At 41.0% G+C, this 72,089-nt stretch overlaps 3 protein-coding genes and 1 pseudogene across 3 annotated transcripts; 3 read left to right on the forward strand and 1 right to left on the reverse strand.

Annotated features, from left to right (window-relative positions):
• Window positions 1-18,909: 18,909 nt before the first annotated feature.
• LOC148094430 (endogenous retrovirus group K member 25 Env polyprotein-like) lies at window positions 18,910-26,192 on the forward strand. The gene is made up of 2 exons (XM_087824656.1): window positions 18,910-19,309; window positions 24,627-26,192. The coding sequence occupies exon 2, from the start codon at window positions 24,669-24,671 to the stop codon at window positions 26,190-26,192; it is 1,524 nt and encodes a 507-aa protein (XP_087680782.1). The 5' UTR covers window positions 18,910-19,309; window positions 24,627-24,668.
• LOC148094431 (endogenous retrovirus group K member 10 Gag polyprotein-like) lies at window positions 19,357-21,456 on the forward strand. Its single transcript, XM_087824541.1, has one exon. The coding sequence runs from the start codon at window positions 19,357-19,359 to the stop codon at window positions 21,454-21,456; it is 2,100 nt and encodes a 699-aa protein (XP_087680667.1).
• A 9,496-nt stretch (window positions 26,193-35,688) lies between the features above and the next one.
• On the forward strand, window positions 35,689-46,758 carry LOC107535687 (alcohol dehydrogenase 1-like). The gene is given in 10 exon segments (XM_087824723.1): window positions 35,689-35,727; window positions 36,740-36,841; window positions 39,330-39,396; window positions 39,399-39,471; window positions 40,595-40,678; window positions 40,780-40,999; window positions 41,170-41,437; window positions 41,898-42,011; window positions 45,026-45,164; window positions 46,590-46,758. Coding segments are annotated over 10 exon segments (1,275 nt in total).
• A 12,974-nt stretch (window positions 46,759-59,732) lies between these two features.
• On the reverse strand, window positions 59,733-60,242 carry LOC107535685 (transcription factor BTF3 pseudogene; annotated as a pseudogene).
• Between the last annotated feature and the right edge of the window lie 11,847 nt (window positions 60,243-72,089).

Raw genomic sequence — 72,089 nt, forward strand, 5'->3', positions numbered from 1 at the left:
CAGAAAGTGGTAATATAATTGAACTCGGAATTAACCCTTTGTTGCTTTACAAATCACACAAGCTGCTCTAAGATTAGAAAGTCATTGTGACAGAATCATTAGAAAATTAATTAGAAGTTAAAGTAGAGTGAGAGTAACCCTGTATTTAATAATTACATTCTTAGATACCTGACTACTTAATTCTGTTAGCAAATGAATATTGCACAAATAACCTCAATACATATTCTATGAAAATTCTAAAGTAAGAATTTTACTGAAGTACATTAAATTCTATTTGTCTGTCAAATACCTAGCAATTTTCATGAAATGGGCCATTGCATAAAAAGAGAAATTAATATTAGTGGGGCAAGAATAAACATAGAATGGGGGCACTATAGTGTAGGCCAAACACTATTCATGAGATTAGTGGTCAGATGTGTGGACTTGGTTAGCTCCTTTCATTCATGACCCAGGGTCTGGAATCCCATCTACACAGCCCTGTCACAATCATCAAGAGAACCCAGAAGTTGCTTAAGTATACACAAGTAAAGCTAACTCGGGAGAAAAGATAACTAGAGAGATAAAACGTCTGGTTTCTTTGTCCAGGCTTGCTCTTTAAAGTATCTGGTGTGTCAACAAAGAAGTCAGTAGATTTATTTTGAGAGAAAACAAGCTCAGAGAGATTGCTCAGAAGTTGCTTAAGTATACACAAGTAAAGCTAACTCTGGAGAAAAGATAACTAGAGAGATAAAACATCTGGTTTCTTTGTCCAGGCTTGCTCTTTAAAGTATCTGGTGTGTCAACAAAGAAGTCAGTAGATTTATTTTGAGAGAAAACAAGCTCAGAGAGGTTATCTAAATATGCTGTTTATACACTACCACTTACCCAGAAGCCAATCATTTACAGTGTTTCTGGAGATATCTAGTTGCTTTAAGGATGAGTCATTATATAGTTTTGAGACAGAGAATTTTAGTTCATTCTAAATTTAAATAATAAATATTCCCCAGCTAATTTCATATTTCAGAGTATAACAGTGAGGAATTGTAACCCACCCCACCATTCTTTTGACATTGTTTCTGTAAATACTGACTCTGACTAATATGTAACTTGTAGATAAACAGCCTGTTTGTATAAGAATCCTAGGAACTAAAGATGCAGACTCCAACCTTCAGTCATTTCAGTCATCCCAGTTCTGGGAGATTTGCTGACCTTCAACCATAAAACTAGGATGACAAAGATCAGGATGACATACACCAGACCATCACTTGACCAGTTTTGAGATTCTTATTGGGATGGACTGTGCTGGCCTGCACATAGAGAACTTTTCAGCTCCCTCCCCTTGATCTCTTTGTTCTACTTTCCCTCTCCCTCCTTATAAAAACTTCTGCCTGCACTGAGATGTAGAGATGGGCTTTGCAACAAAAGTCACCCATCTTCTCAGGTGTCTGGCACTTGAATAAACCACTTTCCTTTTTCACCAGTATCTGTCTTATGAGTTTGGCTTTCAGAACTGCAAGCAGTCAAATCTTAGTTCTGGTTACAAGAGCAGATAGGAGAAAGAAATTGGGAAATAACTAGGCAATTGAGTACTTCTTTTGAACTTCAATTCAAATTCAGTAAATTAGAAGTGAAAGAAAGCTGGAGTAAAGTAAATTCCTTCATTAATGGAAGGAAATACTATGGCATTTGTTTTATCTTTTCAAAATCTTCAAACTATAATGAATAGCAGAAATTATTTACAGCTGTTAGTAACCCTTTATTTTTCATTTGCTTCCTTCCCCTCCTTCAGGGACATTCAAAAACAGGATACTGAAAAATATGCTGGTTGACTTTTCAGTGTGAGCAAGATTTGAGGCTCTCTGATCTCTTTTCTTCCATCTCTACAATAGTTCTGAAGAAAAAGAAATGAGTGAAGAAAGAAGGGGATAGAATAACAATTATATCCAAAACTAATACCTAAGGGGAAAATTGTCAATGTTTAACTTGAATTTTGCATTCTGTGATTACACTGATTGTTACTTAGGAGCAAATATTTACACCTAAATTTAAAGCATGAAGAAGAGTTTGGAAGAAGGAGAATTAGGGGGTAGCTTTACAGACAGAGGGTTCAGCATGAAAGAACAGAATGTGTTTAAGAAATTATAAGCATTTAGTATTACTGACCTGAAAAATTCACAATGGGAAATGTTTGGATCAGGTAACTGTGAATCTTGAATTCCTCAAAAGAGCTTTAGATTTTATTGTCTGGGCAAGGGGAGCTCTATTAAAATTTTCTGAGCAGATTGGTAAAATGATCAGATTAATATAGTGGAAGCTCATTTTTGCAGCCCTGGGAGGGGCATTAGAGGTGAGAGGAATAAAGTGAGAAGGGTTTAGCTATGTACAGTCAAGAGAAAATTGAGTTTGTCTTAGACTAGTGTCCAAGGGAAAAGAGTTCATCAGAATGAGATATTCTTAGGAAGTGCAGGTGACTTGGCATCAGGACTGAGGGAATGTGGGCCACAAGATAGAGGGAGATGGAATTGGGGCTGATTCCAGTGTTTGTCCCGACAACTGAGTATGGACAGTAGGCCCCTTCACCAACTTGGGAGCTAAGAACAGCATCAGATATTTGTGGTGAAGATAGTTAAACCAGGCATTGGATTTGATAAGTTTGAAGCACTTCTAAGATTTTCAACTAGAGTTGTCTATACACAGTCTTCAGCTAAGAATTAATTTCTGAGCTAAATGTATAGCTTGGGGGTCGATTCCCATTTTGATAATTCCCTGCAGTACAAGTCCTCCTTTCCTAGCACTGAATTCTCCCAAGCACATTACAAGATACAGAAATGTGATTTAAGTTCTACTAATCAAATACACTCATGAGAGGCCACATTGAATAACTGCATTTTGTCAAAAGAGGCAGGATATGAAAGATCCATTCTGCTGGTGTGGATCACGGTCAGGGCAGACAGGTTCTGGAGAGTTAAAAGCTGTTCTGGCAGCTCAGAGATCAATATAAAGGCCCAGTTACCCTGGCAAGGCAGGTCCTGACATTATTTTTGGAACCTTAGCCAAAAGTCTGCTTGCTCATCCATCTCAGTGATTCTACTTGGCCAAAATATATAAATATATAAGCTTTTGAGATGATAATGAGGAATATAGCTTATATGGGATTAATCTGCTTGGCTACAGGGTGTTAGCTAAATCCCTGGGCATAGATAATATTGCCCAGGCAGAGAGTATAGGACATTAGGAGAATAAATAGAAAGGAAAAATTGAAGGAGCATTTCAGTCAGGGTGAAAGTATCAGCTCAAGGCCACAAGCAGAGGTGTTTGCACTCTTCTGTGGCACCAGGAGTGAGTCAGTTGATTGAGAATTGGGAGACATGATTGAAGAGGCAGAGAGATGACAGACTGGAGAAATCCTTAGTAATAAGGTTTGGCTCCTTTCCTAAAGAAAAGAGTCATTGAAGGTATAGCAAATGTGCCAACCTGAAAAATTATTATAACAGTAGTAGGTAAGATGGATTGAGGCTGGACAAGGAGACCAACTAGAAGAGAATTTCAGTGGGACATGAGTGAGACAGATGAGAAAGGGATCATAAAAGATGGATATGAGAAACATCATAAAGGAAGGCTCATAGAGATCGACGTCTGTTGTGAGAGAAAAACCAAAGTTGACCATAAGTCTGAAGATCAGGGGAGAGGTGAAAAAGAATAACCTAATTAACATATAATAAGCATTAAAAAGAAAGGTTTTTAAAAAGAAATGAAATGGTCATGTCTTAAAAACATGGATTTTTGATGTGACAGGAGGCATTCAAAAAATGTCCAGTAAGTAGACATGAGACTTGAGGTCTGGATTAGCACAGGAGATGAAATGATCATTTCAGGCAGAGATCAAGTAAAAAATATGAAAATAAAAGTTATTTCTGAGAACAGAAGACTGGTGTGAAAATACATTTTCATCTTTGGAGTGAAAGAAAGAAGTTATATGAAAAGGAGAGAGAAGGAGCTGCCAGAGGTGATAGGAAGACAGTGAGGAGACACTGAGTCAAGAAGTCCAGGGGGGTGGGAGTAGGGTAGAGGGGGTCAATGGGGGAAAAGAGGGACATCTGTAATACTTTCAATAATAAAGATAATTTTTTTAAAAAACTTAATCTCATCTTACTTGCATATATATTAAAAAGAAATTTTAAAAATAGAGGGAAGATCTTTAGGGGGTATTTGTTTTTAAAATAAAATATTCACTCAAACAAACAAAAAAGAAGTCCAGAGAATTGAGGAAAGAGTCCCCTTTACCTCTGGAAGTGACCGTTCTATTAAAAGAGAAAGAGAATGGAAGAAGCAAATGACATAAAGAAGCTCAAGAGTTGAGTTGTAAGGAAGAAGAGGCGAGTGTGGGAAGCTTTTTTAAGAATTGGACAAATAGAGTAAATTAGCAATACCAATGGGGCTGAGAGGAAATAAACATGCCAATGGACAGTACAGAAGAAACTATTGAAAATTATTAAAAAGAAGAATAACAGATTGAAGTGCCACAGCAGATGGATATAGCACAAAAGAGTGGGAGAAGCCAAAATGCATGAACATAGAGGTTTTTGAGATAATGAGGAGGGATAAAGAGGAAAATAGCTTACACAGGATTAATCTTCCCCATAATTGATGCATAAGGGGAAATGCTTTTCAAATTCCATATACAATCTAGAAGGGAACTTACAAAATATGATGTGTGGGCTGGACATTTCTTGGAACAGCCATTTTAGTAAATTCACCCTGCACCCTCATGGGCTCACTGAGTGTTAATAACTGTAAGTTGAAATTTTGGACCATAAGTATTAACACATTTTAATTAAAAATTAATAACTAAGATGATTATCATATTCATAATCCACCTATTCTTCCTCTGGGTGTTTAACAGTGTGTGTTGCAGTTTATACATACGGAAAATAATACATCCTAGCATAAAAGCAAGAGATTTGGATTCTTTTGGTGTCAATGGGGAAATGCTTTCTGCTGCCCTGGCACAGGACCCGCATTGTAAGCCTTGCTAAGGGTAGTACGCATTTCAAACATGAGTCCTGGATGGTAAATGAATAGACAACCAGGTGGGCCGGGGGGATGTCGAGGGTCTGGATGCAGATTTTAGAAGTAGGGAAAATGGCTTACCTGTCCACTAGGGCAACCCAGTTATACCACTGCAATGTAACCCACTGACCACCTGCACCCCTGGAAGACTTGTGAAGACCCTAAGAGAAGCCTTGCAATTTTCATTTGTCAACTAGCATCTATCCTCCTGAGTTGCTGAATATTACACATTTGTACAAAGGGAGTGAGGTGTTTCACATAGAACAGACCAACTCCCAAGGAAGGACTCTTCTTTACTCTGATTGGGATACACATGACAACAGTGAGAGCTGGGGTTTAAAGGCACACGCTGTAAACACTGTACCAACACTGTCCCTGTCATCTCAGTGATGCTGTTTCTATGAGGTCCCTCAGGAAATATGTAAATTCCAGAACCATATATAGCCTTCTTTCTCCACACCGTAAGCACTTAAATTAAACTCATCAGGAAATGATCATGATTCAAAGACTAACATTTAACAAATACTGAAAACAATAACAATTCAAACCACTGGAATACAGTGGAGCCAGATCATGTATGTTTACCTCACTCTAAAAATCTAAAAATCTAAAATCTCACTTGTTTTCACCTCGTAGATGACTCACCTTTACTCTTTGTTATCCAACTCACATTACAAGTCTTTCAGGACTATCGGCAGCGGGTGCCATCTACCCAATTTCCACATAGAAAGACTCATGCAGTGTATTTTGCCAGGATTGTGGGTCCCAGGGTCCAGAGGTCAGTTCTCACTCTCATGCCAGATCTTCCTTAAGGCTGCTGCCCTGAGTGTGCTACAGGTCTGCATTGATTTTCTCTAAATATAAAAGTGACTATGTGAAAAAATAAGGTGAAGTTTTAAAAAAGAAACTAAAAAATAAAATAAAATATGCAGGTTCAATGGACTACTATCACCTTCATTTTATCTTGAAAAGGTGATATATTTATTCCAGTCATGTTACCATTGCTCAAAGTATATTAGGAATTCTTTTTAAGCATTGCAATAACAGCCTGTGCCATCTGATTTTTAGACTTCAGTAATAGTGTAAATGAATAAGGGCATTCACTATATAATAGTAAAAAAAAAAGTTTGAATTTCAACAAGTAGTTTGGATCCTAGTAACCATCTAGTTTGAATCCTAGCAACTAGTACAAACTGACTTACCTCAGTTTTCTCATCTGTATAAAGGGATAATAATCTACAGCATTGTTGTTCACATAAAACATATATTCCCACTTCTGGCAGTTCTTTGTCCCATGACAAATCATATCCATGGCCTAAACCCATACCTATTCTCAAATCATTTCTACCTTGCTGTCTTTTACCATAGGGCTTAGGAAAGCTACATATATTTTTTCCCAGGAGTGGCATATGACATGCTTCTTGCCAACAGAGATAAAACAAAATTCTTATGGAGCTTTCTGGGATCAAGCTGCCCATTATTTGATAAAGAAAACAAGTGTGATTAGCACTATATGTTTAGCACTATTCCTTTTTTTTCCTTTCCCTGTTTTCCTTCCTTTCCCCACCCCCGCCTTTTTGCCTGCCTTAAACATCCATTATAAACCCTGGAGCAGGGGCAGCCATCCTGGAACCAATGATAACAATATGGGAAAGGCGTCTGTAATTTCAGGAACAGTGGCCTTACGTTCATCATGCTGCTGAACACATGCAGGGAAATGCCTACCTCCGAATTCTAATCTCCTAGGTGTTCAGTCCACTCTTAGTCAGGTTTTCAGTTATTTGCTCTTAAATTCATACCTAATTGATGTACTTCTTAGAATTGCTTTAGACTTCCTAATCCCCACACCAAAATTTGAGCTTGAGCTCCACTGCCTAACTACCCTCCTCCTCCCTCAGGTAAGCCTGCCAAACGCAGTGCCATCTAATACCCTCTGTTGTGGCACACTGCCTGCCCATAGTAAGCTACCGATAAATAATCGCTGCTATTCTCATTGTCAATTACCTTTGACTAGAAAAACAAGAGGGGGGAAAACAAAATGAGCTACTAAGACATTTCTGTAACAGGCACTAAAGCTCCTTTATTGTGACAACAGCTGCCCCACAATAACAACATAGGCATCACAAGACATGGCAGTGAGAGATTTCTCCTCTGACTCCTAAACAGACAGTTCTACAGCTTCTATGTCAAAATGTGTTGCCTTACATAAAACCTTTAATAGTATGTTATCTTAAAGACTATGTTAACCTTTAATATCATATTTATTATGTTAATATTATATAGAATTATGTTTAACTTTTATTTGAATCTCTTACTACTAGATAATTTTCAAGGCCTATGCCTTATGGTGCTACGACTTGTTTTGTGCATATCTCATTCCCCCAGCGCCTAACACCCTGCAATACACGGAGTAGGGGACCAGTAAATGTTGATTTGCAATTTAGTCTTTTGCCAATTTAGAGAGTTATAATCAGTGATAAATCACATCAGTGTGGAGTAATCCAATTTCATCACATCCAGTAAAAATGACTTTAAGCCCATTAATAAGTCTTGCTGCCTGCCTGGGGTCTACATTACCATTTAATTCTGTGATTCTCCACATATCATTAAAGATGCAATGATTCTTGTGAAATAATCAAAAATTGTTGTTTTCTCCAAAACAGCTGTCATGACATAGAAAGTGATTTCATTTTTTGTTATGAGCTAGTGTACTATCTGGGCAATTGGGAAATTGGTAGCTAAGAAAATAATGACTCAGGAAAGCGAGTGTTCTGGCCAGTGCCAAAATTAAACATTAAATGAGAAGTAAATCATTAAGAGCTTGAAAGATATCACTTAATATATTCAGCAATTGGGAAGGGGGGAGATTTATATAATAGAGGATTTATAATACCTTGGAACCTAGCTATCATGAATATATAATGTGAATTACTTACAAAAGTAGAAATCTCTGTAATCTCTGGGGGAGCAAATGTCTTGCAGCTTCTCCCACAGGCTGGGAAGACTACAATGCTCCCCACTGGGACAAAAACTTGTGACTGACATTTTCTCCTTTCCCTGCCCAATCTTCTAGACACACCAGGGAATGAGAGGAACAGTTGTGGGGCCAACCATTAGGAAACTTCTTGGGAAGGGATCTTTGATCCAGGCAATCATGGTTCTATTCCTGGTCAGGTCACATGCCCAGTGGGGGGTGTACAGGTGGCAGCCGATCAATGACTCTCTCATCATTGATGTTTCTGTCTCTCTCTCTCCCTCTCCCTTCCTCTCTATGAAATCAATAAAAACATATAAAAAAAAAAGTTTAGTCTAAATGTGTGAAAATGTACTTGAAAAAATGAACACAGTTGTAGGTGCCTAATAATTACAGGAAACATTTCTTCACAGGTGTATTTTCTATTGCCCAGTAACAAGTTACCACAAAATTATTGGCTTGAAAGAACACCCATTAGTTATCTAACAGTTTCTGTAAGCCAAAAGTCTGGGCAGGGATAAACTAGTTTCTCTGCTCGGGGTCTCTCCAGGTTGCAATCAAGGTGTCAGCTCATCTTCCTTTCTGGAGCTTGGGCTTCTCTTCTAAGTTCATATTGTTGCTGGCTAAGTTCAGTTCCCTGTGGTTGGAGGACTAGCTTCTGTTCTCTTGCTGGCTGTAGGCCAGGAACAGTCTCAGCGTGGTTCACTCCATAGTTTCTCGCACTTTCGATCTCCTCTCTTCCAATCCCCCTCCAGTCTTATATAACGTAACATAGTCATGGAATTGACTAACCCATCACCATTTGCCATATGACATAACCTAACATTAATCTAATCAAGGACATGGCTAGCCCATCCTATTCAAAGGCTCCATCTCCACGTAAGTGTAGGAGATCATACTAGTCACTTACCCCAGGGGATGGGAATCTTAGAAGTCATCTGAGAACTCTACCACAACATGCCAATAGACTACATAACTGAAAGCCCTCAGGTTCAAGTACTTACAAATTATTAAAGAATGTGATTGACTACAATTGTATTACCATGTCTCTCTTCAAGATTTTCAAGAATATTGAATATAGAAATATTTTTTATGAGGCAAGTTGATTAAATAGGCCAAGTGATTATATTTATGTAGAAACATGTATTTGAGTACAGACCTTATGGGCTAGGTCTGTAATCAAGTATTTCCACAGAACAAAAGCTGACTTAGGCAGATGTGATGGATGTTGAAAACAGGACTCTACAGGAGAAACAGAGGAATGGGGCAAAGACGATAGACAACAAAATGTACATGGTATGTGAGGATAGATTGCTTGGTTTTTTTTTACTTCCCATGAGAGATATAAATTCAAATAAAGTGGGATGTTCACTCTAATAAGTTTATGAAAGGATTTAAAATTAAATTCTTAGCATGCATAAAAATTTAAATTTTTGTGTTAAGAAATAAAGTAAAAAAAAAAAATAATATACAAGGAAAAATACTTTAACATGTGACTGACAAAAATAGTAATATCTCTAATATTCAAGTTTTTTTTAATTAAAAAAGACCAACAGCTCAACAGGAAAATGGGCAATAATGAAAATTCATAACAGAGCACATAAAAATGGCCAGCGAGCGTATGAAATAGCACCGAATCTTGGTACTGGTCAGCAAACTACAAAATTTTTTAAATGAGATTTCACTACTAACATACTAGCTTATATTGCTGGTAAAATGTGAATTGTTGTAGGTTTTTGAAAAGGAATTGGCAATATTTATTAAAATTTAAAAGCATATGTGTCCTTTTCACCAACAATACCACCCTTGGGAATCAGCTCCATAAAAATGCAAGTATCTGTATGTAACGATATAAAGATGCAGCTATTTGCTACAGCCTTGTTTGTAGAAAAAAAGATCTTTAAACAGTCTGAGAGAATAAAATATTACTAACCCTTATTTTGAATGTTAAATTGGTATTTAAAAGAACAAATTATATCACTTACAAGGATGGATATGTTGCATCATTACATGTAAAAAATAAATTACAGAATAGTGTGTATTTATGATCCAATATTTGTAAAAAACAAAACAAAGCAAAAAGTATTCCCACTTATTACTATATAAGTTTAAATGAGCTTAGAGAAAGGTGTGGAAATGTACAAACACAGGCTGTTTACTTCAGAAACTTGGCACTGAGGGAAGTTGAAGAGCTGAAGTTGACTTTTTAAGTACCACTGCTTGGTTGTACTTGTTACGATGAGATTTATAACTTTATTACCTACAAAGAAACTGTAAAGAAATGAAATAAAGATTTCAAATGCCTGGCCCTGGCCAGTTTGGCTCATTGGTGTCAGCCTGCAGACCAAAGGGTCTCCCAGTCAAGGGCACATACCTCAGTTCGATCCCTGGCGCCCTTCAGGGAGCTTCTGGAGGCAACCAGTTGATGTGTCTCTCACCTTGATATCTCTCTCTCCTCACCTGCACCCTCCATTCCATTCTCTCTCTAAAAATCAATGGAAAAGAGATCCTCAAGTGAGGATTTAAAAAAAGAAGAAGAAAAGACTTTAACTGCCAGCATTCATACGTAATTGTGAAATAACTTGAAGTTTCTGTGACTTTTTTTTTTTTATTTAAGAAAAAAACCCTCTGAAAAAATAATTGTGAAAATGATATAAACTATTCTAAAATGTTTCTAAAACCTTCAGAAGATTTTAAAACTCCTGGTCCATTTTGCACATTACTTGTAGAGTGATAGAGGTATTTTTCTTACTGGCTCATTTAGGAACCTGAGATTATCAAAGACAAATATATAAGGCTAGATATAAGAAAATTTTCACAGGCGTTAAAAGGATGCTGCCTTTTTCTCTCAAGGGGCATATGTTTGGATTTTCAATGGCCCTCGTGGATTCTAGAATAGTGGCACCTGGGCATGTACCTGCCACACCGAGAACTGGAAAACCCTTCTCAGAAAAATCTGACCAGACCAAAGAGAAAAGTCCTAAATACTGACATTGCAGATTCACTGACAATAACACCCACCAAGTAATTCTATAGCAAATCCCACAGTCAACAAGTGCCATCCGCGTGTTCACAGTTTTCCAACAGAAGCACACAACCAAGAACCACCAGACATCTGAGATGATTTGAACTTTCTAATATGAGAAAGAACAAAGCAAAGGAAAAAAGTGGGAAGAAATAACCCATGAAAAGAAAAAATTTTTAGATCTCCAACAGAGCTGTTATTAACATCCTGAATGAGACAAGACATCACATGCATGAAATAAGTTGCAATTTAAAAAGAGCTCTTGAAAATGAAAAATTATCATAGCAGGGCCCTGACTGGGCTGGCTTGGTTGGTTAGACAGCCAAGGTTAGACTCCAAGGTTGCAGGTTCCATCTCCAGTCAGGGCACATACAAGAAACAACCAATGAATGCATAAGTGAGTGGAGTAACAAAGTGGCAGTTCTGTCTCTCCCTTCCTCTCTCTCTCAAAAAAAATAAAATAAATAAAATAAAAAAATATATTTTAAAAGAATAGACTGTCCTATTGGCTTCCTTTAAAAAAATAAAAATAAAAGGAACAAAAAACTAAAATTTTGGTTTGGAAAAAAAGATCATAAATAAAGCAAAAGATATATTAAAAAATAGGAAGAAATATTTGTGACATATGTAAAAGTTTTATCTCAACCTACATAAACTAAGTGACTGATACAGCTGCTCTAAATGTCAATCACTCAGACATACTGTGAATGCTAGAATGGGAAAGTAGTGAGGAGAAATGGCAGTTATTAATATACTCCCAGGCATGTTGCTAAGCTGTTGTGGCAGACAGAATTCTAAAATGTATCCCACACTTTACCGCTACATTTTACCACTCTAATTTTTGGGACTATGAATGAAATGGATGTTATTTCCATGATTATGTTACATGGCAAAAGGAGATTATCTAAATTGGCCTAATTTAATTATCAGAGGCCTTCAAAGCATAGGGGGAAATCAGAGAGATTTGAAACACAAATGTATTTTACATTTATCAAATGTATTTAAATGTATCATTGATAGCTTAAAGACGGAGGGGCCATGTGAAAGGACTGAAGAGTGGCTTCTAAGAGCTGAGAGTAACCCATGGGTGACAGCCATCAAGAAAACAGAGTCCTCAGAGAATTAATTCTGCCAATAGCTTGAATGAGCTTGGAAGAAGATTCTTCCTCAGAGCCTCCAGATATGACCATATCCCAGCCAACTCTTTGATGCTGGCCTATGGAAAATTCAGTTGAGTCTGACTAGACTTCTGATCTACAGAGCTGTGAGCTAATAAATGGATGTTGTTTTAAGACACTAAGCTTATGAGGTTTTCTTTTTGTTTTGTTCATGGTGCACCCGCTGAGGATGAGGCTTCTGTGGCAATATTACAGTCAAGCGTCCAATTGTGCAAGGGCCTCCATCACTATTCATAGGGACATAAGAATATGCTATTAAACCACAGAGCAGGAACCAACCCGGGGGAAGGTGAACATGCCCGTTTCCATAAGATATAGAGGAATTTTCTTTTGAACAGTTCAATTGCTCCTGATTTTTCAAAAACAGTTTCCTGGACATCCTGTAAAGTATACACACTCTCCTATGGAACCCCTGCTCCTTTAATAGAAAACATAGTACGATCCCCTTTCAACAACAGGGCAATTGATAGCAGCTGGCATCAATGAATGCAGGTGAGTCTCCTGCCACAGTTTTGGCTCTCAGTCTTTCCTGAGGCCTAGATGTTTCCTCTAGGGAGGAAAGGTCTGGGGTCCAAACAACACGACCAGTGATATGCTAAGACAGGCCCTCCTTGGGGGAAGGTTCCACCCTACCCTACACTTGTTCCTGGCTGGCACCTGGCGCTTTCCACCCTGATGACCTTCTGTACCTGGCCCCTTGTCCTTGCTCTGCTCGTGTCTGCCTGACTGCCTACTACATCCCCCTCAAGGATCTTGGCTCTGAATTATTTCAAAGAAAAGGGGCACAGAGTCTCTTCTTACAGCTACTTCCTGCTGAAAGGGGGTGACATTTTCCTTCAGAGCCAAGAGACCCTTGCTCTCTGTCAGAGGGACAGTGAGGCCTGGGCACAAAAGGAGGTGGCGGTGGTACCTAGAGGTGGTTTTCCCTAAGTACGAGTAGGGCTTGTAACCTGATGGAGACAAACCGTGTTATAAATTTTAGTATTATTGGGGCAAAGCCAGAACAACAAGAATTATGACAAATTGTCTGGTGGAAGGAAAAACAACACAAAACAAAAAAGCATTTCAGTTCTAATATTTCCCTATCGGAACAATTCTTCCCCCTAAAAATCACCCTCATTTCATTAAAAAGCCAAATTAAGACCAATCTCTTTACTGTATTATTCAGTTTCAATTTGGCCTGATTGTTTGTAGGAACCCAATAAAAATAGCACTTGACCATATAGGCTTTTTAAAATGTGCTTTGCTGGAATCTCATGATTGAGCTTTAATTAGCCCCTCAGGATAAAGAAGCTGAGCTACCTAGTTGCCATCAGATTTTGCCTGCAGTACCTATAAGTTTGGGTGAATTCCTCAAGTTCTTGAGGTTCCCAAAATGTCTTGAGGTTCTTTCCTTGCCATCTCCTAGGAAAACAACCTTTGTCCCTTACCTGGAAAGACTGCCATGAACCATATGACTAAGCGAAGTACCAGGCTTTCTAGAAGGTGCTCTTATTGGCTTCAGAGTCAGCCTTCATTTTCTTGAGGCTTTCTGGTGACATCCAGAGTCCAGGCATGTCTCTCTCAGACATGGCATTCCAGTCCATGTCTTGGTTAATAAAACCACAATCGAAAACTGGTCTTATTGAATTCATGCAAAGAAACATGTTGCCACAATTCACTCACTAAGAATTGCCAAATTCTGGAGGGAGCAGGTAGGGAGAAAAATGTAATTTACCTAATTGCTTTAAGAAAAGAAACAAGTTTCCTTATGTCTGAAAAACAGAAAGATTAGAAATCAGATGCACTTTTAACAAAGTTACAAAAACTATAATTATTTTCAGTTCATTCAGTCCTATAATCAATTTTTGTTTCTCCTGATTTTTCTTGCCAGTACTTCTATAAATCCAGATACTCTATAGAGTTCTAATAATTCTCATCCAGTTCGAAGGGGATGATCTGAAAATTTATTCTCAGAGATATGTAATTTAAAATAAGTCAAGGTCCTTTCCATGGATCCCTCAGAAGATGTGACATTTCTGCAAATGCATTACAACAAAACAGTGACTGTCTCTACATAACAAGAAGAAATTTTAAATGACACAATTATGGATTTAATTATAATGCAATTAACATGGAATCCTGTCCTTTCTGCAAAAACAGTATTCCAGAATAACAATTAGAGTTATAAATGAGAGTATGTTAGAATTTATAGACTCCTGGAGATTTTACATCTATTTTAATGACATGTATATATAAATAGAATATAGTTATTATTTCTTTACTTGACAAATCTTCCTATGTACCTTAAGTATAAGCTTTTCTTTCATAAGAAGAGAAAACAAAGTCCTTGAGGCATTCCAGGGCCTATTGGGATGACCTAAAGCCAATTCTGGGTCAAGGAAAAGTTTCTTAAAATTCAAACCTTTGGAAGGTTGTCAAACTTATTTGACCAAAAGATCATACATCATTATTACAAAACAATATTAAAATATTTATTTATTCAAAGTGACAAGAGATATTAAATACAAACATAGGCTAGTAAAACTTCAGTTCCCATGATTAAGAAGATGACCTTTTTTTAAGTAATCAAGTACCTGATTAATATAATATAATATATAAACATTTAAATAATTTATGAAACTTTTGCATCTTAGGCAAATACAGGAAAGACTTTTTCCCTTTTAACAGGATGGAAAGGACTAAAAAATTCTGTATTAGATTCATTTATCTAATTTATTATTCAGGTTACCTATAATTTCCTTTTAAGATTTCTCTTTACAACCTTTCTACAACTTTTACAAAACTTCTTACCTATTCAGAAATAACCAGTTTTAGAACAACTTACTTTCTTTTTCCCTTCAAAATGCATCTCCATGCCTCATGCCTTCTTTTACCAAAACCATATAGTTTCTTTTGAATTAGTTAGAATTCTTAACTCTTAGAAACCTTAATTTTTAGGTGACATGTAATTAATTAACATTCCTCAGGTTAACAACACATTCACATTTTCTTTTTAAGATATATTTCAAATAAAATGCAAGACATTTATTAACAGATTCAAATCCATCCTCTAGATTCTCTGTAATAAGAAGCCAAGAGTAGGCAACTCAGATTAACATTTCAATATCCTGTTATTTCAAAATACCTAGGTATTTAATAATTTTTATTATTTAACCCAACACAACTCCAATCTTAAGTTGTGGAAAACTGTTTAGCTATATATATAAAATTATTACTGAAAAGACTTATAAATACCCTTCATTTCGGTTATATCTAATTTATTATGTCTCAACAACCTTGAGATTTTTAAAGCCAATTATTATTTCCCAAGGCATTTTCTTGGCAAATTTTGTAACTCCCAGTCCTCAGGTGGCCTTACAGTAAAAATATCTTTTTTTTTCTTTACAGAGTGGGTGTGGCCCCTCCCTCTGCCTGAAGACATTTCGAAGACAGCTCTGGCCCTTCTGCGAGAAAACTCAGGGGGTTTAAAAAGATTTATTTCCCGTATTTTCCTTTCTGAGTAGAATATAATACTATGAAATCTTGTACATAAGAGGAGACCTTTTATCCTATTTTAAAACAGAAACAAAACAACTCCTAAAGTAAATGAATGAGTGCTCTCTAAAGGAGGGACTGGAACAGTAGCCTTAGCATCTTTATCTCGCACTAACCCCAGCACAGCAAAAGGCCTTCAGCCTAAGCAGCCCAAAGCCCAAACAGCAGACAGGATTCCCAATGTTCACAAACGGCGAAGAACAGACCAAGTCTCCAAAAAGACAAAAGCAAGCAAAGAACATCTACAACTAAAGTCACATGGCAGACAGACAGACAAAACTCTCACTAGTGAAGCATTTCAGGCCACCGATGCCTTGAGAGGAGAGCAGAGCGGCAAGTCCCTGCAATCCCCAACTCCTCCCCGGGTTCAGCCCACCACAAGCAGCAAAGTGGGATATGCTCCCATCTTTAAACAAATTTTAAGCAAGATTACAGGCAAGGTTACACAAGGCAAAACTACCCTAATATACAATATTTACAGATGCTCGCAACAGACAACAGACAGACAACCACTTGCAGCTTATTGTGCACAGCCAGAGAGAACACAAGACGGAATGCCCTGCACTACATATGGGTAAGTGTTGACCCTAAGCTGATCGGGCTTGGGTGGAGAGGCCAGGCAAGGACCGTGAGAGGCCACTCGCAACCAGGAGCTGGCCAAGCTCACCCCATATAGGGGACAACAGCCAACAGACTACAGACAACAGATGCCCCTCCTTACAGGGTTACAGAAGCATAGGTCGAACTGAACGCGGCCCAGTGGGCTGCCAGATGGGGTTGCCAGTGCATTTCCCATGCTTTTATGAGTTATACAACACCCACAAACAATGGAAACAGTAACAGGAGGTACAGTGGTACCTCGATTTTCTAATGTAATCCATTTCAGAAGGCCATTCGAGTTCTGAAACACCGAGGTACCACTGTACCTTAAATATGCCACTCCTGGCTTACAATGCCTGAGACTTACAGATCAGATTAGAACAGGCACGAAACCAGAACGCCAATTCAACCAACAGCGAAAGCGACTGGGAAAGTTCATAAGCACTTAAGGAGAGTCCCCCAGTTTAATAACTCGGCAGCTGCTAGGGAGTTTCCACAGGTGCTTGCACAAAGTCTCCCAAGACCAGGAAACCACCCAGAGTCCTTTGGCACTCCCTGAAGGGGCTTACCTTAGGGCTCAGAAGAGGATCCCGGCAGAGTTGCCAAAATATGTTACCGGGAAACCCCTGTGGGGCTCAGGGCTGCCTGTTGCTGTATCCAATTCAACAGAGGCAGAGTTTATTCAGAAGGCTGCCAACCAAGACGACAGGGAGCATACAAGCATCCAAAACCTTTCTTAAGGAGTGGCCTGAGGGATCGGGTTATATGGGGCAAACTGAGGCTACTGCTGTCCTGGAAGTCATTCTTAGGATCTTGATTGCCTGAGGATGTCTCAATAAGGTGATATCTTAACCCATTGTTCACAGCCGCTGTGCCACCTCCTTAATTGCTTCAGTCTAGGATCAAGGGGAGTGTAGGGTGCAAAGGCCTAGGAGAAAGAAGCCTAAGGAAAAAAAAACTTAAATTCCTGCTTACATAAGTGTGTGTTCTACAATTTTATAATATAATTATATTTCTGTTATAGAAATAGATTTGTGTGTGTATTAGAGTCAGGAAGATAAGTTTGATGTGTGTATTAGACTTGACATAAGTAACTCCATTTTGTGTGACTGAGTGTAACTGTGAGGCCTGCGTGCCACGATATGATGAACACTTTGTAGCCCCGGCTTCCAACCAGGCCCCCGCGCTCTGTAGGACCCCGATAAGACACACTGAAGACGTCATTATGCACCACACCCTTCAACTGAACTGTTAAAAGCAGGGGCTTTTCGGCCACATCTTTGGATGCTTGTCTGCCCTCCACAGACTTCGTCCCCAGCTCCGGGAAAGCTGCCCCTGCCTTGCTCTGCCCTGCACCTCTCTGCGCGAGCTTCCAGAGGGCTGCAGTGACCTACGCTGTCGCGGCCGCATCCCCGAGCCTCGTGTGTGTCTTTTGGCGGATCCTCCGGGTGGCCCTGCTGGTGCTGAGAACCATCGGGAACTGGTAAATAAACCCTGTGTGATTTGCTTTATGTTCATCTCTGTCTCCCTTCTTGAAACTTGAGTTACTGGCTTGGTCTCATTGAACCAAAGTGTCTCTTGACCCTCGCGGTGGTATATCCACGTATTGGGAGTTAGACCACCTGCGTATACGTCTCCAGAGAAACTAGGACAATTTCAGGTTAATTCAGGTGCTCAATCTTTGGAAATTATAAGTGCCCCTATCACTTATGTAATCACAAAAGTTCAAGAGATAACTAAGAACTAGGGCTAGGTTGAAAGATAAGGTTCAACACCGATGTGACACCACTCCTTAAGGACTAGGAGAGGCAGCTGTTTTGCAAATGCATAGAAACAAACACAATGAATCAAACAAAATAAGGAAACAAAAGAATATATTTCAAATGAAAAAACAAAATAAAAACTCAGAAAAAGAACCTAATGAAAGAAATATCATAGATTAAGACCATAAACATAGATTACTTACTCTCTGATGAAAGAGTTCAAAGTAATGATCATAAACATGCTCACCAAATGAGAGAAAAATGGATGAAGACAGTGAGAACTTCAACAAAGAGATAGAAAATATAAGAAAATATCAAACAGAAATCACAGAGCTGAAGAATACAATAACTGAACTGAAAAATACACAAGACGAATTCTACAGCATATGATGAAACAGATCAGCAACCTGACAGACCAGGAAGTGGAACTCACTGAAACAGAGGGGGGGGGGGGGGGGAAGAAAATAATCGTTTTTAAGTGATTATAGCTTAAGGGTCCTGTAGGACAACAACAAGTGGAATACCATTTGCATTCTAAGGGTCCCAGAAAGTAGTGAAGACAATGGATGGGATGAAAATACAGTACAGAGTATCAAAGACAAAATCAAGCAGGCAAAAGAATCTGAACTTGAGAGAGACAAGCTGGTGGCGTAGGGAACAGCTGCACCCGCGTGTGGGGTCCTGGGCCCCGGGGCAGCGGACCGCGGCGCACCGGTGTTCCTGAAAGAGCTCAGCCAGGCGCGTCAGTGCCGAGGCCCCCTGTAAATCAGGGAGCGCCTCCATGTCTGCTGCCCCGTGTGCTCAGCCCCGCATGGTTCCCAGATCCAACTAGACCAGATACTCCCCTACCTTATCTGGGAAACAGTCCTCTGAGACGCCAGTGTGGCTGCAGCCTCCTCTAAAGTGTTGTATCTAGGAATGTCGTAGAAGGTCAGAAGGTTGGCCGGATGCCCTGAAACGCTGTATAAAATGCTGTGGCTCTGAATAAAGCTTGCTTGACTCTCACTCAGCATCCCTGAGCGAGAGAGCCCTCCCAGCCCCATTGTCTCGTCTCTTTCTTTTCTTCTTCACCTCCGGAGCACGGTCCTGCTCGCCGCGGCTGGTTCGCGGCAAGTGGCGCCCGAACAGGGACCTGAAGGCTTCTGGGGGCAAGACTGTCGGTGGCGCGCGCAGTGACATTTGGGTAAGTGGCAGTCTTGGATGAGGTTTTGTCACTGGGAGTAAGAAATTATGGGGCAGGCTTCTAGCGCTGATCTATTTGTTCAGGTTTTACAAACAATGCTGCAGCTGCGAGGGGTACGTGTGGAGGCTTCGCAGCTGGCTAAATTTCTTGCTTTCGTTAGGACTGTTTGTCCCTGGTTCCCCTCTGATGGCACTATTAATATTGAAACTTGGAAAAAGGTTGGCGATCGCATCCAGGGCCACTTTCAAGCTCACGGGCCCGACCAAACCCCGGTGGATGCCTTCGCTTTGTGGTCTCTCATAAGGGATTGCCTGGTTAATGATAGTGAGGCAGAAAAATGGCGGCGGCTTCGGGGAAGCCCGCGGCGCTCTCAGTCTATTCCCACCTTGGCGCCGCCTGCCGACCCTCCCCCACCTGTGCCTTCCCTCGCTCCTTCTTCAGCTCCAGGACCAGCGACGCATGAGTGCGTTGAGCCCGGCCTTGAGTCTGCTCCCCTAGTTTCGGGAGACAAACCCGCCGCCTCCCAGTCTTGTCAGACATTTTTGCAGGAGTTGCAACAGGTACCCAAAGTGTATCCCGAGGTCCAACGAGGCCCAAACCCAAGGGACTGGGATGATTTAGAGGAACAGGCGGCACGTTATCATGAAGATGACGATCCCTTTGCCGGGGTCGTCACGCAAGGTCCGGGTGGGCTCGTCTCAACCCTCCAGGAAGTCCACAAGGAGCTACGAGCCATGGCCGACGCAATAAAGCATCTTCCCCTTTCAAGTGCCCGGGCTGGCTCGTTGGAAGGCTTACACAAGGACCCCCCCCCTGGAGCTTTAACTCCGACTGCTTCGGCACCCCCCAGTTACTCGCCTCCTGCAGTACAGCTGCCTACCAGCCCGACGGTGGTTGCTCCTGCCTTAAGTGAACACGCTCCTAAAATGCTACGTGTGGGTCCTCCGAAGGCTACTATCGATGATCTTATCTCCCCTTTGCAGTTAGCTCTAAGAACGGCCGCCGGAGAAGGTGAGGGCATAGAGGGATCCACGCTGCAGGCTTATCCGGTGGTGGAGGTCGCGGGGCCTAAGGGTCCCCAGCGGCAGCATGAGCCCCTGCCGTATAAGCAGCTAAAGGAGCTCAAGACTGCCTGTGCTCGGTATGGGGCAACGGCTCCCTTTACTGAAGCAGTGTTGACTACTCTTGCATCTTTTGCTTTACCACCTGGGGATTGGAAGAGCATTGGAAAGGCGTGTTTGTCAGGAGAAGACTTCCTGCTATGGAAATCCGAGTTCTCGGAGATTTGCTCTCAGCAAGCCTTGAATAATAGGGCTCATAACATCCCTATCACTTATGACATGCTTGTGGGTTCTGGCCAGTATGCGGAGTTGGATTCCCAGTTACAGTTCCACCCCGTGGCTTACGAGCAGGTTAAACAGGCCGCCCTTCAGGCGTGGCGCAAGCTGCCTAAAACCGGCGTCCGGAGGGAGGAGCTCTCCAAGATACGACAGGGACCCGATGAGTCATTTCAAGATTTTGTCGCCCGCCTTTTACAGGCTGCGGCGCGGCTAGTAGAGGACCCTGAGGCAGGAACTATTCTTGTGAAACAGCTTGCTTTTGAGAATGCCAATACTGCGTGTCAGGCCGCGATTCGCCCCTGGAAAGGGAAGGCCACAATTAATGATATGATCAGGCTCTGTGCTGATATTGGCAGTGGCTATGTACAGGGACTCAGTACGGCTGCGGCTATGAAAGGTGTGCCTCTGGCAACTATAGTCCAACAGCAGTTTGGTCGTGGTCGCGATCGCGGGGGTGGGGGCTCCGATGGACGACGAGTCCCAGGGCCCCCTGGGAGCTGTTTTGGCTGTGGTCAGACGGGGCATTTAGTGCGCAATTGCCCTCGGGGAGCAGATCCTCCAGGTGTTCTCGATCGGAAGCCTAGGCCCGGGCCGACAGAAGTTTGCCCTCGTTGTCGACGCGGAAAACACTGGGCGAGTGAATGTCGGTCGCAAACTGACGTTCAAGGCAATATCCTGACGGGAAACTTGTCGGGGGGCCGACCCCGGGCCCAGAAAACAATAGGGGTAGCCGCCTCGCCGTCCAATCCCTTTACCGAGCCACTCCAGGGAGTGCCGGATTGGACCTCGCCGTCAGTGACCATGTAGTGCTGTCCCCTGAAATGGGCCGCCAGTTGTTGCCGACTGGCATCAATGGCCCTCTACCCCCTGGCACCTGGGGACTTTTGTTGGGAAGAAGCAGCACCACTTTGAAGGGCTTAACAGTTTTCCCGGGGGTGATTGACCAGGATTACACAGGAGAAATTAAAGTAATGGCTACCACCATGGAGCGGATTATTGATCTCCCTAGGGGTACTCGTGTCGCTCAACTTATCTTATTGCCCCTTATCGCTGAGGGCCGAGTAAAGGAGACCAAAAGGGGAACAGGAGGCTTCGGTTCCTCTGATGCTTATTGGGTGACTGCTATTAAGAATAATCGCCCCACTATGAATATATGGATTGAGGAAAAACTTTTTTCAGGAATTTTGGACACTGGGGCAGATGTCTCAGTAATATCCTCCCGGCATTGGCCGCGTGCCTGGCCGTCTCAGGAGGCCTACACTGCCTTGCAGGGCATTGGTCAATCTACTGCACCCAGACAGAGCAGTGCCCTGCTGCGCTGGAGGACTGATGCTAGGGCAGAGGGAACCATTCAACCTTATATAGTTGACAACCTGCCAGTTAACCTTTGGGGACGAGATTTAATGCAACAGATGAGACTGTATTTAGGTGGTCCCGACCTTGATTCTCCTCCTCGACTTTCTGCCTCTGCATATTTTCCTCCGGGCCACTGACTTGTCCTGCCCTATGCGCTGATCCTATCTTATGGAAGAATAACTCCCCCGTATGGGTAGATCAGTGGCCCTTGAACTCTGAGAAACTTGCTGCTGCACGTGAGTTGGTGCAGGAACAACTCACTGCTGGCCATATAGAGCCTTCTAACTCTCCTTGGAATTCACCGATTTTTGTAATAAGAAAAAGGTCTGGGAAGTGGCGATTGTTGCAGGACCTCCGCAAGGTAAATGACACTATGTGCTCAATGGGGGCCTTGCAGCCAGGGCTCCCGAATCCTGCAGCCATACCCCGGGACACCTATAAAATTGTAATAGATTTAAAGGATTGTTTTTATACCATTCCCCTCCATCCGAGGGACAGGGAACGGTTTGCATTCAGTGTCCCAGCTATCAATTTGCAGAGACCCATGCAACGGTATCAGTGGAAAGTGCTTCCCCAGGGGATGGCTAATAGTCCTACACTTTGTCAGAAGTTCGTTGACCGGGCTATTTCCCCAATTCGGGAGGGATATCCAGATGTATATATCACTCATTACATGGATGACATCTTGTTGGCGCATGCTGACTTCCCCACCCTGCTGCAAGCCTATGGACAGCTACGGCAGTCCCTGCAGTTGCACGGCCTTCAGATTGCCTCTGAAAAGGTACAGTCTCATGCCCCTTACAGTTATCTTGGCTATACTCTCCATCCCGCCCATTTTCACCCACAAAAATTGGTTATTCGTACTGAACATCTTAAAACACTTAATGATTTTCAAAAACTGCTTGGAGATATTAATTGGATCCGACCCTCCCTTTGTTTATCCACAGCCCAGTTGCTTCCTTTATTTAACACCCTTAAAGGGGACGCTGATCCGACCTCCCCCCGTGAGCTTACCACGGAGGCTCGTCAAAGCCTCCAGATAGTAGAGCGAGCCCTTGCTGCGGCTCGACTTACTTATTGTGATTATCGACTCCCTTGGGACTTAATAATCTTACCATCTCGTCATGCCCCCATGGGAGTCCTTTATCAGGGTGGAGTTCTGACATGGATTCATGGTAAGGCTAGTCCCTCGAAGAACTTAATGCCTTACTATGAGTTAGTGGCCCACTGCATTCGGACGGGTCGGAAGCTGAGCACTCTATACCTTGGTCAAGATCCTGCCACTATTATTCTCCCTTATACCGCTGCGGAAGTGGACTGGCTTTTGAACATGTGCGATTCCTTCTCCTTGGCACTAGCGTCCTTTACTGGCAACATACAGCACCATTTGCCCAAGGACAAAATATTACATTTTCTAGCTACCACCCCTCATACTATTATGCGATTGACCTCGCATCGCCCTATCGCACAGGCCACTACGGCTTTTACTGACGATTCCTCTACTGGCATCGCCGTACTTGTCCTCCCTAACGAGGTCAAAACTTGGGCCACTCCCTACTCCTCCGCACAACCCACTGAGCTTTTTGCCGTTTTGCAGGCATTTCTTGCTGTCCCTGGACCTTTGAATATCTACTCTGACAGTCATTATGTTGTTACCTCTCTACAACATCTGGAAGTCACGCCTCTTTTGCGGGGACACAATTCTACTGTTCTAACACTTTTCACTCAACTTCAACAGGCTATCCACGACAGACAATCGCCGTTTTTCATTGCTCATATCAGCAGTCATTCTCAACTCCCTGGCCCACTGCACACTGCCAACGCTCTCGCGGACAGCCATACCCGTTTGATGGCACTAGTAGCCCAAACCCCTCTTCAAGATGCCACTGATTCGCATCGTCTACATCATCAATCGGCCAAATCTTTACGCCAACAATTTCATATTACACGTGAACAGGCTCGCGAGATTGTTCGCAATTGTCCAGCTTGTGCAGAATTCCTCCCTGTTCCCCACTATGGGGTAAACCCCCATGGCCTCTGCCCTAATGACCTTTGGCAGATGTATGTTACCCATGTAGCGTCCTTTGGTCGTCTGCAGTATGTTCATGTCACCATTGACACCTGTTCTCACTTCATGTGGGCCACATGTCTCTCAGGTGAAAATGTGAACGCAGTACAACAACATCTCTTACACTGCTTCGCTGTTATGGGTACTCCCCGAGAAATCAAAACGGACAATGCCCCTGCTTATACCAGTGCTAGCCTACGCCGTTTTGCCCAACAGTTTCGTTTTTCTCTTAAGACTGGAATTCCATACAACCCTCAGGGACAGGGAATAGTGGAACGTGCGCATCAAGTCCTGAAACACCACTTAGTAAAATTAAAGAAAGGGGGAGTAGGGGGATATACACCCACTCCCCAAAAGCTACTTATGCATACCTTATTTGTCATAAATTTTTTAACTCTGGATGATGATGGACGTTCCGCCGCAGACCGGTTTTGGAATCCACAACGTCAGGCTCATCCTCTGGTACTGTGGCGGGATCCTCTAACCGGCGCTTGGCATGGCCCTGATCCGGCTTTAATGTGGGGTCGAGGATATGTTTGTGTTTTTCCCACAGATGCCCCTGCTCCTCGGTGGTTGCCTGCGCGGTGTGTGAAGCATGCCCCGAACCAAGATCGCCCGGCTTCGCCGTCGATTCCAACGCCTGCATCTGACGCCTGAGCATCGAAGCCGTGATGTTGTGGACCACCCACAGGACCTGGCAATGATGCCCCTGACAGCAGCTCTCCAGGCTCTTTTCTTTCTTTGGTTACTGACCTTCCCTGTGGGACGGGCGGAAAATCTTTGGGCATATCTGCCTAACCCTCCCTTGTTACATCCTGTAACCTGGGATGATCTTCAAGTACCTGTATATGTGAATGATACTAAGATCTTGGGCCTCCCTTCGGCCGCTCATATTTGGCCGCAATGGAGGGACGGCTATTCCTATCCCGGAGTCAGTAAGTTTCCCCCCATTTGTTTTACTGTGACTGATTCCCTGCCTCATTGCGTCCGACTGAGGCATACCCTTGGATCTGATGGAAACCAGTCCCGCTCTGGGATTTATTGGAATGTTAAGTACCTATACCCTATTTTCAATTGCTCTAACAGGGGAACTGGCCCGCTGCCGCAGAAGATGAAGGCGTGTTCTAAAAGGGTGTCCCAAAGCAGCGGCGGGATTGACTGGAAAAGCTGCCATGACAACTGGACTGTTTGCAACGCGCAAATCTGCGAATGGGCACCCCTAGACGCCGACTGCCATCCTACGCAACAGGTCGCAAGGTTATGGACCGGGAACAACAAGACGTGGCAAACTGACTTGTGGAAGCTGACTGCCAGCTTGGGACGAATTACCGTCTACAAGGTCAATGTGACTGTGTCCCCACACGGAATCTCAGGCAATGGATCAGCATGGAACGTTTCTACCACTGCCTGTGTTCCTGAGCCTCATGCTCTGCTGGTAGGCCCCCTCAATCTATCACGAAGTAATGACTCTGGAGTGTACTCCTTAAATTGTACTAACTATGCCCTTGCCAATTGTGTAAACACTTCTACGGAGTATCCCGTAGCTATATTGTTTCAACCTTCATTTGTGTTCCTTCCTGTGAACCTTACTGAACCTTGGTATGAGGAACGTAGTTTAGAATTGTTAGATAGAGTTCGTAATCAGTTGACTAGGGGAAAACGATTTATTGTGTTGCTCATTGCTGGTATTACTGCCTTAGTAACTATGATTGCAACTGCTGCGGCTTCGGCCATTGCTCTGTCTACCAGTATCCAAACAGCTGAATTTGTCAATCAGTTAGCTAGTAATGTTACACGCACCTTGAAGACACAACAAGATTGGGATTATCGTGTTGAACAGCGTCTAAATGCTCTATGTGACACTGTTCAGATCCTAGGGGATGAGTTAGTCAGCTTAGAGACCCGCGTCTCTTTGCGTTGTCACGCCGCCTTCCGCTTTATGTGTGTGACTCCCGTACCATACAATGCCTCCCGCTTTGCGTGGCACAAGGTAAAAAATCACTTGAATGGTATATGGCATGATACTAATACCTCTTTAGATATACAATTACTGCATCGTGAGATTCGGGACTTACTTAATGCCCCCCCATTAGATTTGGACCTAGCAAAACAGGCTTAATCTTTCTTTAATTCTCTGCGTACTGCTTTCCCCTCCATGACTCAGTGGGGACAACAACTTATCGGCCTAGTGACCGTGGCAGCATGCGGGATCCTGGGTATGGGAACCATCTGTTGTTGCCTGCGTCTTGGAGCAGCACAGGTCTCTCAGTTGTTTGTTTCCTTGAAATATCTGCAATTGCAGCAAGAGAAAGACCGCCTTATTTTTTAAAATAAAAAGGGGGAGCTGTGGGGTCCTGGGCCCCGGGGCAGCGGACCGCGGCGCACCGGTGTTCTTGAAAGAGATCAGCCAGGCGCGTCAGTGCCGAGGCCCCCTGTAAATCAGGGAGCGCCTCCATGTCTGCTGCCCTGTGTGCTCAGCCCCGCATGGTTCCCAGATCCAACTAGACCAGATACTCCCCTACCTTATCTGGGAAACATTCCTCTGAGACGCCAGTGTGGCTGCAGCCTCCTCTAAAGTGTTGTATCTAGGAATGTCGTAGAAGGTCAGAAGGTTGGCCGGATGCCCTGAAACGCTGTATAAAATGCTGTGGCTCTGAATAAAGCTTGCTTGACTCTCACTCAGCATCCCTGAGGGAGAGAGCCCTCCCAGCCCCATTGTCTCGTCTCTTTCTTTTCTTCTTCACCTCCGGAGCACAGTCCTGCTCGCCGCGGCTGGTTCGCGGCACCCGCGAACCACATCAAAATTACAACTAAAATACAGAACCACCGTCACTCAGAGCCTCCTGAGATCTGGCTGCACAGAAGCCCTAAACCAGGGAGCTGAAGAAGCATCGAGACGGCAGGAGGAGCGGGGACACGGGCGGATCAGGGCTGAATCCCAGAGATGCGGCCGTGGGCCCACGCCCAGTGCTGCGGTTGAAACCCTGGAGGGACATCTTGGCAGTGGAGGTTTCCCGGAGGAGCGAGAGGTCCCAGCCCCACAGCAGGCCCCCAGCCCAGGGCTCCAGTGCCAGGAAGAGATGTCCCCACAACTCCGGGCTGTGAAACCAGCGGGGACTGTGGCTGAGGGTCTCGGAGGCTGCGGGAGCCCCAGCAGCTCCTCTTAAAGGGCCCGGCACGGACTCACTCGGACGCTCCCTCTGAGCCCAGCACCGGGCAGCAGCCTGAAAGGACCTGGGACACTTGGGGAGGAACTAACCTGCCTGAGATCCTGGCGAGAGGTGGAGGGGTGGCTTCCTCCCAGGCGGAGGGGCTGACGGAGGCCATGGCTCCTTTGGCAAGTCCTCCCCGCACACAGCCAGCAAGCAGGAGCCATGTTTGAATCACCAGCACCTGATTCTCACCTTTGGCCCCGCCCCGTGATTCCCGGAGGCCCCGCCCCTCCCCACCTGCAGCTTATCCAGGCCATTTCCAGTGGCTTTTCTGTGCAAGTGGCCTCTCCAGCCTCATGCTTAGGACTTTCCTAAAATCTCTCAAACAAGCAACAGCATGCCCTGTACGTCTTGATAAGTGGCCCCAGGCCTGGCACTAGCGGCAGCCTGCTCTGGTTCATAGCTTGGCCTCTTCTGGACAATGCAAAGCCCAGCACAAGTAGCAGCCAACTATGGTTTGCTGTGTAGCTCATGCTGGGTGGCCCTGGGCAAGGCACTGGCACAGGCTGACTTTGCACCTCCCGGGAGGCCCCAGAGACAGTGCACCTTGTGCTCAGACTCGACCACACTGGATTACAACCCTACCACATCCACAAATGACACTCAAGGGGCACACTTGGTGAACACCAAAGCTCCACTGAAGTAAATCCTGATCCATAGGGGTGTCTCCAGCACAGCAGCTCTCTGGCTGTAGTTGCAGCTGGTCCTCACAGCTGATTGGCCTGGGGGTCAGTTCCTCCCAGTGACGCCAACAGCAAACAAGGCTCAACTACAATAGGACAGTGCACACAGCCCACACAGGGGAGCACCTAGAAGGCTCACCTCAGGTGACTGAGGAGGCTGAGCCACTGGACCCTACAGGACACCTACTACACAAAGACACTCTACAAATTCCAGAAGACATAGCAGCTCTACCTAATACATAGAAACAAACACCAGGAAGCAGCCAAAATGGGGAGGCAAAGAAACATGTCACAAAGGAAAGAACAGAAGAAATCTCTAGAAAAGAAACTAAATGAAATAGAACCAAGCAAGCTAACAGATACAGAGTTCAGAATAATGGTTGTAAGGATGTTTAAGCAGACTGTTAGGGAAATAACTGAGAAAATCGATAACATAGTAAAGTACCAATTTGAAATGAAGGCTACAGGAACTGAAATGAAGAATAATTTACATGGAATCAACAGTAGAGTAGAGGACACTGAGAATCAAATCAGCAATTTGGAACATGAGGAAATAAAAAACACCCAACCAGAAGAGCAAAAAGAAAAAAGAATCCAGAAATATGAAGATAGTATAGGGAGCCTCTGGGACAACTTCAAGAGGTCCAACATTCATATTATTGGGGTGCCATAAGGGGAAGAAAGAGACCAAGGAATTGAAAACCTATTTGAAAAAATGACAGAAAACTTCCCCTACCTGGGGAAAGAAATTGACTTACAAATCCAGGAAGCACAGAGGGTCCCAAACAAGAGGAACCCAAAGAGGCCCACAGCAAGACACATCATCATTAAAATGCCAAAGGTTAAGGACAAAGAAAGAATCTTAAAAGCAGCAAGAGAAAAACAGTTAGTTACCTACAAGGGGACACCCATACTACTGTCAGCTGATTTCTCAAGAGAAACTTTGCAGGCTAGAAGGAGTGGCAAGAAATATATAAAGTGATGAAAAACATGGAACTACAACCAAGATTGCTCTACCCAGCAAAGCTATCATTTAGAATTAAAGGTCAGATAAAGAGCTTCTGAGACAAGGAAAAGCTAAAGGAGTTCATCACCACCAGACCAGCACTACAGGAAAAGTTGAAGGGTCTTCTTTAAGAAGAAGCTAATGAACAAAAGAACCTGATGCACTAAATAAATCCAGAGACATTGATGCATGCAACAGACTATCATATTTCAGAGGAAAGAGGGAAGGGGGGTGGAGGGTGGGAAGAGATTAACCAAAGAAGTTATATGCATAACCCATGGACACAGTTAATAATGGGGTGAAGGCCTGGGAAGGGCGTGGGAGGGAAGTGGAGGGTATCAATTGGGGGGGGAATGGGATACCTGTAATACTCTCAGCAATAAAGATAAATTTTAAAAGTAAAAAAAAAGAAACTCTCAGAAAGTGAAACTAAAAAAAAAATACCTTGGAATAAACTTAACCAAGGATGTAAAAGTCCTGTACTCTGAAAACTACAAGACACTGAAAAAAGAAATAGAAGAAGGCAAGATATAAACAAGTGGAAGAATATACCATGTTCAGAGATTGGAAGAATTAATATCATTAAAATGTCCATACTACCCAAAGCAATCTATAGATTCAATGCAATTCCTATTAAAATGCCAACAGTATATTTCACAGAGCTAGAACAAATATTCCAAAGTTTTATATGGAACCAAAAATGACCCCAAATAACCACAGCAATCTTGAGAAAGAAGAACAGAGTTGGAGGGATCACTTTGCTGGATATCAAACTATACTACAAAGCCATTATAATCAAAACAACCTGGTATTGGTACAACAACAGACATGTATATCAGTGGAACAGAACAGAGGCCCCAGAAATAGACCCACACAATCACGATCAATTAATATTTGGCAAAGAAGTAAAGAGCATACAACAGAGTAAAGACAGTCTCTTCAATAAATGGCGCTGGGAAACTTGGACAGGTACATGAAAAAAATGAAACTAGATCATCAACTTACTCCATACACAAGAATAAATTCAAAATGGATAAAAGACTGAAATGTAAGTTGTGAAGCCATAAAAATCCTGGAAGAAAACATAGGCAGTAAAGTCACAGACATCTCACATAGTGGAATTTTCACTGAAACATCTCCTAGGGCAAGAGAAACAAAAGAAAAAGTAAACATGTAGGACTACATCAAACTAAAAGGCTTCTGCACAGAAAAAGCAATTATCCTCAAAATACGAAGGAACCCCATGGTGTGGGAGAACATATTTGCCAAGGATGTATCTGATAAGGGGCTAATTTCCAAAGTGTACAAAGAACTCATACAACTCAACAAGAGGAAAACAAACAACCCAATTAAAAAATGGGCAAAGGACCTGCGTAGACACTTCTCTAAAGAGGACATACAGATGGCCAAGAGACATATGAAAAAATGCTCAATGTCATTAATCATCAGAGAGATGCAAATTAAAACCACAATGAGATATTACTTCACACCTGTCAGAATGGTTCCATCAACAAATCAACAAATGATGTGCTGGTGAGGATGTGGAGAAAGGGGAACCCTAGTACACTGCTGGTGGGAATGCAGACTGGTGCAGCCACTATGGAAAACAGTATGGAGGTTCTTCAAAAAATTAAAAATGGAGCTGCTGTTCGACCCAGTGATTCCACTCCTAGGAATGTATCCTAAGAATCCTGAAACATTCATCAGAAAGGATATATGTACCCCGATGTTCATAGCAGCACAGTTTACAATAGCTAAGATCTGGAAACAGCCCAAGTGCCCATCAGTAGATGAGTGGATAAAAAAGCTGTGGGACATTTACACCATGGAATACTACACAGCTGTAAAGAAGAAGGATCTCGTACCCTTTGGGACAGTATGGATGGTCCTGGAGAATATTGTGATGAGTGAAATAAGCCAGGCAGCAAAAAACAAATATCACGTGATCTCACTTATACGTGGAATCTAAAGAACTTAATAAACTGATGAACAGAATGGATTCAATGACATGGAAGCATGGATGAGACTGATGAATGTCAGAGGGATGGAGGAGGGCGGGTGGGTGGAGGGGGAGAGAGTAACCAAAGAATTTATACACATATATGCACAACCCAAGGACATGGACAATGGTGGGGAGAGGGACTGGGGAGGGGGAAGGAACAGGGTGGAACGGGTCATTGCGGAGAAAAAGGGACATCTGTAATATTTTAAACAATAATAAAATTTATTAAAAAAATAAATTAATTAAAATTAAAATTAAATAATAAAAAAAAGAAAAAATGCTCAATGTCATTAATCATCAGAGAGATGCAAATTAAAACCACAATGAGGTATCACTTCACACCTGTCAGAATGGCTCCATCAACAAGTCAACAAATGATGTGCTGGTGAGGGTGTGGAGAAAGAGGAACCCCGGTACACTGCTGATGGGAATGCAGGCTGGTGCAGCCACTATGGAAAACAGTATGGAAGTTCCTCAAAAAATTAGAAATGGAGCTGCCGTTTGACCCAGTGAGCCCACTTCTAGGAATATATCCTAAGAATCCTGAAACACTAATCAGAAAGAATATATGCACCCCTATGTTCATAGCATCACAATTTACAATAGCTGAGATCTGGAAACAGCCCAAGTGCCCATCAGTAGATGAGTGGATAAAAAAGCTGTGGGACATTTACACCATGGAATACTACGCAGCTGTAAATAAGAAAGATTGCATACCCTTTGGGACAGTATGGACTGACCTAGAGAAAATTATGCTAAGCAAACTAAGCCAGGCAGAGAAAGACAAATATCACATGATCTTACTTATATCTGGAATCTAAAGACCATAATAAGCTGATCAACAAAATAGATTGAATGACATAAAAGCATGGAATAGACTGATGAATCTCAGAGGGAAGTTGGGGTGGGGGAGGAGAGATTAACCAAAGAATTTATATGCATATATGCATAACCCATGGACACAGACAATAGTGTGGTGAAGGCCTGGGGCGGAGAGTGGGTTGGGGGTGCAAGGGGTCAATGGTGAAAAAAGGGGACATCTGTAATATTTTAAACAATAAAGATAAATTTTAAAGAAATAAAATCACTTTAAATTACATTTCCATAACCTTAACCTCCAGCACTGAAAACTTAGTTAAGTAAAATTGGGCTGTACTTCCTTACCAATGAAATACTTTGCAACCACTGAAAACCATGTTTTAGAAGACTAGTTAGTAAAATAACCTGGACATGTGATAAAAACTGGTTATAAAATATTCTATATACAAAACAATAAGTATAACCTGATTTTTTAAATCTATGTGGGCACAAAAAAATTCAATAAATGGTAGCTGTTATATTTTACATCTATCTATTTGGGCCTCAGCCCTTTTCTTATACATTTGAGTAAGCTATATATTGAAGTTATAACCCATATTAATAATCTGTGTCTCAAGTTAATGCAAATTTTGCAAGTCTGTTGTCTCTTCATTTGTACAGAAGTTTTAAATTTTAACATATTTAAATCTGTTCACTTTTTTCTTCACTGGTCACTTCTCTTGTGTAAAACCATAAAAATCCTCATTCCTCTGCTGACCTAATAAATATTTTCTGCTAGGTTTTCTATAATTAGATTTGCAATATCCAATTTTGTAGAGTTTACTTTTGGGATATGGTATGTTTGGTGGGGTCCAAATTGATACAACATCCAAACTATTTATTTAAAAATCTATTAAATAATACTTCCACAATGCCTTAATTTGAAAACTTCAGCACCTTTGTGTTATATGCAGTTAGGAAATTATTCCAACTTACTTTTTTAATATAACGTACAAGGACCTCAAAGTAAAACCCAAATATACATAATAGTTTTATAAGAAATCGCAGTGAGAGGTTATGGAACAAATCATCATCTTCAAGCCATTTCATCTTCAGTGGAGCACCAGGCAGGTAAGCAATGATCCCTGTTTAAAATCAGTCTTCCTATTCAGTAGAAGGCTTTGAGAAAGTAATTGTAAGGCATATTAAGTATACAGTAGCTGAATCACCAACTGCTATTGAACTCTCTGCTTGTTTTATAAGGAGGGGCTACATTTTGGGTGACAATGTTATTCTAACCCTGACACACCTGGAAACAACACCATTCGGCCTGAAGAATCTAAAAGAAGTTAAAGAACTCATTGTTTAATCTAATCAAGATTAGATGAAACCATCATTTTTAGAACCATCATTTTTACTCTATTGATTTCCACCCCCTTCCAGATATATTAGAGATCTACTGCACACTATAGGTACTATATAAATTTGCAAAATTTTTTTGGTTTCTAATGTCTGCATCTTGCCATTCCCATTAAGATTTAGGCTCCTGGAAAGCAAAGGCTGTGTTTATGAAGGAAGGAAGGAAGGAAGGAAGGAAGGAAGGAAGGAAGGAAGGAAGGAAGGAAGGAAGGAAGGAAGGAAGGAAGGAAGGAAGGAAAGGACTCATCTACAATCCTTGTAGCTACCTCTTTGTTAAGCTTTGCTCACAGTGACTACTCAGAGAAGGCTGCCAGTGGATCAACTATTTTAGCATTTCTGCCATAAATGATGTTTGAGAAAAAAGAAAAAGATTATATATCACTGAAAGCTTTCATCTGAATTTATCTTCCCTACTAAGTCATATGGACATGTTTCTGCCTGCAACTCACACCCAGAAGCACAAGATGGGATTATCTTTCTCTACATTTGCATAGCTATGCAGAGACTCATCCCTTTATCCAGCCTTACTTTTTGATGTAAAAAAATAGAATTGCACCATTAGGACTTCAGCATGTCTATTCTTGCAGTGACTAATTTGAATTGTGCCTTTTAGAAGCAACCACTTTAAGAAAAAAAAAAAAAAAAAATAGATGATAGATATAGATAGATGATAGATAGACTATATATAGAATTAAAAGTGTTCTGAAAGACTGTTCGCTCAAAGTCAATAGTACCTACACTAGTGTTGTGAAGTTTCAGCTAATTTTACGTTAATAATTGTACTATTATGAATGAGTTTTGTTTTTTAAAAAATTATGTTTTTTTATCGATTTAAGAGAGAGAGAAGAAGGGAGAGGGAGGGAGAGAGAATCATGGATAGAGGAGAGAAAATATCAATCTGCTACCTCCTGCACTCCCCACACTGGAGATCCAGCCCCCCACCCAGGCATGTGCCCTGATCAGGAATCAAACTAGTGATCTTTCATGCACAGAGCAATGTTCAACCAACTAAGCCACACCAGCCAGGGCATGAATGAGTTTTTAATGCAATAATTATGTATAATTTTCCCCCCAAAAAAAGCTATATTTAATTGTTTAAAATTCTTCCTTGAAAAAAGAAAAATAGTAAGTTTAAAGAAAAGTACATAATAAAAATTTAAAAATACTGAGGCAGAAATATAAAATTAAATTGATAAATAAGATGAGGGATGGGGCAGGGAGGCTGGGTGAAAAAGGTGAAGGGATTATGGAGAGAAAAAAATGAACCTCATAGCCAAACAATATGGTCATTGCCAGAGGGAAATTAGGGTGGCGGGAGACAGGAGAAGCTAAAGGGGGGATAAATGGTGATGGATGGAAAGAGACATGACTTGAGGTAGTGAACACACAATACAATATACAGATGATGCACTATAGAATTGTACACTTGAAACCTATATAACTTTATTAACCAATGTAACTGCAGTAAATCCAATTAAAAAATATTTAAAAAAAATAAGTGAGATTAAATAAATGAGTTTTAAGATAAAGCCAACATTGAAGCAAGTTTCAACCAGAGAGGGAGAGACACTGTCTTGTTTGCACCATTTTTACTCAGCATTGTTTCCATCAACTCAGCGAATATCTGAGAAAAAGCAGACAACCAGTAAATATATATTTATAGATAGAGTGCCAAGGTTGAAACAACTTCTGTTCCTAAAACCAAATGGCGTGGATTATTGGGGTGCTTGAACCACTAAATATCCATTTTTGCATAAAACAGTTTGAGTTAGATTTCTGTCCTAATACAATTCTTTTTGTATACCTTTACAAAAATAATACCTTTGCTCCGCTGGCCTGGCTCAGCGGTTGAGCATCGACCTAGGATCCAGGGGATTGAGGTTAGAATCCCGGTCAGGGCCCAGGCCCAGGTTGCGGGCTCGATCCCCAGTATGGGGCGTGCAGGAGGCAGCCGATCAATGACTCTCTCATCATTGATGTTTCTCTCTCTCTCTCCCTCTCCCTTCCTCTTTCTGAAATCAATAAAGATATATTTTAAAAAATAATAATATCTTTAATTCTGTCCCTTCTTTCTTGCTCGTTCCTTCTCTGTTACCTTTCACCAATCTTTACCATTTTTTCTAAGCTGTCCTCTCTTCCCATCACTTACATTTTTCTTCATTATCCTTCCCCTCCAAAATCATGATATTTGAAAGTAGAAATCATATTTGAGCTCTAGCTAAAATGAATCTTTGTGATCCATTTCCTTTAAAAGCCCTTGTTTACTTTCCTTTGTTTTTCTTTCAATAACCCTCCTTCCTTTCCCTTCATATTGTTCCCATCCTATCCCTCCTCCCCCATTTCACAGCTTCCATTTTCCTTCTGTCCCTTCCCCTCAGTTTTCCATTCCTCCCTTTCCTTTCTCCCTCCCGCCCTGACTGGTGTGCAGTGGCTGTGAATCACCCGGAGGTGTGAGAACACTATAATACTCAGCCTAAATCGCTGAGCAGAGGAATATGGAGCAAACTAAACTCTCCACAGACACGGCTAATAAAGTAAGTCAGTTTCCTCTTGAAATGCAGCCATGGGTCTGGTCCTATTATTAGATAAAACTTTATTGTCTAATGCTGCATTGAAGTTCCCATGGAAATATATGCATACCATGCTTTACACAGTGGAAGTATTCCTGGTAATTTCTAAGTCAGATTTTAAGAAAGCAAGATCATAATTGTGATTAAATAAGAACTGTTATTATTTAAAGAAACATCTTAATCTTTCTGTTAAGTAAAATAATATTTTATAAAGCTTAAATCATCTTCCAAATGCAGCCAGCTATTAATATAGGGGAAAAAATCAATAAATATATAAGCTTAATCTGTATAGAGATTTAAAAATAAAAATGTAATGAATAAATAACTTATAAGACACAGAAACTAAGTATCAAGGTAAGATAAGATGTTCCATGTGACTTTTTATAAGAGTGAAGTTGACTAAAAAAGCAAAATTAATATTTTTTCTTGTCCTGAATCCAAGGTAACATTTATCTTTTCTTATCATTTTCTTTGTATTATGAATTCTAATCTTCTGTTTTAAAAAAATGATTAATATTAAAAATTATAATGCAGAAATGTGGAATCTATAAACTGAACTGTGCTCCAAAGATCAGTTAGCCAATATTAAAATCTTGAATCATTTGGAATGCAAAAAAGACATCCCCTAAGAATAAAGTGTGTCAATCAGATTTCTGTGATAAAACTATTTTTTAAACTAAGACTATTTATCCATCTATGTAATAGAAGGGCATGACATACAATATAGAAAGAAAAAGATATACCTAGTATTTCTATAAACAGATAAATAGATATCGCTGGTTTCACATTACAACATTGTATATTATTGTTCACATGTGTGAATGCTGTCATTGAATGCAATAGATATCTGCATTTCAAAGTGACATAACCAACATGATCACTCAGCATAGAAGAAGTGAATTTAACTATGTTTTTCACCCAATTTTAGGTTCATGGCAATAAGCTCACTTCATTTTTTGTCTTTTTTTTTTAATAGGTTATCTTATGCCGGGCAGCCATTGCCTGGAACATAAATGCTCCCCTGTCCATAGAACTACTTGAAGTTGATCCACCAAAGGCTTGTGAGGTTCGAATTAAGGTAAATATAAATGAAACTTTTAGCAGGTATGCATGGGATATGGTTACAATAATTTTACAGTTTTAGAAGGACATATGGCATTTTCTACTTAAAGATAATTAAGAATATCTCTGATTTATACTTAGATCTCTGCTAACATATATAATAGTGAGAGCATTTCATTTTGTTAAAGTGGAACAAATATAATAAATGCTGAAATCTCTTAATGTTTTAGATACATTTTTTTTTTTAAATACTTTGAAAGTCAACAGAGGTAATTATTGACCCATAAACTTCTTGTTGTTTTGTTGTTGTTTTTTTCACATTTATAAAGTTATTCCAATATGCTGTTATATAATAGAGCAGACATTCTATTCTCAGTGTCCATGGCTGAGAAGACAGGGGCACCCTTCCCCTACCCACTCATACATAGAGGCCTGTGGAAGCCCTTCAAGCATATCAACATAATCAGTGTCCCAGAAGGAGAAAAGAGAGAAAAAAAGGGCATAGAAAATTGAAATAATAGTGTTGGAAGTCCTTGCCCCAGCAATCAGACAGGAAGAAAACATAAAAGGTATCCAAATTGGAAAGAAGGAAGTAAAACTATCATTATTTGCAAATGATGTGATATTGTACACAGAAAACCCTAAAGACTCCATCAAAGTACTACTAGATTTGATAAATGAATTCGACAAGGTAGCTGGATACAAAATTAACATCCCCAAATCGGTTGCATTCTTTTTTTTTTTTTACGTTTCTTTATCTTTATTGTTGAGAATATTACAGATGTCCCCTTTTTATCCCCATTGATCCCCTCCACCCCGCATCCATCCCACCCCCAGGCTTTCCTCATAGCAATGCCTGTGTCCATGGGTTATGCTTATAAACATATAATTTCTTTGATTAATCTCTCCCCACCCACTCCCCCCTCCCCACCTTCCCTCTGAGATCCCTCAGTCTGTTCCATGCTTCTATGTCTCTGGATCCACTTTTTTCATCAATTTATTTTGTTTATTATATTCCACATATAAGTGAGATCATGTGGTACTTTTCTTTTTCTGACTGGCTTATTTCACTTAGCATAATACTTTCTAAATCCCTTTATGCTGTGCCAAAGGATAAAAGATCCTTCCTCTTTACAGCTGCGTAGTATTCCATGGTGTAAATGTCCCACAGCTTTTTGATCCACTCATCTACTGACGGGCACTTGGGCTGTTTCCAGATCTTAGCTATTGTAAATTGCACTGCTCTGAACATAGGGGTGCATATATTCTTTCTGATTAGTCTTTCAGGATTCTTAGGATATATCCCTAGAAGTGGGCTCACTGGGTCAAAAGGCAGCTCCATTTTTAATCTTTTGAGGAACCTCCATACTGCTTTCCATAGTGGCTGCACCAGTCTGCATTCCCACCAGCAGTGTACGAGGGTCCCCTTTCTCCACACCCTCGCCAGCACTTGTAGTTTGTTGACTTGTTGATGGAGCCATTCTGACAGGTGTGAAGTGATACCTCATTGTGGTTTTAATTTGCATCTCTCTGATGATTATCGATGTGGGGCATTTTTTCATATGTCTCTTAGCCATTTGTATGTCTCCTTTGGAGAAGTGTCTATACAGGTCCTTTGTCCTTTTTTTAATTGGATTGTTTGTCTTCCTTTTGTTAAGTGGAATTTCAAGTAGAATACAGAGGTCTACACATAAACATATCATAGCCAAAGTCTGTGTTCAAAGACAAAGACAAAGCCTTAAAAGAGAAAAATGACACATCACATACAAGAGAACCCCGATAAGATTAACAACATCCGAAGCAATGAAGTCCAGAGGGTGGTGTGATGACATATTCGAAGTGCTTAAAGAAACAACTGTCAACCAAAAATCCAGCAAAACTATCTTTCAAAAATTAAGGTGATTTTCTCCACATCCTGGCCAACACTTGTGGTTTGTGGAAAAAAGTATGGAGGTTCTTCAAAAAATTAAAAGTGGGACTGCCTTATGACCCAGCAATTCCACTTGTCCTTTTGGATATTGGCTACAAGTGATGAACCAGTGTGCCAGGGTCAGGATGTGTGACATATTTCAACTTCTTCTCCTGGGGATGGAGGGGCGGGCAGAAGGGCAATGCAAGGGAGAAGCATGAATATCTTGATACCCAGAGTCCCCTCTATTTAAGTAAAGGTATCAAAATAGACCATAAATTTTGGGTTGTCTATCACATCCCACAGAACGTATAGCTCTTCTTGGCAAATAGCTAGAAAATATTTCAATGATAATGTTAATTCAATGTGATGTTAAAGAGGCCTAAAGAAAATTGTAAAGACAGAGACAAACTAAGTGTTTTGGTCTGTTTTCTGAAACAGCTATACTGCATGAGTGCAATCAATAATATGTCAAATTTATAGTCCAAGTTTTAAAGAATATATTCTGCCTCTAGACTTGGAAATATTGCATTTTTCTGAAAGATTCAATTTTATGGCAAAGCATTTTATCTCCAATCATTTAATCACCTTTCAGATTCTGTCTTCTGGGATCTGTGGTACCGATCTGCATGCCTTGGAAGGGAGAAACATAGTACCTGTTCCTTGGTTTTGGGCCACGAGGGAGCTGGAATCGTGGAGAGTGTTGGAGAAGGTATAACCTCTGTGAAACCAAGTAAGTAACTGGGCAAGATATGGTGCCAATCCAGTAAATTCTCCTTTCCTAACTCACTCCCTGACATTGCCCCAAACCACCTAAAGATAGCCAAACTCATCACATAGTGACAAAACTATTTAAATGCATTCACACACCAGATATAAAAAATAGTCAGTCTAAGATTCAGAATATTCAAAATGTGTGTTTGACTGAAAAAACTCAAAGAAAAAGAATTTTTTCTCCACTCATGTTTGTAGACATTACCTCTAGTCTACCCATCACAAATTAAACTAAAAGCTACAAATTTATACAATATATTGGAATATCATTAGATTAAAATTCTACATGGTTAAAAAATTTTTCTAGACACATACACCCACACACATACACCACACCCTCACACATGATAATCCTTTAAATTGTCTGAAGTAGGTATCATCTATAATAAAGTTTCATCCAGAATTTGTAGCTACTTCTTCCACATTGGATACAATTCATGTTCCAAATACTTTGGATGAAGTTTTACAATATCACATTTTTCCAACCACAAACATATGTCATAGATATTTTATAGCTATTTCATGTATGAGAAAAAAAGAAGCTTTAGCAAACTCATCATCTTATTACGTTGATTTAGCTACTTAATGGCAGAGCTAGCATTGAAACACAGGCTGTTTTACCTCAAATTCTGGGCTCTTAATCAATAATATATCTCATAATTGGTATTAATTCTAGCATCAACACTACAGTATTAATTAATTATTTCAACAAACATTTATTAAGCACCTACTGAATGCAACACTCTGCTATGCTCCTGGCACAGAACACTAATCAAAATGGACAAGCCTCATACCACAAATATTGGTGTCATTCTTAGACTTAGCTCTCTGTTACCTTTGAATCTCGTTATTAGAGACAAATCCTCAATTTCTATTCTGTATTTTAAAGGTCTGTTTGCATTAAAATTGATTTGTTTGCATTCCAAAGTGAAATGATAATGAACTTTAAGAAGTAATAATTATCATTAAAACAAACTGATAACACCGACTATAAATAATTTTCTATCAATAAATATCGTGTTTATTGCATTCCATGCCTCTGCCCCAAGCTTCCAATCACTGTCTTTGTTCTTCTTTCCTTAGGAGATAAAGTTTTACTTTGCCTCTTCCACAGTGCAGAGAATGCTGCTTCTGCTTGCACCCCAAGGGCAACGTTTGTGTGAAGGAAGAGCTAGTTTCAACTTCTTTGACTTCCTTTCACCCGTTTTGTTTTCATTGATACAGGTATTGACTGGGAACTAAAATCCTATATTTCTCTCTGTGTCACACAGTATGCTTTCTCCAACTGGATTCATGTTAGACGGGGCCAGCAGGTTTACCTGCAGAGGACAGAAGATTCACCATCTTTATGGCACTAGCACCTTCGCTGAATATACTGTTGTGCATGAAATTGCAGTGGTGAAAATTGATGCTGCTGCTCCAATGGATAAAGTCTGTATCATAAGCTGTGAGGTGCCTCCGGGCTTCGGAGCCGTGTTTAACACTGCAAAGGTAAGAGTGTGCTTTTGTGTCGTTTTCTGTGACTCTACCTACACTCCGGGGGCCATGCAGGCAGAGAGGGTCTCCGGTCAGAGATAAACCGAAGTGGCCTTTTGTCTTTCCTGTTAACACAGGAGTATCAGTTTGAATGACTAACAGGCGTTTATCTTCTGGATTTTTAGGCCACCCCTGGTTCCACCTGCATTGTCTTTGGACTTGGAGGAATCGGCTCAGCCATTGTCACGGCGTGCAAAGCCTCTGGTGCTTCTAGGATCATCGGGGTTGACATCAACCAGACGAAATTTCCCAGGGCAAAAGCATTAGGAGTCACTGATTGTCTCAACCCTCAGAACCTCAAGAAGCCTGTTCAGCAGGTGGTAGTAGAAATGACAGGCTTTGGTGTCGACTTTGCCTTTGAGGCCATCGGACTCACTGATACCATGGTATGTGGTCTTGGGGCACAGTGAGGGGAAGCTGCCTGCCAACATGTGGGTATACATTAAATTAACTTTACAAAGACATAAAACTACTGTAATTTTTAACTTGTGCTTTTGAGCACTATACCGAAATATTTATATCATATTACCTGATGTAGTAATATAATACATCATCTTATAAGCCTTGCACTGTACCAAAATATTTATATACTTAATCTCATTTATTCTTCATACCATTTTATGAATTAAGTACTAATCCCCATTTTCAAGATTGAAAACTCTAATTGTGATTAAGATAAAGCAACTTGCCTAAGATCTCAAGGAGGCCGGGTCAGGGTACCACATACCATTCTATTCTATTCTATAATTTTTTCTCTCACATAGAAGCCCCGGAAATATGTTTTAGGACTGTGAGTCAGAAGAGGTGTGATTTCAGGATTCTGAGATGCTAATCAGCCTGTTGTTGAAACTAGGTTGCGGCTTTGGCGTCTGCGTGATTATGGGAGTAGCCCCCAGAGGTGAACAACTCTCGTTTGACCCACTGATGATTAACTCTGGGAGAACCCTGAAAGGCAGCATTTTGGGAGGTAGGTCTTTGACTTCACACCACTTTTTCCAGAAACCCGGTCACCTTGCATTGTCCTTGGCAAGAAATGGAGGAATGAAAAGGCAGGAAAAATATTCCTCTATGAAAGGAAATAGGAGACAACTTGTTAAAATAGGTATTTATTACCTGTGGGAGCAAAAGCAGATTAATATTTTGACCGTATAAAGATATAGATTTGTCACATTTCAGGGTGCTCATTGGCACCGACATTTCATCATCTGTGGGGGTCATTGTATGTCTCTGGGCGGCTCTCCAGCACCAGATAAGACTAGAACAAGATCTCAATGTGTTGAACCCCAATTGTCACCATAATAGTCACCCTAATTTGTTACTTAAGAACAAAACAGACACCTTTATTGTGGTATATTTGGATTTCTTTTCCCCAAACAATGGCTCCAAATCCCTGTCTTGGCATGCTTCACACCCACACATATTTCCAGGCCACCACTGACTAAGAGAATTTTCTGCAACGATAAAAATGTCCTAGAGCTATGCTGTCCGATCCAACAGCCACAAGCCACTTGTAGCTATTGAACATCTGAAGTATGGCTAGTGCAACTGGAAAACTGACTTTTTCATTATATTTCATATTAATTAGTTTAAATTTAAATAGCCACATATGGTTAGTGGCTACTTTAATTGACAATACACTTGCTATTAGCTTGTTCTCTGACTTTTCCTAGAATGCTCAGATAAGATTAATTTGAGGGAGCTGTGGAATAGAACTTAAAAACAAGTCTTTGCTGTCAAGACAATTACTAGACAAGCATCTTAGCAAGTTATTTAAGCTCATTAATTGCCAGTCCTATCACCTGAAAAGTAGGGTAAATGATAGTTTCTTTCTTCCATGCTATATAGTGAGAACTAAATGAGAAGATGCAGGTAAAGAACTTGGCAAAAAAAGCTGACACATAAGAGGTACAAAATTGATGTTCAGCTGTAGCAGTAACAATAATTATGGTAGCTTATGGGCCCAGACGAAAGATGAGGAGGGAGGCACATATATTGCAAAAGATAACTGGAGGCTTTCTTGCTCTCTAGAAATATCTGAGTGCTCTTTCCTTTCCTCATTGATTTAGCTTTGCATGAGTAGATTGAACATAAGTAAAACTAGATTAGTACCTAGATGTCAAATTCTAGAAAAAACGTTGCCATTGACCAACCTCTTATATGACAGTTTCTTTTTCCAGGGACTCTAGATGTCTGAATTTTCCAATTTGAATAAACAATTTAAAATTGACCTATTTCAAAAGTGATTAGGCTGGTGATTGGAATGGTGAAGCATAACTGACACTGATAATTTTTTTCAGTGCTAGTTGTCCTGGTCTTTATTGGAGAAATTTATTTCCATTTTCTAACACTCTTTGTTATGTGTCTGCCATGTCTCCTTCCTTGCTCACTAAATGCAAACACTCTGAGGAAAAATCACCTTAATGAAACTCATTCTGGATGGAAAAAAATCTGTGACGGTTTTTTCCTTTCTCTTCCATGCTCATAAGTTTCTAAGTTACTCAAACTCCTACATACCAATTGCCTAATACCCAGATATTTTAGTACAAATTTTCCTATTAAGAAACATAAAATATCTGTAGCCAGGACTCTGATAAAGAGTACCAGATATCTTAAAAAAAAAAACAAAAAAAAAAAAACCTTTTTGTGGTTTTGTGGCTTTTTTTTTTTTAACCATATTTTAATAGCTTTAAATGCAATGTTACATTGCATTTATAAAGAACATACCATTGTATAAACAGAACTCTGCTAGGAATATAAAGACCTGGGTTCTGGGTTCAGCTTTCCCACTTTCTAGATGTGAATCAGTGTTTTAAAACAGGATTTAGTTCCATCAGATCTGGTAAGATGACAGACACCGAGACAATTGCCTTGAAAAATGAGTTTATTATTCACAGTTCCTAAGAGGAGGGGGCCATGCCACACCATGCGGGTCCCTATGGGGAAGCACCAGGGCCAGTCAGGAGGCAGAAAGAGCCGAGGGAAAGCATGGGCCAGAGACTTACTGTGTTTTTCATGAGAAGGAACAAGCAAGGTAGGTGGGAAAGCTAAGCAAGTTTCAACAGGTTCCAAGCAATAAGGGTGGTCACTAGTTATCTGGTAACTGGCCCTGGGGTGATTTAAGGCAGAGGAATAGTGTCCCAAGCTGCTGGAGACTGATAAAAAGAGGCTGATGGGGAAGACGGGCCCATTCGTGTCGGCTTGCATATCAAAGGCATGCTAAAGCAAGCTGTTTGCTATCTCTAGAAATTAGGAAACCCTGGGAGGGGCAGTCTCTCCCCAAGTCAACAAGGTCCCAAGATATCAAAGCATCACAGAATATAGAAAATGAAAAAGCATAATAAATGCCATCAGTGAAAAATACTTAACATCTCTAAACCTCAGTCCCCTCAAAATTATAAAAATGGAGAAAATAATGCCTGCGTCTGCCTTACTCACAGTGACCAAATATAAATGGAATCTAGGCAGGGCACCACCAGCGTCTTCTACAACTGCTCTGCTAAACTACACCACAAAACACTACTAAAGAAGTAGAAAAATTTATTTCTGAAGTTGAAATGTTAAGTTTTGAAGAAGACATATCTAGAGCCTCAGGTGGAGGGAGACTGCGGTAACTGAAACCAAACCAGCCGGAAGGTGAGCTGTTGTTATAAGAAATCCTGAATGCCCTGAAGGCGAAGGAGCACTGTGGTCGGGTGGCCTTGGCCATGACAGCGCCGCGTGGCGTCACTCCAACCGCCCATGGCAGCCCCGACACTGCCCACCTATAATCCCGGGGAGTTGTGGTGCTCCTGAGTGCGAGCAGAATTCTGCAATGGAATAAATTACCTTACTTTTGATGATTAGGAAAAGAATGAAGAGTGAAAGGGTGTACTGTCTCCCACAAATGCTTTTGTCAATATTACATATGAACAATTCATTTGATTCTTTGGCTAGTTTTGATTGTTGTTTAGGTCTCTTTATTGTTGTCCTTCCGTTCTACAGAGTACAAAAGCAGAGATTGCATTCCGAAACTTGTAACTGGCTATATGCAAAAAAAGATCAACATAGATCCACTTATAACGCATACGTTCCCATTTGAAGAAATAAACAAGGCATTTGAAGTGCTACAGAATGAAAATTGGTGAGTATCTGTGTGTGACTAATGTGTGTGTGTGTGTAAGATGTATCTGTATGAGATATCTTACACATGTGACACATGCAAAGTTTTATGGAAAATGAGGTCTCAGCTGTGGCCAGCTTTTAGAGCTCTCAGTGGTCAGAGCATCGGTCTGCGGACTGAAGGGCCCCAGGTTCAATTCCGGCCAAGGCCACGTACCTCGGTTGCAGGCTCCATCCCCGGCCCCGGTTGGGGCTTGTGCAAGAGGCAACCAATCGATGTGTCTCTCTCACATCCATGGTTCTCTCTCTCCCTCTCCCTTCTACTCTCTCTGAAAAGAAATAGAAAAAATATCCTCAGCTGAGGATTAAAAAAAACAAAAAAGAAAATGAGGTCTCAGATCAAGTATAAGAGGGTGGTCTTGGAAAACAGTTTAGAAAATTTCAATGAAAGAGTGTTAAGTCAGTTGTAAGGAGCCCTCAACACTTTACACAGTCACTGTGTGACCTAAATGTCTACCTCTGCCTTTGTCACTGTCCTCACCTTAAAATGGGATAATGATACCTCCTCTTGTGATCGGACAGGGTCTGTGCGCAGGACAGGTCCGCCTCGGGCCCACCAGTAGTGTGTGGGTTCTTGACTTTGTGCAGAAAAGATTTTACAACACAAGTCCAAGTGGCTCTTGAGAGTATATTTGTTGAAGTTGGGGACAGTGAAATGAAAGAAGGGCTTCAGGTAGAAGAACTAACAGGAGAGAGCCTAGGTGGGGCTGCTTTGGCTCTCTGAGAAAGTCAAGTCGTGGTGACAGAAGTGAGCTCACTGGGAAATCAGAGAAAAAGGGGGCCCTGGAGACAGGTTCAGGAGGCAAGCCAGGGACGAGCCGCTGCTGTGTGCTGCTCCGCTGGCTGTAAGTCCTGCAGGGTCCTTTGGAGTTTAGGAGACGCATGGCTGTGGAGGAAGAAGTCAAGGAAAAGAAAGATGAGGACGGGTGTGCTTTCAGGAGGGAGAGTGCACCCAGATCCCTTGTCTTGAGGCTTTTATTATCTTTCCTTGGTTGCCTGGAATTTTAGGGGAGGGTCTTAACAGAATATTCATTAGCTTTTTAGGTGTGTCCTTCAATATGTTGATTCGTTAAAATGTGTGTATAAAGGGGCCAGGGTTATTTTCTGGTTTTTTTATTTTTAAAGAATGTTGTTGAAGAGGGAGTGGACCAAGTCTGGTTGGCTCGGGACAGTCTGGAATATATAAACCATTTACTCCTAAGTGTCCTTGGTTAAGGAAGATAAAACCTTGAGATTTATTAGCTGGCTGTAAATTATTCAACTTATTTGGCCTTGTTTAATTATTTTGTCTCAGTTTCCCTTATTCCATGTGTCAAGGAATTTTCCTAGCTTCTTGCTATCCTGCCTTATTTCCCCCTTAGAGACTTTCTCCCCTAAAATCTTTTAGGGTTGATGAAGGAGGACAGTCTGTTTTCAGTAGCTGCTTCCTGCTGACAATGGTCATTGTCCCTACCTGTGCAAGGTATGGAAGTCTCTTCCTGCCTGATCTAACGGGGACAAGGGAATGGGACCTGAGACTGGAACAGAGAGGCCACTGGCTGATTCTTCTGAAGTAGGGATGGGCTGGAATCCCCAAAGTGTCATCATCCTAGAGGAGACAAATTTGACAAGAAGGTTAGGGGAGTGGAAGGCAATTATATTAAAGCCCAGTCACCACATAACTTATCTGTAACAGGTTTTTGTTTTTGAAGAGGAGCTTGAGGTCCTTGATGGTTTCACAAGAGTAGGTCTCAGGTTGAGGTTCCTGTGGAGAATCAAAAGAAACAGATTTAATTTGAGATAAGTGAACCCAATTGGGTATCCCTGTGAGTTTTACTGCAGTTGGGGTGCTTAGTAGCACTTGACATGGGCTTTTCCATCTGGGTTGTAGTTGGGACTCAGGACAGGTGTCCCTCCAGGTTTGTAAACGAATCATGTGCCCTAGTTTAACTTGTTTGCATTGGTAGTCTTTATTGGAGGCAGGTAGAATTTTGTTTCCGTACTCCAATAATGCTTTTTGTATTTGTCCTAGATTAATGGTGTAAGACCATTTGGAAGGTTTCTTCATCTATTAGCAGGTCAGATCTGAGAAAGGGCTTGCCAAAGGGACTTACATGTAACTTTCCTTTGGGTGTAGCTCTCATTCTTATGAGACCTACGGGTAACATAGGCAACCAGGACTGTAAGGTTTCTTGCCATAGTTTGGCTAGAGTCCTTTTTAGGGCTAATTCAGAAGTCAGCTGCTTATAAAAATTTTTGAAGTTGTCATTTATTTTGTGGGACCCCAAGAGCCAGTATGGCCTGTTTCTAAAGCATTTTCAAACAAATGGGGGCTGTCCCTAAAGCCCTGAGGGAGCATAGTCCAGGTATATTGGCAAGTTTTCCCTAACATGGGGGTTAGTTCACTCAAATGCAAACAAGTACCGAGAGTCAGGATGAAAGGGATGCAGAAAAGGGTGTCCTTTAAATCTAATACAGTAAAATATTTGGCTTCTCCTGGAATTTGAATTAAGATAGTGTAGGGGTTGGGAACTATAGGATGTACTGGAATTACAGCCTCATTTACTGCTCTTAGGTCTTGTATAAAACAGTATTTTCCATTTGGCTTTTGTACTGGGAAAATAGGAGTATTGCATGATGACTGGAAAGGCCTGAGAAGCCCATGCTTTAGGTATTTTTCAGTGAGAGGTTTAACCTCTTTTGTGGCCTCAGGTTTTAGAGGGTATTGACTTTTGTTAGGGTAAGGTACCCCTGGTTTTAGAGGTATTTTGACAGGGCGTACGTTTGTTGACCTGCCAGGTATTCTAACTTTCCATACTTCAGGATTGACTTGGAAGGGGACAGATTTTGGATTATTATTAATTCTGGTTCAGGATGAGAAGTTACATTGGCCATCAGGCATCACAATGAGGGCTTGTTATCTTTTATAGCTAATCCTTCCTTCTAGGGTTATGGTAGATCCTAGACTAGACAAGACATCCCTCCCTAATAAGGGAATGGAGCACCCAGGAACCACAGAAAGGCATGATTAAAAGTGGGATTACCAAGACTGCAGCCAAGGGGTTGAGTGAAGTGGTAGCATTGAAGACCCCATTTACTCCAGTGATCAAACAGGTTTTTTAAGAAAGAGGTCTTGGTGAGTGAGTCAGAACAGAGAAAGCAGCCCCCATGGCTAATAAAAATGTAATGGGCTTACCTGCGTGTCAAGGGGCACATGAGGCTCAAGTACTAAATTCCCTTCAGAGCCTAGGGCACTCACTTTTCCAATGGCCTTCCCTCTTACAGAGGGGTCATGATCCTGGAGGCAGTCAAGCCCAAGTCTGTTGTGGGCACTCTCTCTTCCAGTGTCCTTCTTGTCCTCAGGAATAGATTTGCCCTTTAGATGTCTTTTGTAGTTCGGGAACTGTGTGACCTTGAGGTGGAATAAGGCTTAAAGCTGAGCTAACAAGTCTTCTGTTCCCATGGCTGGGGGTGCTTTATGCTCTTCCTTTGCCCAGTCTCAGTTAAAAACACTGGAAGCTATCTCTACCAGTTGTTCAGTAGGGGCCTGGGGTCCCAAGGCTAGTTTTTGTAACTTTCTCCCGATGTGTTGGGGTGTGTGACTCCCTGTCCAGGCTTACCTTCCATCTCAGCACTGGCTAGGAACGTTTTAATGAAGGATTTACTCTGTACCTCACAGGTGGGTTTCCCCAACACTGACAATGAGAAGTGACAGGAAAGATAAATTTGAAAGAGAGTAAAGAAGAGAAAACAACTCAAGTGCCCCGCGTTGGGAGCCAGTATGTTACTGGATGGGGCCTGGGCCAGGGCAGGTATGCCTATGGCCCACCAATAGTGTGTGGTTTCTTGCCTTCGTATAGGAAAGATTTCACAACACAAGTCCAGGTAGCTTTTGAGAGTATGTTTATTAAAGATAGGGACAGTCTCTTGAGAGACTGATATGAAGATCAAATGTAAAAACAAAAAGGAAAGACCAATGAAAGAAAAAGTACTATAAAAGTATTTTATAATAGCATTTTCATTGTTATTTGCTGAGTACTGGTATATATGACCAAGTAATTTCAACTTAATTGGCAAACCACTATCCCTCACACAATATTGAAATAATCTCACTTCCACCTGAAAGTTATTTCTTTATAAGGAACAATTTGTGCTGTTTTTGTGAGTTTATTTTCAATCAACAGTTTACTATTTGATATTTCAGAAATATTTCTATTCTACATACATTCATTAAGCATCTACTAACTTGTGCTAGACACACTGGAAAAAACAGAGTTCAATGTCATCACTGTCTTCAAGTCATTGACGGTTCAGAAAAGGAGTGCAAGACTCTGCCTACATAAATAGCTACACTTTAGGACTGGAAATCCACAAGACTCCAGATTCAAAGCAGAGAGACCTCACTTGTGACTGGGAGGTTAGGAAAGCCCTCAGGGAGCAAGTCACCCTTAAGCTGGACTTTGGGAGCTAACAGACCCACAACATTGTAGAATTTGAAACTGTGGACAAGTACCCATAAAAGAGAAAACAAAACTTGCATATAGTAAGTAGCAAACTACCCAATTTGCAAGGACCAGATTATGATTGTGTAGGGTGGTAAGTGCCAAAGTCTTGAGTGCAAAATATTTTCTATGTAAACAAGTAAGAGTGCAAGAATTTTTACATCTAAAGAAAACTGGGCTTAATCTAAGATATTTTCTTGCCTTTCCTGGCCCTGACTATATCATTTGCTTTGAAATCCCACCTAATAGTGACTGACATAAATCAACAATAGCTCTGGTTGAAATTATTAAAGTGCAATGAGTAAATTGGCTGAAATCAGTCAAGTTCCAAAGCACTTGAAAAATACAGGTGTTGGATTGTTTTGCCTTGAACCCACTTTCCAGCTCTGTGATGCCACATATTGCTTCTACATATATTGAATTCAGAGCTGATGAGACTGGGGTTATGGGCTCTAAAGCAATGTGACCAAAATAGATTTATAGAACTTTGAAATGGAGCTCCCCATTAAAATCTTTAGCTAAATATTCCATTTCTATATCCAGGCAGTATTTAAATAAATGTATCCCATTGGTCGCCAATAGTGGCAGAGCATTAAAATCCATCCATCGCTAGTCCCAGAAAAACAATAGATAGTTCCCACATTACTGACAGTGGACTAGAAGCTTCTCCTTCATAGGAAAAAATAAACATGATGAGAATTTAACAAAATCAAGGGACTCTTCTCCATTTAAAACAAGATACTAACACAATTGTTCATAAAATGCTGTACCTGAGAAAATCTAAACTGAAAGTTCAATAACACATAGATTTTCAAACACCTTTAATTTAACATTCTCAAAAAATTGTAAAGACCAAAGTCGCCAAAATTAGAGGGGAAAATGCAAAACATGAATCAAATTTGCTGAGATAATGAGATAGACACTGATGCTAATTGATGGAGAGCATGCACTTATTTATAGGATGATCACAGCATTTACAAGCACATAAAAGGACCCCAAAGTCGCCATTTTTAGAAAATGTGTTTTAATTGATTTTTGAGGGAGAGGAAAGGATTGAGAGAAAAACATCGATGTGAGAGAGAAACATGGATCGGTTGCCTCTTGCACGCACCCTGACCAGGGATCAAACCTCCAACCACCATATGTGCCCTGACCGGGAATTGAACTGTTGACCCTTCAGTGCATGGGTCAACACTCAATCAACTGGGCCAGGGTAACATTGCCATTTTCGTCCTTCACATTAACCATAACTCAGGTAGTGCCTACAAATAAGTCCCAGGTGTTCATTTAAAATAATTTTTTTTATTGTTGACACTATTACACGTCCTCATTTTCCCCCTTCTTTTCCCACCTCCACCCAGCCTCCCCTCTCCCTTCCCTGTAAAATAGTAATCTTTTCTACCTTGAAACTTAATTTCAGAATTTGACCCTAGAAGAAGGCAGTTTTCACCAGCTTACAAAGTCCTCAAGCAAAAATTAGACTATCAAGAACAGTTAACGCTTTTCAAATTTACTTTATTGGAACTGGCTTGATAACTATTTACGATTTAGAAACATTAGACTTTGACACTAATGGTAAAATAAATTAACATTAACCTTTGTAATATTAACAGTGGATGTGCTAATAGAACAAAATGGGGTGCAAAGAACCTGAGATGAACTTTCAAGAGGGGAAAAAAAAAATGCAGACCAAGCCTGTGGGTTGTATACAAAGACTCTTGACCTAGAATATTATTAACCTGCCCAAGGTATTTGTAGAAACCTTTGTGCAAGGGGACTTACTGAACTTAACTTTAATAGTTAACTTTAATAATAAACAGATGTAACCTCTGAGGTCATTTGGCTGTCACCTTCATTTTATGGGAAAGAAAATCAAGACCCAGGGAAGTGCAGTGCAATGACTTACTAGGATCACATAGCCTGTTACCAGCTCAGCAAATTCTGCATTCTTACTACTCCTTTCTCTATCTGAACCCTCCATGTTACTCTCACACCTTGTCATTTCACCCCTTGCAGATGATGCCTCAACCATGCTGAGTTTCTTTCAGTCTTCCCCCAGTCTCTGCCCCTCTCTTGTCTCTGAGCCTTCACACTTCCTTGTTCTGGAACCCATTCATGCCAAACCCCACTCTTGCCGAACTCCATGTTCCTTAACCCCTAGCCATTGTCCAAATCAAAGCTTAGCAAGGCCTCCAAGCTTTCAGAAATCTAGGTTACATACACTTTCTCTTTGTCCCATTGCACCCTCTACTTTCCCCATGATAACATGCCAAACACTGTATTGTAATTGTCTGACTATTTGTTTGCACTATTAGACTATGGATTTTTTAATATCACATTCATCATCATTGCCACATTAAGTACAATGCTTGAAACATGTGAGTTGCTCAGTGAAAATGTTTGTTTAAATGAGTGAATTAATGAGTCAAGATCCCTAACACAAATGAATTTAGAACTGCACTAATCTAGGGTACCTGCCAATATACAATGGATAATGTACATTATTCTTTATAATAGAGCACTGTTTCACAGCTATTAAAAGGAGGGTTAGCACCACAGGAGATGAGGAACAAAACTGAGAGGCTAACATTGAAGTGAAAGAGTGTGATGGTCCTCATGTAGACATTCACAACTGAAAAGTGGCGAGAGGAGGCTACGGTAGTTCTTTCCCCACCAGACCCGCTCATGGCCAGCTGATTAAAAGTCATGGAAGGAAATGCACCCTCTAACTGTGGATTCATATGAGAAGACTTCTCAGGGAGCATAATTATCTCTCTTTGCCACTTATTATTAAAGTCAAATCCCATGATTACTGATTACACACTGGACTTGATTCAGAAACATTTCCTGGTGCCTTGAGGGAAGATAAATGTAGAGATAACAAATGGGAATAAGAAGATAAATTTGTCTCTTAAAATACTCATGCTATAATTATTTTGTACTACTCATTTATGCAGGCAAGTCGGTCATTTCAATGTTTGAATTTTTGTGTTTCAGTATCCGCTGTGTCCTCTTGTTTTGAGACCCCAGATGATAAAATGGAGCATGGGCATCCTCAGCAATGCTATTTTCTCCCTTTTTCACTACCTTGATGACTCAATTACAATATATAGAACCCAAAATTGGAAAGAGAGCACTTGTGGAATTTTAAGAAATAAAACTATTTTAATAAAACAAACTATTTTAAAACTGGTGTTTACATTTCAGCCTAAAGCTTGAAGAGAAAATAACAGCAATTTGTTAGTGATAGAAAGCATCTTCTACCTATACTAATTATCTCACTTTTAATTTATTATATCATGGATAAGCTTCAATAAACAGCTTGCGTATTTTGAAAGCCTATTTAAGGCGTGGAATCCTTCCTCAGCGCTCCATATGTTGCTGAGTTGGCTTGTTGTGAGAACAACTTCTACCAATAGTCTGCCTTCTTGGGCAAATAGTGGGAAGAGAGGTGACCTAATTCTTTGAATCTGAGCTTGACATATGTAGGGCATTATTTTTCTAGTTGGAGATGAAGGGGCTGTTAACAGTGGTTCAAAAGTGGTAAAACTCCTCGACACTTAGTCTTACCTGCCTTTCTCAAACAAAAATTATGAACAAACAAATAAAACAGAAACAGACTCATAGGTACAGAGAACAAACTGATGGTTGCCAAATGGGAGGGGTTGAGGAGCTAGGTGAAAAGGGGGAAGGAATTAAGGAATACAAATTGGTAGTTACAGAATAGTCATGGGAATCTTTTCTGTTTCTTCTCAATATGCTGTTCTCATGTGGTAGCCTGCAGTCTTGGCAGTGCAGCCAAGCCATTTACCATTCCGTTTCTCTGCTCCATTTCCCCAGCCTGTGATTGAACAGAGAAACCTGACCAGTGATTAGCAATGTGATTTGGTCCCAAATTGGCTGCATTTTGAGTGTGCCAATTCCATCAACCAAAAACCATGGAATAAAGAAAGAGTGATTGGCAATATTGGGGCAAAAAAAAAATCACCATTCAATATCTTTAATAATAGTATAGTTACAAGGACAGTGAAGAAATTGTCATTTGGCTCTACTGTTGGCTAGAGACCAGATTATATGAAAAGCATTCCTGGAAATAAAAAATCATTCCAGGAAACTCCTACAAATGTAAATAATATGCAACAAACATCCTTTTAAATATATGTCTAAGCTAATAAGAAAGTAGGGAAAGCCTCAGGGGAGCAAAAAACTAAATTAGAAATGAGCAGCATCTGACCTGATGGTTTTTGCTGATCCAACAAACTGCAGGCTGGGTATTAAAGACAAAGCAAGAAATATGCAGCCTTGGACCTGGTACAATGTAGGGAGCTGAAATGAAGACTCATGCATACCCCACATCTTCCAAGAGCTGCAATCTCAAATAAGCCAAAGGGACTGGGAAATGTTCTACCCACCAGCAAAAAAAATAAAAATAAAAATAAAACGACTATAATATTTTTTCATAGCCTTAGAGAGGAAAAATTTTTTATTGTATTTTGTGAAAACAGATGTACTCTCAGATGAATTCAGTTTGAGTTTATTTTAACTGCCATAAAATTTTATTGTCATGGTTCTAAGTAGGTCACATTCTAGGTCACAAGAATAAAAATATACTTTCAGCTTGTGAATCAGAAGTGCAATCAATTCAAAATAAGTCAGAAAAGGACAAAAATAAAATGAAAAGGAGTAGAAAAAGCAGGATGAAAAGAAAGAAAAATATCCACAATGATAAAAGTAATTCCAAAAATATTAGCAATCAAAATACTGTAAATGGATTAAACTCGCTAGTACAAAAAAGAACTGGAAAAAATGTTAAACTTAAATCAGTAGGTTTATTGTTAGTAGTAACACAGATAGTATGATCTTTAATATTTAATAGTAATAATATTAAAAGATAGTGTTAATAAGTAAATGTATTACATTTATTATGAAACTGGGGAGAGTAAGCTAACAGTTTTACCATAAATGAGATGGAGGTACAAAAGGATGCCCAGAGAATTACTGGGACATGAATGCTCAAAGATGAGCAAGACTATCTCAAGAAAACATCAGCCAGTAGGATGTGACTCCCACTGGCCAAATTTAGGACAATTCAAGCATCAAAATAATAATTTAATAATAATAATAATAATAATAATGTTTTTCACTGATTATAACACATTGAATTTTTTAAAAGGACTCCCCGTGGTGTCAGTAGAGACCGTATGGTAAGGAGGCACTTTCCAACCCAGGAGGTGTCAGAGGAGGCCTGGTGGAGAGTTGGAATTCTCATCTTTGCCCAGAAATTTAAAAAAAAATTTTATAGGAGGACTTCTTTCTATTTCTGGGAAGATGGAGTAGAAATATTCCCTAGTCCTTCCACTAAATATAACAAAGCCCCTGGACAGTATACATAAAAAACAAACAAGAAAATCCTGAAAGGTGAAGAGGAGGCAGAAAGGCTAAAGACCTGGAGACCCAAAGAAGGGTATGGGTGTGTGAAGCCCGGACAGAAGCCTGTTATCTCCAGCCAAATAACTGAGAAAGAGAAGCTTAGCAAGACAAAGCTTTTAGATAATAACTGCTCTACTACCTCTAAACATCACTAAAAAAAAGAAAAAAGAAAAAAATATATATATATAATCTCCCCACGTGTACCCACGGAGCAAAGTCTAAGTAAGGCACCTAAACTTCCACCTTCCCCAGATGATAAAGAGGTACCAAACCCACCCATGCTCTCACCCACCAGGATGCATAACAGAAAAGGCAAAGAAATATTCTGGGAACTTCAGCCACACCCAGGAATAATAAACACTGATCTGAAACTGTCAGTGGAGAGCCTAGACTTTCATGCAATAATGAGGTGCCCCTAAAGAGGCCTCTGCTCCTTATTACTTCTGGGCAAAGGTGAGAATTCCAACTGTCCACCAGGCCTCCTCTGACACCTCTTGGGTTGGAAAATGCCTCCTTACCATATGGTCTCTACTGACACCACGGGGAGTGAGGGGGGGAGGTGTGTGCAGAAGATAGCCTAATTATTCCTGGATGATGGTGAAAGTGCTGACTCTTTGGGAGTTAATGAAGGCTGAGTGGGGAATATGATTTATACTCCCACCTGACAATAATGAGGCGGTCTCCCCTTCCTCTGCCAGAGCCAGCTAGTTTGTCGAGAGGACTGGGGAAAGAGAGTCAACTAAGAGGGGGCTTCCTGGACTCAGAACAAATATCAAACTTTGACTTCAAAGCCATCTCTTCAAAGAAGTCCAAATTGAATTAGCTCAGTCTATGGAGAAATTTAACGCTCCAGGGCATTGGTGAAAAGAATAAAGCAATCATCTAGCAACTGTTAGAGCTGAACACATAACATGGTCAGGGAAACAACCCAAATCAAGCCATACCAAAACCATTGTTGTCCCAGGTGATGATATGTTTACCAAGGCTGTGCCCTCTGAGGAGCAACATCAGAGTCTTCACACAGGGGAAGGGGGAAGTAGACTTTCCTAAAGTATTCCAGCTAGTTACTAAAAAAAATAAACAGGCGAATTATTTGGTAGTGTGGACCACACTTTGGGAAACACTAATCTATCTGTTGCATATTAGTCTAAATGAGCCAACAGATACTCTTTGTTTCACTTACATTTTTTTCCCTAAAGACTAGTCTTGCATTCTTCAGTTTACCATAGTCCACATCACTGCATCTCATTGTATGTGCCACTTGTTTCACATACTTACACTGCAGCCCAACTCCCATAGGCATTTTAATGTCTGCTCTTAAAGAGTGATGAATTAATCAACAAATTATTAATTTTAAAGGGATTATGTGCAAGACATTATGCTAAGTGTTTCTTGATCTACAAAGAAATAATATTAAAAGTCTCCCTTTTGAAGAAATTTATAATCTAGTTAGATAGGATATCAATATAAAAATGTTAATAGCATTTTTTATATTATTTTTCAATTACAGTTTACATTAAATAGTATTTGATATTAGTTTCAGGTGTACAGCATAGTGATTAGGCAATCATATACTTTACAAAGTGATCCCCTCAATATTTCATGTACACACCTAACACCATGCATAGTTATTACAACATTATTGACTATATTCTCTATGCTGTTAATAGCATTTTTACTTGCAAAAAATAAATGTTTTCTGTATCTAAAAGATTTCCATGAAATTTCAGTGATTGGGTTCAAGAGCAGAGAAAAGCACTTGGACAAAGGATCAAAGAAACCGTAGAGATAAAGCTCACATTATGAAGGGGAGTGCTGGAAAATAAATTTCCTGAATATAGACTAGGAGGTCTCTTTTTGTTTTACTTTGCTCAGTTGCATCTTCAAACCAGTTCAGAGAGCAATGAAGAGAATTGTTTCTTTTAACTTAACTCTGTCTTAAAAAAAAAAAAAAGTTATTTGGTGATACACTGATGGGAGAGGGTGACAGTGCCATTTTAGGTGATTCCTTCCTTATCATCAAGAGAGTAACCATAAGCACAGTCACACTAACATTCAAGCTTTAAAAGGACTGTTTTTTTTAAAAAGATCTTAGGGGGAAAAATATATCAGAGCTCATATTTATGCACTCAAGAAAAGATGTTGTAGAGGGGAAGAATGTTTGAAGTATGAAACTTCTAGAGTGGAGCTCACAAATGAGCTCAGTGAGCAAGAACAAGATACCCATGGAATGATTCCAAAGGGGCTGTACAGGACTCTTAATTTAAAACACCCTTCATTTCTGAGTGATCATTTTTCATAGTTTCTATACTTTTCTCATGCTGTTGAGCATCCTTATGGTCAGTATTCTGTACTCTATATCTCATAGATTGCTTATCTTTATTTCATTTAGCTCTTTTTCTGGAGACTGCTCTTGTTCTTTCATTGGGGCTGGGGGTGGTTTTTGTCTCCCGTTATGGCTGCTGACCAGTCAGAAATGAAGAATGACATAGCAGAAATAAAGAATATATTGGAAGGAATAAAAAGCAGATTAGAGGAAGCTGAGAATCAGATCAGTGAATTAGATGACAAGGTAGAAATAATCCGTCAATCAGAGATCCAAAAAGAAAAAACAATTGAAAAACAGGAGGACAGTCTAACGGAGCTGTGGCACAACATGAACTTAACAATATCTGCATTATAAGAGTACCAGAGGAGACAAGAATAAGAAAGGGAGATAATTTTTTTAAAGAAATAATGGCAGGAAACTTCCCTAACCTGGTCAAGGGAAAAAAAACACAAGTTCAGGAGGCACAGAGAGTCCCAAGCAAGAAGAATCCAAAGAGGCCCATGTCCAGACACATCATAATTAAAATGCCAAAAATTCAAGACAAAAAGAGAATCTTAAAGGCAGCAAGAGAAGAGCAATCTGTTACCTACAAAGGACTGTCAGTGGATTTCTCATCAAAAACTCTACAGGCCAGAAAGGAATGGCATGAAGTATTCAAGGTAATGCAAAGCAAGGATCTGAAACCAAGACTACTCTATCTAGCAAGGCTATCAGTCAAAATAGATGGTGAAATAAAGAGCTTCCCAAACAAAAAAAAGGCTAAAAGAATTTATCACCACCAAACCAGCATTGCAGGAAATGTTAAAGGGACTGCTGTAATAAGAAGAAAGAGAGAGAGAAACATAGGCATGAAGAATTAAAATGGCAATAAATAAGGACCTATCGATAATAACCTAAAGGACTTTAAGGGAGAGATCAACAGCAATACAGTCATAGTTGGGGACTTTAACACCCCAGTGACTTCCCTGGATAGACTTTCCAGGCAAAAAGCCATTACAGAAACAGTGACTCTAAATAGCACACTAAATCACATGGATTTAATTGACATTTACAGACCATTTCATCCCAGAGCTGCAGAATATACATTCCTCTCAAGTGCACATGGGTCATGCTCAAAGACAGACCACATGTTAGGACACAAAACAAGTCTCTACAAGTTCAAGAAGATTGAAATCATATCAAGCATGTCAGATCACAATGGCATGAAATTAGAAATCAACTACAGTAAAAACACTCAAAAACATTCCAACACATGGAAGCTAAATAGCATGTTATTAAACAATGAATGGGACCAATAAGATCAATAAAGAAATAAAAAACTTCCTGGAAACAAATGAAAATGAACACACAACAACCCAAACTATGAGACACAGTGAAAGCATTCCTGAGGGAAGCTCATAGCACTGCAGGCCTACCTCAAAAAGGAAGAAAAATTTTTAATAAACTATCTAAACCAACAACTTAAAGAATTAGAAAACTCCCCTGTGAAGCCACCCAGACCAGGGCTTTCATTTGCTGGGACTTTTTTGATTACTGCTTTGATTTCATCAGTTTTTATTAGCCTATTCAGGTGTTCTGATTCTCCCTGATTCAGTTCTACATTATCTCACTCTTATGTGGAATTTCATAAACAAAGTAGACTGAGGAACAAAATAGATCCAGAGACACAGAAGCATGGAACAGATTGTGAATCTCAGTGGGAAGGTGGGGTTGGGGGAGTGAGTGGGGAGAGATTAATCAGAGAACTTATATGCATATATGCATAGCACATGGACACAGACAATAGTGTGGTGAAGGCCTGGGGTGGTGGTGGATGTGGGGTGGAGGGGGACAATGGGGGGAAAGAGGAGGGATATCTGTAATACTTTCAACAATAAAGATAAATTTTTAAAAATTAAAATTAAAAATAAAATAAAACAGCCTTATCAGAGCCAGAACAAATGAGAGCCCTGTAATCAAAGAGAGTAAAAGAAAGTCTCAGGACCTGTAAGAACAGTGTCTCAAAGGTAAAGAAGGAAATAACAACTTGAGGCTTATGTTTAAAAAAAGGAGCTAAGGACAAATAAGTAGGCCTTTAATGTTTTGTTTTGTTTTTTTCTTGAGCAGGCAAAGAACTTTATTAACCTTTCTTTCAAACTTTATTCTGAGGCTTCTTCGACTTAATGAGCTGCAAAAAATGATTTGTATATAAGCAAAAGCTGAAAAGGGCTACAGTGTCCAAGAGACTTGGGCTTAAAAATATTAGAGATCTAGATTTTATCAGATCCATGAACAAAACTGGAAAAAGCAATCACAATATAAAACAGCAGCTCCCAGTAACTTCTTCAAGTTTTATCTTCTTCAGAAGTTGATTCAATTCAGTTTGCTTCATTCTAGAAGCCTCATCAAAATTCTCCACAAAATCCGGAACTTTTTCATCATCATCCTCTCCTGTAGCAGGTGGTGCTTTTCCATCCCCAGACTATTTGGGCTGAGCTTCGCCAGTCTCCTTAAAGCAGCCAGGCTGCCTGCCCCACGCTGGTCTGCGGTGCTGGGTAGCACCTCTGTCAGCTGCTTTGTCTGAGCAAAGCCTGTAATGATCAAAGCGTTCGCTGCCGAAGAAGCCTGAACTTTAGGGTTGTTCAAGTGGATCACTGCTCCTTGGTTGGTGAACATGTTTACCCCTAATTTCTTTAAGGAGAACTGAAGTTTTCATCATCTGCTGTAGCTTTACTGTGAACCACCTTCTTGTTTCTGCGGCAGTTCCTTCCTCACCAGTGCACACTTGTGCCTGCAGTGTGGCGAGTTTCTCCTGATTCATGATAGTTTCCTTCAGCTTGTTGAAGGGGAAATGGGCTGCGTGGAGGACCCGCAGGGGTTGGCTGTCGAGGGATCTTGGACACACAGGCTGAGAACAAGTGATCACTCCACAGGACCCAAAATGGCAGCTCAGGCCTTTAGTGTTTTAATGCTGTGTCTCAAAAAAGTATAAAGAAAAAGAGCAGAGACAGAAAGCAGAACTGCTTAACTTGAATGTTTCTCACATCTTTTCAATAAGGAAACCCCAGGTAAGTCAACATTGGATAGATTAAGCATTGGTAGGAGTTGAATACTAATATAGGCCAAAGGATGGTAAGTTAGCAAGTGGGAGGTGTAAATGCTAGCCATGATTTGGAAAGAGCCCAGGCGTCCATTAGTAAATGAGTGGATAAAAAAGCTGTGGTACATTTACACCATGGAATATTACTCTGGCATAAAAAGGAAGAAAATTTTACCCTTGCGACAAATGGATGGACCTGGAGAACATTATGCTAAGTGAAATAAGCCAGTCAGAGAAAGAGAAGTACCATGTGATTTCACTCATGTGGAATGTAATGAACTGAACTTCCAAGCAAAACAGAGACAGACTCATAGACAGAGAGCAGGCAGCGAGCTCTGGTGGGGGAGGGGGAGCTGGGGGGGAAGGATTGAGCGATAACGGAAAAAAAGAGAGCCCCTGGGCACGGACAACAATGTGGTGACTGCAGGGGGAGGGGGTGGAAGTGGAAGGGTGTATAAGGGGATAAATGGTGATGGAAAAAATAAAATAAAATCTCAAAAAGATGCTGTGTGTGTTTATATAATCTCCATTACCTCCTTACTCAATTGTTTACTTCAGTCAAACCATCTGTGTTTACTGTTCCCTGTGCTTGGCTTTCTCCCTCAGGTCTGACTCAGATGTTCCCCCTTAATTCTTTGCGTGCCTGCTCCACCCTTGTTATTCTCTCTTCACATAACTAAAAGGGGATGTTTGTTTGTATAACTCATTTGGAACTTAGCATGCACCCCCTCTTTGGTTGTTTATGTGTAGAGACTGCTTTCTAGATTGGATTTGGGTCAAGAAACGCAGAAATCAAAAGTGCCAAGTAGAACTTTTCTTTTTCTTCTTCCCCTTTTTCCTCCCCTTCTTCCTCTTCTATGTAGAACTGGGTTTGAATCTCAACCCAAGGCAGTTTAAGGATCGTTATTCTTTTTTATTTTTTTGCTTTGCTTTTAATTTTTATTTTAAAGAAGTTATTTAGAATCTGAAAGAATATATAAACCTTCTCACTGATTTGGATCATTAAAGCTTCCTTTCAGTAAACTTTACCAAAATTATTATCGTTATCTTTTCACTGTTTCAGATTAAGCGGATTCAAACAGCTGAGCAGCGGGGGAAGGTGACACAAACCGTTCCGAAGGCGCTGAAAGACCCGCCGCTGTCTTGCGGGCGTTTTGCTGCTGGACGCGACCGCCTGCGCGAGACACGCGTGCCTGCGCGAGTGGCAGCGCGCACAGCCCGCAGCGCGCACAGCCCGCGGCGCGCACGGCCCCGCGGCGCGCACGGCCCCGCAGGGCTCACGGCCCGCCGCGCGCACGGCCCCGCAGGGCGCACAGCCCGCAGGGTGCACAGCCCGCCGCGCGCACAGCCCCGCCGCGCGCACAGCCCGCCGCGCGAACAGCCCCGCAGGGCGCACAGAACCGCGGCGCGCACAGCCCCGCAGGGCGCACAGCCCGCAGGGCGCACAGAACCGTGGCGCGCACAGCCCCGCAGGGCGCACAGCCGGCAGCATGCGCTCCCGAGCTGTCTTTTTGCCGCTATTGGAAACGAGCGATCATTTTGTCTCCCACAAATCTCTGCCGCGTTTTTCTCAAGGATCGTTATTCTTAAGGGTTAAATTTTCTTAGCTACTTTTGGTCTTGAATTTCATGTTAAGTTGACATTCATTTATATCAATCCCTGCTTCCTTAGTGTAAAGCTACTACCAATCGACACATTTCCACAGAGACTGACAGATGCTCCAACACTCTCCTCCTCTTTGTCACAGAGAAGTCGGATGTCAATCAGTCAGAACAAAGGTGCTCACTAACCCTGGCGTTTCTGCTCCATGCAAAACCAATCGGCATGGGCTCAGCCCCTCCCTGTTCCAGGCACTGAGCTGGGGTCCAGTGAGGGGTCAACGATGGATAAGAGGCCTCTACCTTTGGGCCAAGAGGCAGTATGCAGCGGCGCTTATTACATGGCCTTGGATTCAGGCAGACCCGATCCTTACCAGCTTTGTGAATCTGGACTTATTATTTAACTGTCCTTGGCCTTAGTTTCCTTATCTGTAAAATGAGGACAAATAATAATACCACCTCAAAGCGTTGTTTGATGAGAAAATGAGAATTCTTTGAAAGCATTATTCAGGGAGCCTGACAGAAAGAACAACCCTCAATAAATATTAGCTACAATAATTATGTACTAAAACAAGCTCACAGTCTATGTGAGAAAAGACATGCAGTCTTGTCAGCCTGCCTGGAAGTGCTTTATCACAGGTATAAGTCAGTGCTTTGGGAGCAGAAAAAGAGGTGCCCTTCTGAATGAAGGACTCGGAGGGAGCTTTGTAGATGAGCAGGAACTTGAGGTAGACTTTAAGTAATCTTGGAGAATAGAGAAAAACCCTCACTGGGTCATTTTTATTGTCCTTTGTTCAGTGTAACTACTATGTGTATGGTTCCCAGAAATTAGGAGTTTGACTGTTATTTTATCCACATTTGGAAGCTCCTAATACTCATTGTACAGCCAGGTGTTTAATTAGATGGAGTCTGTAAGGTGGATAAAGTAACATAAAGGACATGTTTCCCTAGAATTGCCAAGGGAACAATTCCATGACTAGTTCATGGCTGTGTCAGTAAGCTTTATTATGTTCTTGTTGAGAAATGACTGAGACGTAAGAAACATTCATCTACTAGAAAGACAAAGGAGGGCCTGCAATTTCAAGTGGATTCCAATTGGAAAGTACTGAAGGAAAGAAGAAAGTCCCACATCTTGTATCTGGCATTCAAGGCTCTTCATCACCTGACTCTAAACTTCTCTTCTACCTTAATTCTCCATATTCTCCAATAAAGGGTCTATGTTCTTTAAAAGATTTGTTCACCCTCTCCCCCAATACATTTCTCATTCAGCCCTTGCTCATCATATTCCTTCTCCTCTTTCTGTTTTCTTGGCCCATTCAAATCCTGCCCAAACCTTGAGATCCAGGTCATAGGTCCCCCCTGTGGAAATGTTAGCTCCATCTCACAGTCTTCCTTTCAGCACCAGCATCGCTCAGGCGTCATTAGGGACCAGTTCTCTTCGACTCCTCTCTGTAATTAGTGTAGAGATCAGTCTCTCAAATCCTACTGGAAATCCCTGGTCACAGGCCTTCTTAAATTTCATTAATGTTCTCAACTACATTTAGCACCATGTGTGAAACAGGTGTTTAATAAATAGTTGTTGGATTCTTGTTCTCATTTGCCTTAGGGTAGGCACATGCTGGCCATGAGAATTCTCATATTGAACACAATCCAGCACTTCCTCTTTCAGAGCTTGCACATCAGCAGTGGAGTCAGCATTGGTCAGGTGGACAAGACAGAGAAACTCTTACATGAGGCAGGAAGTGGTCAGTGCCCTAGATTTCCAAAGTGAAATTCAAAGGAGAAAGATCCTAATCTGTCCTCTCATTTGTGCATTCTCAGCACCTAACTCAATGCATGAAACATAGTAAGTGCTCAATATTTGTCCACTAAGCTGAAGGAGTGACTTCTACTTATAGAGTCAAGGAAGCCTTGAAAGGAAGGTATTTTATTAAGACTTATCTAGCCCAGCCAGGCGTGGCTCAGCAGTTGAGCGTCGACCTAGGATCCAGGAGATCGAGGCTCAATTCCTGGTCAGGGCAGATGCCTGGGTTGTGGGCTGCAGCCGATCAATGACTCTCTCATCATTGATGTTTCTATCTCTCTCTCCCTCTCCTTTTCTCTTTCTGAAATCAATAAAGATATATTTAATAAAAAATAAAAAAAGATATCTAGAAAGATGAGTTGGAATTGAGAGGTATAGATAGAATTAACAGCATGAACAGAAAACCTTGAACAAATACTTTTCTCTTAATATCCTCTATCACACATTTTCCTGTTCATTCATCTCCCATACCGGACAGCCTAGAATTTGAGATTTGAGCCATTACCACCTTGTGTTCCAGGCCTCAGTGAATTTGGAGCCCTGATGCCCAATCATGGCCTTCCATCACCCCATGAACACATGGCTCCATGAACTACCAACAGCACATTTGGACAAGCTCCATAGATTCAGAGTATCTTCCTTAATAACCATCTGGCAAGTGCTTTGCCCTCACCAGCCCTTGCCCCACCTTCTGTAAATTTAGGTTGGTGAGTGAGAGAGCAGGGGACACAAAATTGGGTATCAATTTCAATATCAAGAGGGATGTAACAGGCCTGGAACTATGTCTGGATTGTCCAGAGGTAATCCTATCAACCTTCTAAAGCAGGGGTGGGGAACATCTGGCACACTGGCCATTTATAGCCTGCAAAATCATTTGGTCTGGCCCTGCCAAGGCAACTGCAGGTAGGACTTGAAATCCAATAAATCTAGGAGCTTTTTTCATAGCTAATTTTTAAGTTGATAATTTTGTATGGCCCACGAATGATGTTATAAATATACAAATGGCCCTCAGCAGAAAAAATGTTCCCCACTGCTCCTCTAAAGGGTCATAGAGCATCTCTCACCTCTACTTCTCTCTGTATGTATCTTTCATTCTCTTTCACTCTGTAACTCAGCCCAACTCTATACAATATTTCGATCCAAGCACCATCTTCTAAATTCAGATTGTCCAGAGGATTTGATTTGTTCAGCTTGGGTCAGGGCTCCCCACTATGGTAGGTAGTATAATGGCCCCCAAAGACATCCACTTCAAATCCCCAGAACCTGTGAATGTGTTGGTTTACATGGAAAAAGAGATTGTGCAAGTGTGATTAAATTCAAGATCTTGAGATGAGAAGATTGTCCTAGATTATCTTAGACCAAATCTAATACATGCATTCTTAAAATGGAACCTTCCCAGGCTGCGGTCAGAGAGAGTGATGTGACTACACAGAGTCCTCATATGAACATATTACAATAGCTTTTATTGCATTAGCTTTTTATTGCTGTTGTAACAAATTACTACAGATTCACTTGGAAGATTAACAGGAAGGCAAGGACTGGCATCTCTAATACAGTTATACAGCTAACAAGGAACAGTGCTGGCATTTGACTCCAAAGCTTAGGAGAGAAAAACCAATGTCTCCAAGAGACCTAACTATCTCCTTTTTACCTAGAGGCCTCATAATTGATAAGAAACTAAGAGAGATTATTGTAACTGGAAAACATCATCCTTAGACCAAATCCGTCATATCTAGAGGGTTAAATTACCTGACAAACTGATGAAATTAACATTATTTTTTAAATATCTAAAAAGAAAAAAAAATGAACACCAAATATGTTCCTAACTAGTCTGCAGACTTGAAAGCATGTTGAGGAATAAAGTGCAGACTGAAAAGCAGGGAGGCAGTTTAGTATCAGTACATGGAACTCTGCGCCAAGATTCTAAATTCCTAGAGCAATTTTGAAAAATACTCACATTAGTTACTATTAATTACTATACAATTAGCATTTCATTTTTATTTAAACACTGAAGCCAAACTGTTGAGGGAGTTGAAATGCTTGCCAATGTCGCTGTGGGTATGTAGGCGGGAACCTTGCCATGAGGAGCGCAGCTCGCGAATTTTGTTTGTGTGTCTCCTGAGGGTTTTGGGAAATAACCTAAGAGAAGCCAAACTCCAAAACCACAAAGATGTTCTCTCCAGTCTTCTCTGTGAGAGCCAAACTACAAACATTTTGAATGTCCTACAAGTGTTTTGTTGCTTATTTTAAATTATTTTAATGATGTGCTTGGCAGATAGAAATATAATCATGAGATGATATAGAAATACCAGATGTTTGTAATACATTAAAATAATACAAAGTGATACAAATTCCATGTTGCAACAAAATAAAAATATCTTAAAAATAAAAAGTATTTTTATGATGACGAGATTTCTCCTCAAAATTTAAAAATGTTACTTTCCATGAAAAATACAAGTTATTACTACCAATATCTAATATTCAGGGAGTCCTTAATTTGCTAAGTACTTTCCATACATTGTCTCATTGAATTCATTTCCTGTTATTATCATGTATCATTGAATTATTTAATCAATTTGCCCCATAGTAAAAGTAGCTTCATCTAATATACTAGAAAGTCTTGAAGAGAGACTTAGCAATCAAATTGTTGTCAATTATATTCTTTAATAATTTATAGTTACTTGCAGTTGAGGGTTTCTGGTTGTGAATTCTATTGGCACGTTGTGGTAGACAGAATTCATAGGTAACTTGTAAGGTTCCCATTCCTGATGTATACATCTCGTATGATCCCCTACACTTAAGTGTGGATGAAACTTTTTAATATGATGGGCTAGTCACTCCCTTGATTAGGTGATATCAGGTTTTATTATATGGCAAATGGTGATGGGTTAGTCACTCCTATGACTATGTTATATAAGACTCGATGGGGATTGGAAGTAGGAAGATTGGAAGTGCGAGAGGCTATGGAGTGAGCCACACTGAGATTGTTCCTGGCCTACAGCCAGCAAGAGAACAGAAGCCTTAGTCCTCCAACCACAGGAACTGAACTTAGCCAACAACAATGTGACCTTAGAAGAGGACTCCAAGCTCTCAGAACTGCATGGATCAACCCTCACCGCATTCACCTGATGTTGAAGAAATACTGAGACACCCTCACCACACACACACACCAGGAGGTAGGCATTCTATCTCCCCACTGTTACACACATCAAAGTCATAGCACCCAAATGCTCAAAGAACAATAGAAGTTGTCCTTCACCCTGACAGAGTGTGCATATCTCCTGCTTGTCACTGTGTCCTCAGAAGGGTATTTCCTCCCTCACCCCAAGAAACTTTTCCTTACTTAGACAAACCCATGTATCCAGCCAGGAAAAGGAGAACAGCTCTTTTGTTGTACAAAGTCCATACCAAAAAAAAGGTCCAATTTATATTTCTTTCACAGCCCTATTTTGCCATGTGGTCAGCTGCTGAAACCAAAAAGGACCTGAGGCACCTACATCTAGGTACAATGAGCAGGTACTGCTCTCCCACTGTGACCAAAACAAAGAGACCTCTTTGGATCTCCTGAGACCAGTGCCATGTCAATTAACATCATTGCCGCCCTGAAATTTAACATGACTCCTGTTCTGCACAGTTGTAAAGAAGCTATTCACAAGGTTTTTTTAAATCCCACATCCTACCTAGTATTCTCCAAGCCTCAGAGAAGGCCCTTCTTTCAAAGGATTGCTGGCTGCAGGCTTTGGTCCCCACTTTGGGAATACTTGTTAAAACTGAACAAAGTGTGTCCTGGTGATTTCTACCATACTTCTGAACTTTGGGTAGATGGAAGCTGAGCTAATTATACACAGATTAACTATTAAAAGTTAATGGTTAGTGTTGAAAATACCAATGTTCTTGATTCTCTCTAAAATTGGATTGTGGGTGAGCCAATACTATATCTGAAACAGACTGCACACTCAATATGTTACCTGACGTTGAGCTTGTAATAGCTGTAGAACTCTAATAACTGAATGTGGTTTTTACATCTTCCCAGAATCTAAAAAGTGTCTTACATAAAAGAGTTGTCCTGAAACAGATACTCAAAGTACCGCCATAAAAAATACATAAAATTCCAACCTTCGTTTTCAAAGAGCAAGGCTTTTTTATTTCCACCTTTCAGAGGAAGAAACTGCATTAAATGAGAAGACAGATCCAGTTCCACAACCTGTGGTGGGTGATTTGAGAACCTATGTATCTAGATGCCCTGTCTAGAGACCTACATGATCTCAGATATTAGTGGGTTACTGTGGCAGAGACAATGGATCTTCTTGTCCCAGGGCTTTGCCTCTTCAAGACACAAATCTTGTCCTTTGAAGCAGTGCATTATTCTATCGATCTGAAAAATTAAATTCTTATGTGACTACATAATGTATTCATATTATAAAAGAAGACATGACAGTCACAGAGTCAACTGTAAATTTCATGTGGCTTTAATTCTGCTATAGAACACCAGTTTATCAAATTTTAAGACTTACTCCATTGATTCTTGATCTTAGAGGGTCCTGAAGCTTTGAGCCATGAGTAACAGGAACAAAAGCAAAGTTGGATATTAAATAAGTGTGTCTTTTTCTTAATAAGACTGCAGAGGAAAATTAAGTGATCAAATTAGTTTTTCTTTTGGTTGGGCTGTATAAATTCTGTATAGTAACCACACACAGTATTTTATGCTGCCACCAGAAGCTGGGTGAAAATGTGTGCTTTTGATGAATAATAATTGCTTTAAAATTATGTTTGGTCAACAAATTTTCTCAAAACCTGAAGTCTATGGTGGGCTTATAATAATGAAAGGGGAATTGGTAAAGATACACAGGTAATGGAAAGGAGACCTATGGTCAGGTCAACCAGACTTTGGTTGATGAATAATTTTAAGAACAATTCTCAGTCACTTTTGGGTTAGCCTTGTTTGTCTCTAAATACAAATTTGACCCTTCTTTATCCATTCATCTATTGATGGACACTTAGGTTGCTTCCATATCTTGGCTATTATAAATAATTCTGCGAGGAACATGCATGTATCTTGAACAACTTGAGGGTTAGGGGCTATGACATTCCTCACAGTAAAAAACTGACATCAGCCCTCAGCATACAGGGATTCACAAAGGTGGAGCTGACCCTTAAAGAACATGGTTTCAACTGCCTGGGTCAACTGAAAAAAAATTGTGCATAAGTGGACCCTGCAGTTCAGACTCCTGTTGTTCAAGGGTCAACTATACTTCAAAGGGAGTAATTTGTTTACTGATATTATCTAGACTCAGGCAAAAACCACTGTGCTAGGTATTGGGAAGAAAACTGGGAATGAGGCCCATGTCCTGTGCTTGTGAAACTCTGCCTGCCCTCAGGCCCATTCTTGGCCCTACTCTGGCTCCTCAGGGGCTGATCCCCCAGACAGAACCCTGGGCCTCCCTGGCTTCTTGGTCCTGGCTGGGTGAAGTCAAAGAAGTCACCAGAGAACATCAAAGGGCAGCAGGAGAGAGAAGTCAGGGTGTTTATTCCATTTTCCTTATTTATTGCCCACCCGGAATGGCAGTCACTGTTTCTTCCACCTGTGGCCACTGCTCCTGTCAGGAAGCCCCTCTGCTATGGCTCCAGCTCCTGCTAGATTCTGGTAACTCTTCCTTGCCCTTGATCTTCAGACCTAGAGGCAATCAGTTTCCCACTGTAGTGAGGCCTCAGATACTTCCTCACTCTTATTGGAGTGACTAACCCTCCAGAAAGCCCATAATTAAACTTTCCTCAATTAAACTCTAGTTTGATAAAGTCTGCTGTTCTCTGCTAGGATCCTGCCTGATATAGGTCCTGCCCTCATTTTGTCTACCAGACAAGTCAAGAAGCTGTGACTATTCGGGGTGAGCAGAACTGTGATGAAAATTCTCGGTTCTGGCTTTACTGGGTTAGAAGTTCACCAACATAAAGAGCAACAGGAAGAATATAAATTGAAAATTTTAGCAACCACCAAAGAACACACTTAGGGGGTCACTGAACTAAACCATTCTTTCAGCCTACGCTTATTTATTTAGAGCTATTACAGGCAAGGACTTGTGTGGGGAATTGGAGGTCTTGTCATGGGAGAATGAGATCAATTCGGTGGGATTAAAAACTAATAAATGTGAATTAAGTATGAACAGGAAGTCCTAAAGTCACAGCAGGGATATAACCACTATCCCAATAATCCCACAGTCTGTGAAGTGGTTTGTAAACTAGAGGCTGATTTGCATGCTGAGTAACAGCATTTCCTCCACATTTTTCTCTCCTTCCTAAAGCAGTTCTGGGTCATTCAAGACAAAAGTGGGGGGATGTGCTTTGTGTAAGTGGCACAGCTGTCCTCGAACTGCAGGGTTAGTTGTCTCCCTCAAACGCAAAAATTTCAGCTGTGGCTTCATTTTCTTCAACTCTACTGTGAAAGAGAAACAAACAAGGCAGCTGAAAAGTGTCCCAAGGCACATACTAAAGGGAGCAGTGATTTCTGATTCTCCTGCCTTAAATATGAACTGGCTCATAGTTAACTTTTTGGCCCAGCTAAATACTACCACCTGCAGCCCCTTTTGGGCCCAGCTAGATACTGTAACCCACAGCCCCTTTCTAACTCCTGAAGGAGAAACCAGCCCTCATAGGATCAAGAGCTTTTCATTTATGCATTTATTTCAGAAACACTATTGCGCATCTACTCTTAGCCTCTCTGCCAGCAGCTGGAGATAGATGACCACACTCATGAGGAAACAAACATATGCAGAATACTGCAATATGGCATCCTGCACACAGTGACAGCATGATGCCAGGGCACTGAGAGCAGAGGGGCGCTGAGAGCAGAGGAGTAGTCTTCTGGGGAGTAAGACTAAACTAAGTCCTAACAGACAAGCAGGAATTTCCTAAGACAAGGGACATGGTGGGAGAATAGTCTAGGAAGAGGAATAGCAAGAGAGAAAGCAAAGAAGAAAAAGAGACCCAGGCATTGTGGGTGCATCGGGAACGCAAGCATTTTTATGCTGTCTGAGCAGGGTGGGGAGTGCAGGGTTCAATGGGAGGTCAGCTGGCCTGTGACAAAGGGCCTTTGATTCATGGTCATACCCTGGAGACAAAGTGGAGCCTTTGAATGATTTGTTTTAAATGATTAGAGAGAGGAAGGGAGAGAGAGAGACATCGATTTGTTGTTCCACTTATTTATTCATTCATTGGTTGATTCTTGTATGTGCCCTGACTGGGGATCAAACCCACAACCTTAGCGTATGGGGACAACACTCTAACCAACTGAGGTACCAGGCCAGGGCGCCTTCGAATGATTTTCAAGTTGAGAGACATGATCAGATTTGCCTTTAAGGTGCCTCACGTGGAGACTGTGGAGGAGATAAGTCTGAGGGAAATAGGCCAAGAGGAGGGTACATGTTATTTCCCAAAATTCTCTTGTAATTTCCTTGGAGAAAATAGAATAGCAAAATTCTCCTTAAGTACTGGAAAGTTTCAAAAAAGGGGGGGAGAGGAATTAAGTTATTTGCAAAGACTATGATTTTGGTGATTAATGAGTAAACTTAAATTTAAAAACTCAGTAAATCTAAATAGAAGAATGTCATGATCCCCAAAGTATTACTGAGCTTGTCTCCAATGAAAGGTGAAGTAGTTAAGTCTGTGGTATTTAGATCCTGAATCCTCTGTCTGTGTTTTCGGGGGAAACAAGCCAGTGAAAGACAAATCCCCTTTTTCTTAAGGGGAAGGGAGCAATAAGAAAGAGTCCCTGCTCTGATGGAAAGGAGGAGACCACACCAATAAGACCTGAGCCTGGCCGCAGAGTGCACCTGTGCTTGGCATGAATCCATTCTTTCAGGGTGTGGCCTACATCTCTCATTCCCACATGAGCAGAGGCCTAGGCAGAGCTGGTCCACAGTGCACAGGGCATTCCGCGTCCACTCTGCACATCCTATCCGTGCCAGCCTCATGAAGTATCCTGCTCTGAGGCCTGAAGCGAGAAAAGGCAGTACAAGGAGGTTGGTGCTGCTTTCTACTTTGCTCAGAAAGTGATGAATTGGGGCATTCTTGTGGGTGGGCTTTAAGGTTTGGATGAGACAGTCCAAAGCCATTTTACAATTGGCAGGGACATGTGCTAGATGGTTTTTGCAGGATTTGGGCCAGAAATGA

The sequence above is a fragment of the Miniopterus natalensis genome, chromosome 1, assembly GCF_054644295.1.
Source record: "Miniopterus natalensis isolate mMinNat1 chromosome 1, mMinNat1.hap1, whole genome shotgun sequence".
NCBI lineage: Eukaryota > Metazoa > Chordata > Mammalia > Chiroptera > Miniopteridae > Miniopterus > Miniopterus natalensis.

What these genes read in the sequence shown, in the direction of transcription:
- LOC148094431 (XM_087824541.1), top strand. Translation starts at nt 19,357, where the DNA reads ATGGGGCAGGCTTCTAGCGCTGATCTATTTGTTCAGGTTTTACAAACA.
- LOC148094430 (XM_087824656.1), top strand. Translation starts at nt 24,669, where the DNA reads ATGCCCCGAACCAAGATCGCCCGGCTTCGCCGTCGATTCCAACGCCTG.